This window comes from Gasterosteus aculeatus, chromosome 2, assembly GCF_964276395.1.
Source record: "Gasterosteus aculeatus chromosome 2, fGasAcu3.hap1.1, whole genome shotgun sequence".
NCBI classification, from domain to species: domain Eukaryota; kingdom Metazoa; phylum Chordata; class Actinopteri; order Perciformes; family Gasterosteidae; genus Gasterosteus; species Gasterosteus aculeatus.
The window spans coordinates 3,435,725-3,506,478 of NC_135689.1; the positions used below are offsets into that span (position 1 = coordinate 3,435,725).

Sequence of the window (70,754 nt, forward strand, 5' to 3'; positions counted from 1 at the left end):
ACTCTACTGAAGTCCCTCACAAACCGGCGATAAAAATTTGCGAACCCCAGGAACCGCTGTAAGTCCTTCCGCGTGCCCGGGATCGGCCAGTCTGCTACCGCTCGAATCTTATCAGGATCCGGTTCCACCTGCCCCCGCGCAATCACGAACCCGAGGAAACGAACCGACGCCACGTGAAATTCGCACTTCTCGGGTTTAACGTATAGCCTGTTTTCCAAAAGTCGCCGCAGCACCAGTCGCACCTGTTGCTGGTGCTCGGTGAGGGACCGGGAGAAAATCAGGATATCGTCCAGATAAATGAAAGCGAAGCTACTGGTGATATCCCGAAACAGATTATTCATTAATGACTGGAAGACGGCCGGGGCATTTGTCAACCCAAACGGCATGACCCGATACTCGAATTGCCCCATGGGCGTGTTAAAGGCCGTCTTCCATTCATCACCTTCGCGGATACGAACCAAATGATAGGCGTTTCGGAGATCCAGCTTGGTAAAAAACTGCGCCTGAGAGAGAGGTTCGAATGACGGGTCGATTAACGGCAATGGAGTCTTATTCTTTATCGTGATTTGATTCAAGCCCCGATAGTCAATGCACGGACGCAGTGAGTGGTCCTTTTTCTCAACGAAAAAGAACCCCGCGCCTAACGGGGCGGACGAAGGACGGATGAAACCCGCGTCCAGGCACTCCCGAACGTATTTTTCCATTGCTAACCGTTCCGGGCGGGAGATGTTGAAAAGACGGCTAGTGGGCAGCGGAGCCCCCGGGAGCAAGTCTATCGCACAATCGAAAGGTCGGTGCGGTGGCAGAGTACAAGCCTTGTCCTTACTAAACACCTGCGCAAGGTCATGGTAGACTGATGGAACCGTGGATAAGTCTGGAGGAAGTGATGGTACCACTGACGTCGCTGGTGTTCCCCCCGCAGCCCGCAGACACCGGGCATGACACCCCACGCTCCAGCCCGCGATGGCCATAGTTGTCCAATCCACCATGGGGTTATGAAGTTTTAACCACGGGAGACCCAGCACGATCGGACTCGCCGGAGACGGAATAATTAGCAACTGAATGGTTTCTGAATGGTTTCCCGATATACGGAGCGTAAGGGGGCCTGTGCGATGCGTGACCCGGCTGATCAGTCGACCATCTAGCGCGTTAACTGCCCTGGCGCTCTCGAGCGTCTCTAACGGTACTCGCAACCGTGCGGCTAGTCCCTCGTCCATAAAATTAGCATCAGAACCGGAGTCCACGAGGGCGGTGGTCGAGTGATTATGGGAATGAAACAGTAGAATGGCCGGAATGGAAATACGGATGGGATAGTAGAGGACGCTGCGTTACTCACCAGGAGGTCCTCTCCGCCTTGTGAGGAGCCCCGTTTGGGGACTCCGGACAGTTCCTAGCATAATGTCCCGCGCGTCCGCAATACAAACACAGTCGACGACTAAACCGCCGTTCGCGTTCGGACGGAGTCAGCCGAGCCCGCCCCAACTGCATCGGCTCGCCCGCGCCTCCCGAAAACTCCCCCCCCGACCCAACCGGGCTCGAAACCTCCCCCCCCGTGAACTGCGGACGCGACGGCCGCCTCCCCCGCTCGCGTTCACGTTCCTGAATGCGATTATCCATCGTAATTGCCAACGAAATAAGCTGCTCCAAAGTGGTGGTGGCGTCGCGAGAGAGCAGCTCGTCTTTCAGGGTCTCCGACAGGTTCCGCGCAAAAATGGTCCTTAGCGTGTGTTCGTTGGCACCGCTCTCGGCGGCAAGGATCCGGAACGAGATAGCAAAGTCCGCCACTGATTCAGACCCCTGCCGCAGCGACAGCAGCCTATTCAAAGCATCCTGCCCCCGCACCGGGTGGTCGAACACACGTCGCAGTTCCTCAGAAAAACCCGCGAAAGAGCTCAACGCCGAGGACTGACCCCCCCACAACGCGGTCGCCCACTGGGCCGCCCTTCCCCGAAACAAATTCATACAAAAGGCTATCTTGGCTCTGTCGGTGGTATAACTGCGGGGCTGCAGGTCGAACACGAGCTCGCAGTTCAGTAAGAAGCGGCCGCACCCCCCGGCTTCCCCTGCATACGGTTCTGGCAGTGGAACCCGCGGCTCCCGGTCGTTGGCGGCGTTGGTCGGACCCTGGTCCTCCTCTCTCCCTGGAGGATCCGGACCTCCCGATGCCGCAGCCCCCGACGTCCCAGGCCGGTCCATCCGTCGATTCAGCCTCTCCAAGGACTCCATCATCAGCACCAGCATCTGCTCGTGCCTCCCCACCATCGCTCCCTGGGCGCTGAGAGCCTCCTGCACGGATGCCGGGTTTGCTGGATCCATGTTGTATGGCCGAGGGATTCTGTCACGGCTCGTGAGAGGGATCCAAAAGCAAACACCGGAACCAGGTAAAGTATAAACACAAAATGCGTATTTATTGTCTCTCTTTCCAAACGACAACTCAAATACTCAGGCCTTCCGGCAATGCACCGCCGTCGTCGGCGGCGTCCCGTGTCTCCCTCGTGACGTAGGAATGGAAGCCACTGAAGTCTCCGGACCCAGGAAAACGCGTGTCTGGAAGGCTGTACTCGGCAATCCCTCGGCGCCGAACCTCTGAAAGATGTCCCTCTTTAACTGCTCCCTGAAGACTTGCAGCAGCTGCCAGCGATGAGTGCACTCCTCCCAGCTGCCCTGCATCAATCTGATTAGACCACAGAAGAGAGAACAAGAGTCCCACCCGCTACCTCCAGAATTACTGTGGCTCCCCCTTGTGACCCTGTCCCGTATCCCCACAGTACCATGCTGTGAATGGATCGGGTCCAACTTACATCCAGGACATGGTCAAACCCTACATCCCAACCCGCACTCTCCACTCTGCATCTGCAAAACTACTCGTCCCTCCCTCACTGAGAGCAAAACACTCGACTAGATCTCGACTCTTTGCTATCCTTGCGCTGAAATGGTGGAACGAGCTCTCTGAAGACACCAGGACCGCAGAGAGCCTTCACATCTTCCGCCGCAAACTAAGGACACACCTCTTCAGACTCTATCTCGACTAAAGACTAACTAAATATAGCACTTAAATTGTACTTGTAACTTCACTCATCTATAACAAATTGTAAATTGGCTTATTTGAGGAAATTGCACTTTCTTGTTCTCCTGAGTTTGTACCCTATGGTTGAATGCACTTATTGCACGTCGCTTTGGATAAAAGCGTCGCTTTGGATAAATGACATGTAATGTAATGTAATGTAAAAGAAGCCACACGTCTGCCTGTGTCAATCATTTTTTTAATTTTTCAGTGTGTCTCAGGCACAAGTCTGTCATCAGTCTGTCATCAGGCTCTCTCATCATGAAACCTGTAACACAGGCAGTTAAAATTAAAAACATATTTTGGGGGGAAAATTGGGTCTTTCCCCAAACCTTGGTGGTGCCTAGTCCCTATGGACCATATGCAGACATACACCCCTGGGTCCTGTCCCAGGTGACCCAGGAGACACATTATCAGGCCCTCCCTGACCGGTTCAACTTGTATAAAACATTTTTTCACTTCCTGGCAGCGTGCTCCAAGATCTGACACCATCTGCTCAGGGCTTCATCACGTGCACTGCACTAATGCACGGGTCCACTGCATTAGTGCTAAATGATTTGTTTTTGAAGTTCATGGAACTTCATTAAGTTTCTACTTCTTAGAATTAAAACATATTATACATCACACCTTTACAGAAACGAATGAGCCCTGGTGTGAATGTGGTCATGTGACGCCACACAACAGGAAGCAACACGTCTTTTATAAGTGAAGGGAAACAGGACATGTCAGTCTGAGGAGCCTTGTGGTTCTTCTCCTCACGCAATGGCTGAAGAATTATCTATAAAGCACAGATGTAGGATAAGATCTGTGAATGTCACGACTGAACAAACATGATTAAACTAGTTAAAATATGAATTGTTGATCACGGGTCATTCATTCAGGCTCATAAGAAGGCGGTTTATGTGTTTGTCATATTGCACTGGAGTTTATTAAGTGTCACCTCAAGTATTCAATATTCTTTGTACATACATATATATATATATTCTGTGGAAGATGAGGAACTAAAAAGTTGGTGGAAATTATCTCCATTTACTTCATTAAGTCTCATGCGAATGAGGTGGTCTGTGAAAGTGACTTAAATATTTCCTATTTGATGTGTTTTAAAGGTTCTGTTGATTTATACCTTCTCTAAATGTATTGTTGAATATGTGAATAATATGTGCTTTTATTTTTCTATTGCAAAATACAAAAAAGATGAACAACCCCAAAAAACAGAATACACCTTTTTTTTCACTTTAATTTCCACGTCTCAGGCTGCAGTTCAGTTGTGATGAAAGAGGCGTCCCAGAATGCACCACATCCTCCTGCTGCTGTGTTTTGCTGTTAGAGTTGAATGACACTTTGATGCACAAAAAGGAACCTTATGATTGATCAAATAAAATGGCTCACTTATTATATTTAAGTCTAGATAAAAGTGGGTGGATTTTTTTTGGTCTGGTCTTTATCTCAAAGGGTTTTTATATCAGTCATTCTAAAATGATAGAACACTTTTCTCTGGGTCACTGGATATATTTAAAATAAAGATCATAAACAGAAGCAGAGGTTAAAGAAAACCTCACATCTGATATTCATCTGTGGTCTCTGCATTTCCACATTTCTCTGCATGTTTCACAACTTTCAAACTGTCTCTTGACACAAAGCGGAAGCGTTTCTCACAAGCTGAGTGTCAGCGTGGACGTGAGGATGGGACACACCTTGTTTGGTGCGTTGGGGCTTTTCTGTGAGTACTTTCTCTGTTTAAATCATAGTTTTCATAGATACAACTTTTTAAATGTAGAAGTTAATAGTTTCTGTCATTTTGATGATGTTTCTCACTTTATTTTAGCGCTGAATATTCTCCTCTACTGTGGACACGCTCAAGGTTTCTATACAACTTTCTTTATTTTGATACCTTCACTCAAGACGACTCAACACCTTTTATCTCTATTTTACATTTAATATTTCTCTTTAGTTCATTTATGATGAATACAAGACAGAAGACAAGATTCATTCTTTGCATGTTGTGTTTGTTTCTAGATGCTTTGCTGCATATTGAGCCAAACTGGTCCCCTTTATTTACTAGAGAGAAAGTTACCTTCATATGTGACTCAAGGGAAGGAAACGACACTGACTGGAATTACTCATTCAGGAGTAACTAAATGAGTAGTAACTGAATGAGTAATTGACAATTTATAAATTAGTTATTGATTTATTATTGATAACACAAATGGATCAAACACATCAGCAGAGTGTGGCGCCTCCTTCAGGTGAAATGTTCTCATTACTCAGTGAACATTTTATTATTTATTACAGGGAGACTGACTTGGACATCTTCTTCTGTTTGCAACTTTATGTTAAATTATAATTATGTAGGAAAGATAAATTGTTCATTGTTCATTTAATTAAACTGATTTAGTAAAGCAAAGAAGTAACTGTTACACAGACAGAGATGTGATCCTTTAACTCCTGCGTCCTCCTTGTATGAAGGAGAATCAGTGACTCTTCACTGTCGACCTGGAGACCAGAGAAAGGAGAAGAATGCTGACTTCTACAAAGACAAAACACTTATTGAGATGGACACAAACCATCAACACACACATGAAATCACCATTTCTCTGATGTCTGATGGGAGCTCTTACAAGTGCAGATTTAAGGACAAAGAATCTGAAATAGAATATTTGAAATGTGAGACTAGTTACTATGTTTAAAGACATTGTACCCAAACACCTGTTTAACACATGAAGACAGATAAAAAGATGGAGGACATCAGCAGTGACAGTAATCCACCAAGGACTCATCATAACACGTCTTTATTCTGTCAAACCTCTTTCCAACAGATCCTCGTCCTGTCCTCACAGTGTCTCCATCATGGACGAGTCCTGGAGACTCAGTGACTCTGACCTGCAGTGTTGGACCTCCGTCTGCAGGATGGAGGTTCTTCTGGTATAAGGCTGTTCCAGACATGTCAGACTACTACACCTATGAGCTTCTAGCTGGTGGCACCACTGGGACTGAACAGGATTCCTACATTCTTCATGGACAGACACACACAGCAGGATATGTGTGCGGTGTTGGAAGAGGAGATCCTGTGTTTTACACTCTGTATAGTGATGTGAAGTTTGTCTGGTCTGGCGGTGAGTTTGTTCAGACTTTTATATTCTTGCACAAGGGAATAAATGTCCTTTTTGTGTTGACATTGTTTGTCCTGTGTGTATCTCCTAATGATGTGTCTTCAGGTGTGAATCCAGCAGCGTCTCTCACAGTGAGTCCTCACAGACTGCAGCACTTCAGCACAGAGTCACTGTCACTGATCTGTGAGGGAAACTCTGCTGAGTGGAGAGTGATGAGGGCTGATGAAGATGGTGACGTGTCATCATGTTCTAAGTGGGGAGAAATGACTGGATCCACATGCAACACCAACACTAGAGCGAGTAGTGGAGTGTACTGGTGTGAGTCTGTAACACAGTCCAGCAATGCAGCCAACATCACTATACACAGTGAGTTTATATTCATTTAAAGGTTTTTTTACACATCTTATTACAGAGTGCTGACATTTTTAAGGTGACTTCATGATGAGTTTTACTCAATATTTATTTAAACAAACGGTTCAACAATCTTAGTTTGTAAATCCCTGATATCTTGTATCATTTGATTAAAAGATTTCCAACCATCTACAAACTACTTATCCTGCACACAGGGGGGCTGGATTTTATCCCGGCCAACTTTGGGCGATAGACAGGGTTCACCCTTGACTGTTTGTCAGCCAATCACAGGGCTAACACAGAAACACAACCATTCACACACCTACAGGCAATTTAAAGTTACCGATCCACCTGATCCCCAACGCATGTCTTTGGACTGTGGGAGGAAGCTGGAGTACCCAGAGAGAACCCACACAGACACAGAGAGAACATGCAGACTCCACACAGAAAGGCCACTGGGCGGAGTCGAACCAAGGACCTTTTTGCTGTGAGGCGACAGTGATAACCACCACACCACCGTGCCGCCTTTGAACTGATTTAGTAAAGCAAAGAAGTAACTGTTCCATAGACAGAGATGTGATCCTTTAACTCCTGCGTCCTCCTTGTATGAAGGAGAATCAGTGACTCTTCACTGTCGACCTGGAGACCAGAGAAAGGAGAAGAATGCTGACTTCTACAAAGACAAAACACTTATTGAGATGGACACAAACCATCAACACACACATGAAATCACCATTTCTCTGATGTCTGACGGGAGCTCTTACAAGTGCAGATTTAAGGACAAAGAATCTGAAATAGAATATTTGAAATGTGAGATTAGTTACTATGTTTAAAGACATTGTACCCAAACACCTGTTTAACACATGAAGACAGATAAAAAGATGGAGGACATCAGCAGTGACAGTAATCCACCAAGGACTCATCATAACACGTCTTTATTCTGTCAAACCTCTTTCCAACAGATGTCCCTCAGTCTGTCCTCACAGTGTCTCCATCATGGACGAGTCCTGGAGACTCAGTGACTCTGACCTGCAGTGTTGGACCTCCGTCTGCAGGATGGAGGTTCTTCTGGTATAAGGCTGTTCCAGACATGTCATCCACCAACAACTACTACACCTTTAAGCTTCTAGCTGGTGGCACCACTGGGACTGAACAGGATTCCTACATTCTTCATGGACAGACACACACAGCAGGATATGTGTGCAGAGCTGGAAGAGGAGATCCTGTGTTTTACACTCAGTATAGTGATGTGAAGTTTGTTTGGTCTGGAGGTGAGTTTGTTCAGACTTTTTTATTCTTGCACAAGGGAATAAATGTCCTTTTTGTGTTGACATTGTTTGTCCTGTGTGTGTCTCCTAATGATGTGTCTTCAGGTGTGAATCCAGCAGCGTCTCTCACAGTGAGTCCTCACAGACTGCAGCACTTCAGCGAGTCACTGTCACTGATCTGTGAGGGAAACTCTACTGAGTGGAGACTGAAGAGGGCTGATGAAGATGGTCGCATGTCATCATGTTCTTACTGGGGAGAAATGACTGGATCCACATGCAACACCAACGCTAGAGCGAGTAGTGGAGTGTACTGGTGTGAGTCTGAAACACAGTCCAGCAATGCAGCCAACATCACTATACACAGTGAGTTTATATTAATTTAAAGGTTTTATATCTAAAGTATTTACACATCTTATTACAGAGTGCTGACATTTTTAAGGTGACTTCATGATGAGTTTAACTCAATATTTATTTAAACAAACGGTTCAACAATCTTAGTTTGTAAATCCCTGATATCTTGTATCATTTAATTAAAAGATTTCCAACCATCTACAAACTACTTATCCTGCACACAGGGGGGCTGGAGTTTATCCCAGCCAACTTTGGGCGATAGACAGGGTTCACCCTGGACTGTTTGTCAGCCAATCACAGGGCTAACACAGAAACACAACCATTCACACACCTACAGGCAATTTAAAGTTACCGATCCACCTGATCCCCAACGCATGTGTTTGGACTGTGGGAGGAAGCTGGAGTACCCAGAGAGAACCCACACAGACACAGAGAGAACATGCAAACTCCACACAGAACCACTGGGCGGAGTCGACAGTGATAACCACCACACCACCGTGCCGCCTTTGAACTGATTTAGTAAAGTAAAGAAGTAACTGTTACACAGACAGAGATGTGATCCTTTAACTCCTGCGTCCTCCTTGTATGAAGGAGAATCAGTGACTCTTTACTGTCGACATGGAGACCAGAGAAAGGAGAAGAATGCTGACTTCTACAAAGACAAAACACTTATTGAGATGGACACAAACCATCAACACACACATGAAATCACCATTTCTCTGATGTCTGATGGGAGCTCTTACAAGTGCAGATTTAAGGACAAAGAATCTGAAATAGAATATTTGAAATGTGAGATTAGTTACTATGTTTAAAGACATTGTACCCAAACACCTGTTTAACACATGAAGACAGATAAAAAGATGGAGGACATCAGCAGTGACAGTAATCCACCAAGGACTCATCATAACACGTCTTTATTCTGTCAAACCTCTTTCCAACAGATGTCCCTCGTCCTGTCCTCACAGTGTCTCCATCATGGACGAGTCCTGGAGACTCAGTGACTCTGACCTGCAGTGTTGGACCTCCGTCTGCAGGATGGAGGTTCTTCTGGTATAAGGCTGTTCCCAAAGAGTCAGACTACTACACCTTTGAGCTTCTAGCTGGTGGCACCACTGGGACTGAACAGGATTCCTACATTCTTCATGGACAGACACACACAGCAGGATATGTGTGCAGAGCTGGAAGAGGAGATCCTGTGTTTTACACTCAGTTTAGTCGTTTGAAGTTTGTCTGGTCTGGAGGTGAGTTTGTTCAGACTTTTATATTCTTGCACAAGGGAATAAATATCCTTTTTGTGTTGACGTTGTTTGTCCTGTGTGTGTCTCCTAATGATGTGTCTTCAGGTGTGAATCCAGCAGTGTCTCTCACAGTGAGTCCTCACAGACTGCAGCACTTCAGCACAGAGTCACTGTCACTGATCTGTGAGGGAAACTCTGCTGAGTGGAGAGTGAAGAGGGCTGATGAAGATGGTCGCGTGTCATCTTGTTCTAAGTGGGGAGAAATGACTGGATCCACATGCAACACCGACACTACAGCGAGTAGTGGAGTGTACTGGTGTGAGTCTGTAACACAGTCCAGCAATGCAGCCAACATCACTATACACAGTGAGTTTATATTCATTTAAAGGTTTTTATATCTAAAGTATTTACACATCTTATTACAGAGTGCTGACATTTTTAAGGTGACTTCATGATGAGTTTAACTCAATATTTATTTTAACAAACGATTCAACAATCTTAGTTTGTTGCAGTATCATTTTTCTGTATTATCCAACACGTCTTTGTGGTTTACTTTCCTCTTTATGACCATTGACATCCACCATTGACTTTAAACCAGGAGGAGCTGTAGAGTTATCTGCTCACTTTGTACCTTTTAGACCATTCTGTAGCTCACTGCCACTAAGTGGACATTTGTCTCCCGACATATTGAGCATTAATTAAAGATGTAACTGTGAGCATGTACGTCACCAAAGGGCCGTCTCTTCCATCCATGAAATGCAGCTATTCGCTCAGCTACTGTGTGAATGTGAATAACACATGTAAACTATAAATGTCTTTTCCTCATTGTTCATCAGCTTGTTTGACTTCCTGTCCTCTGGTCTCTTTACAGGTGGTGATGTCATCCTGGTGAGTCCTGTCCGTCCTGTGACTGAGGGACATTCCGTCACTCTTGGCTGCAAGTTGAGGACAGAAAACCTTCTTTATAATGTGGATTTCTATAAAAATGACAAACTCATCCCAAATCCTGTCAGAGGGGAGCTGCTTATCTCTGCAGTTACTAAGTCAGATGAAGGCTTTTATAAATGTAGAGGAAGGAAATCACCTCAAGGTTTGGAGACTTTGACCTCAGCAGAGAGCTGGTTGTCAGTGAAATGTGAGTACGAGTTTTGTAACATGTGTTACAGTCTGAGTGAGAAAAGGTGTCACTGAATTAGAAGTTATCTTAAGATAAACTATTTGTTTGTGTGAGACAATGTAGTTTTAAAGATGTTCATGTTCAGTAAAAACACATAATATTAGAGATGTAACATGACCAGCAGTGAAAGGTGAATGTTGTGTGATCAAGGGTTCACGTTTGTGTATTTGAGTGTGTGTGTTGTAGTACTTGTTTAGTACTACAACACATTAGTACCTGTGTTTTTACTAGTTTTACTTTGTTTTAAGTATGTTTTTCTGGCTCTGTGACACTCTGAGATCTGTTGATGAAGAGTGTGTTATAAATAAACTGTATTATTATTGTTACTTGTGTATCTCTTCATGGTTGGTGTGTACTTGTGTGTAGATCCTGAAGAAGCAGCATCAAGCTCTGTGTTTCTCGTGCCGTTGGTTGTTGGTCTGGTTTCTGGAGTTTTACTGATTATTCTCCTGCTGCTGTTTCTGCGTCGCTACAGAAAGTCAGAAGGTGAGATCTTTTCCTTCTGATATCAGACTGATTTCACTGAAATAAGTCAAAGTCACAGATATTATTACACACACTAATTAATGATCAATGTGAAACCTTTTTCTTGCAGCTTCAAGCCTCAGCAGGTTGGTACAAGCCTCTCTTCTCTCACTCTGAACATGGCAGCAGGACTTTACATGTTCCTCATTAAATCCTCTGTATTTACTTCATGTTTTGGACCCACAAGGTCTCAGAGGACCAATCAGAGCCCAGCTACAGACCACATGATCAACCAGGGTGAAACTCAAGACGGACATTACGCTTCTCTTCTTCATGGTCAGCTTTAATCCGTATTTATTTAATAATGTGTTCTTAACTTAATGCTAACATTTCCATTTCTGGTTATTTGTTTGAGAAGATTCTATAATTGATACAAAGTGGTTCAAATGATTGATACGACCTCGTCTTTATCCTCACTGCTCTGCAGGTGATTCTTGTCTCTATGACACAATCGGAGGCTCTGAAGAACCTGAACATGGTGCAGTAAATCCTGTGTGTTCATCACACAGCTGTTAAAATACTAGAATCAGATGATCAAGTGACTGGTTGACCTTTAAATTAAAGACAAAGTGTATCGATGATGTCACAGATTCTGTGTTTGAGCTTAAAGACATTGATGGTTAATGTGAATACTTCTATAAGGGAACAAGCTGCAGTAGTTGAGATGCTTTTGTAGGCCAGCAGAGCTTTAATAAAGGAGAATAAAGTGTCTCTTCATGCATTCATCTGATCCTTCTAACAGGGACGAATGATGAACCAGAGGAGAGCGTTTATGAAAATGTGAGGATGGAAACAGCTGCAGGTACTTCAAGTACAACAGACCATGTAGTACAATCTGAGTGTACTTGTGTATTACTACCAGCAGTCAGCAAAGGTCAATCACAACACTTACACCTGTTACTCTTAAATAACCTTTAATCTCTTTCATCAGATGGATAAAAACATCTGCATGGACAGAACCAGGGGAACGGATGACGACATGAAAAACCACTTCTTTGTCTTTCTGAGTAAATATTGTGTCAACTTCTTCTTTCCTGATATGAGACAGTATTTTGTAGTTAACCCATGAAAAGATGATTTAAAGGAAATACATCATATGTTTTTAAAAGTTTTTTATTACATTTACTTATTAAAATGTTTGTGTTAAGTGTTTACTGTACATATCATTTCATCTCCTCAGTCACTTTTTTTTAAAGCTTTTTTGAAGGCTGGTTCGGAGGCTTGTTTGAAAAACGGAAAAAAGTAGTTTGACGTCTTTGAGCTTCAGAACGTTGGTGATTTTACTCAATATGAAGTAATGGTTTCATTGAAACGATTAAAATAAATGTTTATCTTTGTCTTTTTAAGAGTTTTAACAGGTGCTGTTTGTATTTTATCTTAACCTGTTTGTGTTTAACCTTTTTATGCATCAATAAACTTCTAAACAGTGTTTCCTACAGTCATTTCTTTAATTAAATAAATTTTAGAGATCACAGGGAACGTATGTCCACATGCTCCTCCTGCATCACATTATTGAGATTCATCCAAACAAAATTCATATATTGTATATATAGGAATATAAAATATACTTTATATATATCTATGGGTGCATGACATGCTGCTCTCCATGAGTCAGGTGCAGAGCGCGGGTGACCATCCCCCTTAAGGATGGCGCGTGCTTCTGCGTCTTTACGCACCGTTGCGTCGACGCACTCGTTTCAATTCATGGTTCTAAAAGTCTTGCGTGTGTTGCAGAGCAATTCACCGCCAGAACAACAGGCGGAGTAACGTGTTTTTGTTGAAGACGACCTAGAGAGTCACGTCTTTGTGCTGAAGTCGTTGGTTTGTTTATTTATGTATCGTAGACTTTATTGCCTCGTGCATCGACACTGCTGCTTTTCATCGCGGACACATTTGTTCCGTATTTTCCTCCACAACTTTGTTCCCCTCGACCGACAAACCGAGTGGAGTCATCAGTGACATGTGACTCCATGACATATGAGGCGCAACAGCGCCCCCTCCTGGACAAATACTGTTCATACACCCACTCTCAACAGCGGACCACTGCATGTTCCCCAAGCAACACGGGTCCGGCCCGGAGCTCCTGAAGACGTCTCTGCCCCCCCCGCTGGTTATGAGGTGAGGAGTGAGCGGGTGCGAGTGTCGGTAGTGGCGTCGCCTCAGCCGGGGCTGCGCGGCCCCCTCGCCGGAGGGTCTCGAAGAAACTTTTCAGAAAATCTTCAGAGGCTCAGAGCGAACTCGGTTTTATTTACTTCAGAACAAAAAATCTAATTATAAAGAGTTACAGGGAAAACCGGATAACAGTCTCAATTCTGAACAAAAACGGATAAAAGTGTTGAGAACCTGGAAAAACGGTCAGACTCGTTCCTCAGGCAGGTCTTGATCTACAGCTTCTCTATCAATTCAATTTCAATTCAATTCATTTTATTTTGTATAGCCCATAATAACAAATCTGCCTTAGAGGGCTTTACAGTCTGTACACATACAACATCCTCTGCCCCGAAACCCTCCATCGGCACAGGAACAACTCCCCAAAAAACGAAAAAAAAAACCTTCCAAGAGGGAAAAAAGGGAAGAAACCTTAGGGAAAATGTCAGAGGAGGGATCCCACTCCCGGGATGGACAGACTACAATGGATGCCATGTGTACAGAATGAACAATGTATAATACATGCAATTCCTATGACAGAAATGATTCAAGTAACTGTAGTAAGCCAGGCGCACAGCAGGACCACTGCAGGGGCAACCACCATCAGATAGAACCACCATCCACAGAAGCCTGTGGGGAGGGAGAGCACAGAGATTTAAGGAGAGGGTAATGTTGGTTTACGAGTACAGTGATATGATTAATATCTAAAATAATAATGATGATGGCCGCAGCAGGCGTCAGCAGGGCCACGGCAGGTGTCAGGACCAGAGTCCCGAAGGAACCACAGTCTCCAGTCTCTCCAACAAACTCCCGTTCTCCGGTCAAACTGTCCCTTTTATAACCCCAGAAAGACCGGATTCATGAAAGTCCTCAAAGAAGCACAGAGAGGCAAACAAAACCTTTAAGGCCTCTGAGGCCATAAACAAGTGTCCACCTGGTACTTAGTATCTCACCTCTTTGCAGAACTGCTGTCACTTCCGTCTCATCAGGATTCCTCATTTTTGAACACAAACATATATTTAGTGTTTTAGTTTTAGGTGGCATGCTCGATCTAACGTTTCCCACAGAACGATGAGATACCAACAGCAACATGCAGATTGGACTCATCAACGGTGCGTCATCCAGGTGATTCCGGGGGTAGATACTCAGTAGCAACAAAGGCTGACTAGTTAACAATCTAAGATAATTCACAATAAAAATTCATAAAAAAAGGAATGGGGCACCAGTCTGAAATATCAAACAACCCAGTTCAATGCGGTTCATTTTTCCTTATATTTTCACTTTGTCTTGCTCCGTTTTATTTGGGTCAACAGAAACACGGAGAAATGGAGAGTTGTCTTACTTTTATTGTGATGGTCTTATATTCAGTTACGGATTTACAGGTGCTGTGGCCCCAGGTAAACACGTGACTCTGGTCCCTGGTCAAACTTCACGTTCCTCACAATGGAGCGACCTATAACCAGAGTTGGCTTCTGTGTCGCTGAGTGGGGAGAAGCGGTGTGAAGCGGGAAAAGTGGTTGGTGGTGAACCGTGTGCTTCGAGACTCGAGCTTACTCCGGACAGTCAGCAGCCTCCCTGCTGGGGGGTTGCCGGGGGACGGCTAGCAGGAGCTAACGACTGAGCTTCCATGGAGCCGTGCTCCTACCTCACTAAGCCTCGCCTCCGACATATCAAATATACTACATTACATGTACCACGCAAGGGAGGCAGAGGAATAGCTAAACATGTGACACACCGAACGAGAGAGTAGGAGAGGGAGGGAAGACTGTCACGGTGTGGTTCACTTCCTGTCTTATTTTGTAGTTTTCTGCCACTCGTGTCCCCGGGTAACTTCACTTCCTGCCTTGTCTCGTCATCCCCTGTGTTCGTCTAATAGTTTCCACCTGTGTCCAATCACCTGCACCTCCCTTGTGTATTTAAGCAGTGTGTCTCCTGTGTCACTTGTCGCGTCATTGTCTTTAGCCACGCATGTCCTTGTCTTTCGTCACACATGTTGCCTGCTGTTTTTCCTCCCGGTTCCTGTGTTTTTTGACCATTGACTATTAAAGTCCTTTGTGTTTCCTGACAACTCTGCGTTTGAGTCCTGCCTTCCACCCGCTCTCGTGACAGAATGACGCGACCAAAGAAGGACTCAGCAGAGTTTTTTCCCCTGGAAGACTTCAGGGGAACCCGTCTGGCAATGGGCGGTCCACGCAATCTCCAGGGGGCCGCCCGTAATGGGGGAACGGTCCTCCCGGGGGTTCCAGCTGGGTACTTGTACTACTCCGTCTCCCCATCTGGAGCCCTCAGTAGGCATCTGGGTCACCATCCGCCGCCCCCCACATGGTCCCCAGAGGAGGAGACCATTTCGTGGTCGTCTGGCGGCGATTCGCACTGGGAGCGGGTAATGGACCTTGCGGTCCGACTACAGGCCACCTATGCTCCCCACGCTAGGTCGCAGCGCACAATGTCCAGCGCTGGGCCGCAGCGACTTCCCGACCCCGCTCGGTCGCAGCGCACAATGTCCAGCGCTGGGCCGCAGCGACGTTCCGACCCCGCTCGGTCGCAGCGCAAGATGTCCCGCGCTGGGCCGCAGCAGATTCACGTCCCGGCCTCCCGACCCAAGCCCATGACCCCCGAGCCAGTGCCACGATCCATGCCCCCGACCCCCGAGCCAGTGCCACGATCCATGCCCCCAACCCCCGAGCCAGTGCCACGATCCATGTCCCCGACCCCCGAGCCAGTGCCACGATCCATGTCCCCGACCCCCGAGCCAGCGCCACGATCCATGCCCCCGGTACCAGCACCACGTTCCATGCCCCCGACCCGACCAGTACCGGCCCCACGTTCCATGCCCCCGACGCCCCCAGTCCCCGCTCTGAGACTCTCAGCCATGACCCCGACGCCCCCAGTCCCCGCTCCGAGACTCATGGCCCCGACGCCCCCAGTCCCCGCTCCGAGACTCGGGCTCCCTCCCTCCCATCCCATGGTCCTCTCCCACCCTCCCGTTGGTGATTTGAGGGCTGTCTGGGATCCGGCCCTTGAGGGGGGGGCTATGGGGTGGGTTATGGGGGGGGCTGAGCCGCCGCCGACTGCGGAGGTGTTCCGTGTCCCCGAGCTGGAGCCGACTACGGAGGTGTTCCGTGTCCCCGAGCCGACGACGACTGCGGAGGTGTTCCGTGTCCCCGAGCCGACGACGACTGCGGAGGTGTTCCGTGTCCCCGAGCCGACGACGACTGCGGAGGTGTTCCGTGTCCCCGAGCCGACGACGACTGCGGAGGTGTTCCGTGTCCCCGAGCCGACGACGACTGCGGAGGTGTTCCGTGTCCCCGAGCCGACGACGACTGCGGAGGTGTTCCGTGTCGCCGAGCCGACGACGACTGCGGAGGTGTTCCGTGTCGCCGAGCCGACGACGACTGCGGAGGTGTTCCGTGTCGCCGAGCCGACGACGACTGCGGAGGTGTTCCGTGTCGCCGAGCCGACGACGACTGCGGAGGTGTTCCGTGTCGCCGAGCCGACGACGACTGCGGAGGTGTTCCGTGTCGCCGAGCCGACGACGACTGCGGAGGTGTTCCGTGTCGCCGAGCCGACGACGACTGCGGAGGTGTTCCGTGTCGCCGAGCCGACGACGACTGCGGAGGTGTTCCGTGTCGCCGAGCCGACGACGACTGCGGAGGTGTTCCGTGTCGCCGAGCCGACGACGACTGCGGAGGTGTTCCGTGTCGCCGAGCCGACGACGACTGCGGAGGTGTTCCGTGTCGCCGAGCCGACGACGACTGCGGAGGTGTTCCGTGTCCCCGAGCCGGCGCCGCCGACTACCCCGGAGGTTTCCCGTGTCCCCGAGCCGGCGCCGCCGACTACCCCGGAGGTTTCCCGTGTCCCCGAGCCGGCGCCGCCGACTACCCCGGAGGTTTCCCGTGTCCCCGAGCCGGCGCCGCCGACTACCCCGGAGGTTTCCCGTGTCCCCGAGCCGGCGCCGCCGACTACCCCGGAGTTCAGTGTCCCCGAGCCGGCGCCGCCGACTGCGGAGGTTTCCCGTGTCCCCGAGCCGGCGCCTCCGACTACCCCGGAGGTTTCCCGTGTCCCCGAGCCGGCGCCTCCGACTACCCCGGAGGTTTCCCGTTTCTCAGAGCCTGCCATTCCTGAGACGTTCCGTGCCCTGTGGTCACCGCTCCGGAGCCGGCGAAAGGACCGCCCGCCGGGCCAACCCCCAGAGGCTCCCCACTCGTCTGGCCGCCCGCCGGGCCGCCCGCCAGAGTTTCCCGGGTCGTCCGACCAACGTCTCGGGTTTCCCTCCCCCCCCTCCCCTTGTTTCGCTCTAGTGTGAGCCGCCTGGAAGTCGGCCCTTGAGGGGGGGGTACTGTCACAGTGTGGTTCACTTCCTGTCTTATTTTGTAGTTTTCTGCCACTCGTGTCCCCGGGTAACTTCACTTCCTGCCTTGTCTCGTCATCCCCTGTGTTCGTCTAATAGTTTCCACCTGTGTCCAATCACCTGCACCTCCCTTGTGTATTTAAGCAGTGTGTCTCCTGTGTCACTTGTCGCGTCATTGTCTTTAGCCACGCATGTCCTTGTCTTTCGTCACACATGTTGCCTGCTGTTTTTCCTCCCGGTTCCTGTGTTTTTTGACTATTAAAGTCCTTTGTGTTTCCTGACAACTCTGCGTTTGAGTCCTGCCTTCCACCCGCTCTCGTGACAAAGACGTCACTAGGTTAGCTGCAAACCTAATGTAGCTAATGCTAGTGGAACTAGCGTCGATGCTAAACAACGTCTAAGTAATTATTTGATTAAATGAAACGTTGCTAGAAGATGGACGGGTGTGCGTGTTAAACGACACGTCAGATAGATAACAGTTTTCCGCTTGTACTGATAAATATTAGATACAATCTGTGAAAGTTTGATGGCAACAGGAAGTGAAGCAACACGCCTCACCGCATAGACGCTGCTTCTGATTCCTAACATGAAATACTTTTACACTGTCACATTTCATGAGGCGAGTGCATCACTAAAGACTATTTCTATAACCAGAGTGTGAGCTAACGTGAGCCTGATCACTGTCTTTCGAATTGATCCTAGCAAGATCAATAGCAGAAACTAAGCTTAGTATCGATACTTTTGGTATTGATCTGACCAAGTAGAGAGAAAAATGACATCCTCTTGACCATCATGCATCACTGTGAGGACTGCAGTTAGTGGACAGATGTGTTGACTCCTCTGGGTCTACAGCTGTACCGTATGATCACATCGCCAGCAGATCCTTTTCCCATCGGCCTTTCTAGCCACAATCTCATTACATAATCAATGTCTGTCAAATCAACATTTATAGCCATCATTTCTGGTGAAAATAATGCTACTAAATACAGATTCAAATATGTATTTTCCTGGCATATCAAATCAAACTGTTGGCAAACAGCAGGATACAATTAGCTTACATTGATGATCACAGCAGAGACGGACAAACTGTTTTAATGATACTGTTACAGGGTAAAGAATATCCAACTTTGACCTTCCTCCAGGATGTGAAATCGTGCACCATCGTCGGCCTAAGAGGGGATGGCGGTGTGGGTACGGAACGACGCGAGGCGGAGCGAGAGGCACCGGGCTCCCAGAGAGCCTCCCCGTACCTCACCGATCTGAAATGTCCTCAGAGGACACCTACGAGTCCTCCTTTAGTCTGGGACTCAAGGGCGTAGGTTTGTTCTCAGCATTCGTAGGGAAACCACAAGACCATTCAAAAAAAAAAAATGTAACGTTGATATTAAGTTGAACAGGTAAACTTTAATAATATATGCTAACATATGTGTAACTTGGCACGGAGTTTAATCTTAGTTTAAATATTAAATGGTTTTCTACTTTAAATAAATAATAACGACAAATGAAATGATCAGAACAGAATCAGAATCTCCCCGTCGATTCCAAAGTATGATTCATTGGCATCAGAGTTTCTCATCCCAATTTATTGCAGCTTTTTATTACCTAAATGTGACCGGGGCAACTGATGTGCCTGGCCGCAGTGAGACAACGCCACTCTGGGCCTTGCACCCAGAGAATACCACATATAAATGTTAGGTTCTCATTTGTTTTAAGAAAGGGAGCAGAGAGGTGAATTTCTAGTTTCTTTTGAACAGTGTCCAGTTTTATTCATGGATAGGCTTCATGTTAGTCAAGTCTGTTTAAAAATAAGGCTTTTATTACAAAAATATCTTCTATGCTAAAAATCGATGTCGCTACACTGAGGTGTTTTACCAGCACAAGGTGACTATCAGGGAGGCCTGAAGGAGTGGGGGAGTGAAGGGGAAAGGGGCCACAACCAGGGAGCAGAAAGGAGAAGTCACACATGCACTGCAAAACACACAAATTAGAATACAACAAATATAAAACATGCCAAATAAACTATGAATGAGGAAGCCCTCCACCTGTGAACCACGACCTATAGACCTATGATCAGCCCACCTGCACTGGCATTGAGGACCCCAGTGTAGGACACACTCCAGTTGGTTTACGGAAGAAAAGAACAAAGAAACTAAACAACTTGTCTGGAAAGAAAAAAAACCCAACAACAATGCATAATCAAAATACTGGATAAAACAAAGTAACCATAAATACAAAATATATTTGCAAAGGGGCAAAAACAGCAGTGAACTCCGCAATCACCGAAAAGCCGACATCACTTCCCCGTTCCTGCCACAAAACAAATAAGCACATGTCACACACAACATATAAAACTCCACCCAACATCACGGCACCGCTATGGAGCATATCCACACAAAAACAAAAACATCCCCGCTCCACTACAAAAACAGACACACCTGGAGACTGCACAGATGGCGTGGGAGCTCCACGACTAGTCCTTCAGCGCCCAGTCCTGCCGTAGTCGTTCCCGAGACAAGTGTGGAGCTCGGGAAACCTGGGGCGAACCCTACATTTAAACCAGGAAGTAATCTGGCCTCACCTGTTGGGAATCACTAATTAAAGTGCTGTGGCCAAACAGGTAGAGGGAGCTACTCATCACATAAATGTAAAATAATTATTCAGATAATAGCCAGTGTGAACAATAACACTCAAGGGTAACATTGTCTTAACATCCCTTAGAAAACAGCAATTCAAGGCAATATTTACCAAAATGGACAATTTGGCGTCTCACCTGAACCCTTGATGCTGATGCATCACCAACTGCTCTACATCTGTAGCTTCAGGCTGATGTTTTTCCTGCACATTACAGACACAGACCGTGCTTAGTTTACCACTGACATTGTTCGAGATTAAAGGGAACAGACATAACCTTATTACTCTCCCAGGGATTATAAAAGCCTAATTATCACCAGTTAATATTACTTTTGAGTTGCTAGCCTGCTGGTTCTGGGCTAAAATAACATGGTCCCATTATGTGGGTTTGTTAGCTTTATCCTTCTGCCGTCAACAAGGCAGCTGCTTCTAACGCAATGGACCAATCCATCTCCAGTGGTGTCCTTCTCACTACGCCACAGTAGCTGTGGGCACTTTGCCAAGGTCACGGTTATGTTGACAAAAAGTATGATAGTAATGTAAGCGTCTATGGTTTAGTCTGTGAATTTGTATTGTTTGTATTTTGAAGTATGTTGTCAGGCAAAAGTGTAGAGATGTGGATATGTTTGATTTCACTTCAATTGTAAATAAATTGTTGTTGCTTGAGAAGACGCTCATCCTTCTGGACCTCTCTGCTGCATTTGACACGGTCAACCACCAGATCCTTATTTCCTCCCTTCAGGAACTTGGTGTCACAGGCTCTGCTCTCTCCCTTCTCTCGTCCTACCTCGACGGCCGCACCTACCGGGTAACCTGGCGAGGATCTGTGTCGGAACCTTGTCCTCTTACTACTGGAGTTCCTCAGGGTTCCGTGCTGGGTCCCCTCCTGTTCTCGCTTTACACCAACTCTCTTGGCGCTGTCATTCGCTCGCATGGCTTCTCTTACCACAGCTATGCCGATGACACCCAACTAATTCTCTCCTTCCCTCACTCGGACACCCAGGTGGCGGCTCGGATCTCTGCCTGTCTAACTGACATCTCTTAGTGGATGTCCGCCCACCATCTGAAAATCAACCCCGACAAGCCTGAACTACTTCTTTTTCCCGGAAAAGATTTGCTCGACTGGTCTTCAACCTTCCGAAATTCTCCCACACTACTCCACTCCTCCGCTCTCTTCACTGGCTACCGGTGGCCGCCCGCATCCAGTTCAAAACATTGGTGCTCACGTACCATGTTGTGAATGGATCGGGTCCAGCTTACATCCAGGACATGGTCAAACCCTACATCCCAACCCGCACTGTCCGCTCTGCATCTGCAAAACTACTCGTCCCTCCCTCACTGAGAGCAAAACACTCGACTAGATCTCGACTCTTTGCTGTCCTTGTGCCGAAATGGTGGAACGAGCTCTCTGAAGACACCAGGACCGCAGAGAGCCTTCACATCTTCCGCCGCAAACTAAGGACACACCTCTTCAGACTCTTATCTCGACTAAAGACTAACAAATTGTAGCACTTAAATTGTACTTGTAACGTCACTCATCTATATCAAATTGTAAATTGGCTTATTTGAGGAAATTGCACTTTCTTGTTCTCCTGAGTTTGTACCCTATGGTTGAATGCACTTATTGCACGTCGCTCTGGATAAAAGCGTCGGCTAAATGACATGTAATGTAATGTAATGTAAAAGAAGCCACACGTCTGCCTGTGTCAATCATCTTTTAATTTTTTCAGTGTGTCTCAGGCACAAGTCTGTCATCAGTCTGTCATCAGGCTCTCTCATCATGAAACCTGTAACACAGGCAGTTACAATTAAAAACATATTTTGGCGGGACAATTGGGTCTTTCCCCAAACTTTGGTGGTGCCTCGTCCCTATGGACCATATGCAGACATACACCCCTGGGTCCTGTCCCAGGTGACCCAGGAGACACATTATCAGGGCCTCCCTGACCGGTTCCACTTGTATAAAACATTTTTTCACTTCCTGGCAGCGTGCTACAAGATCTGACACCATCTGCTCAGGGCTTCATCACGTGCACTGCACTAATGCACGGGTCCACTGCATTAGTGCTAAATGATTTGTTTTTGAAGTTCATGGAACTTTATTAAGTTTCTACTTCTTAGAATTAAAACATATTATACATCACACCTTTACAGAAACGGATGAGCCCTGGTGTGAATGTGGTCATGTGACGCCACACAACAGGAAGCAACACGTCTATTGCAAAATACAAAAAAGATGAACAACCCCAAAAAACAGAATACACCTTTTTTTCACTTTAATTTACACGTCTCAGGCTGCAGTTCAGTTGTGATGAACGAGGCGTCCCAGAATGCTCCAAATCCTCCTGCTGCTGTGTTTTGCTGTTAGAGTTGAATGAGACTTTGATGCACAAAAAGGAACCTTATGATGGATCAAATAAAATGGCTCACTTATTATATTTAAGTCTAATTAAAAGTGGGTGGATTTATTTTGGTCTTGTCTTCATCTCAAAGGGTTTTTGTATCAGTCATTATAAAATGATAGAACACTTTTCTCTGGGTCACTGGATATATTTAAAATGAAGATTATAAACAGAAACAGAGGTTAAAGAAAACCTCACATCTGATATTCATCTGTGGTCTCTGCATTTCCACATTTCTCTGCATGTTTCACAACTTTCAAACTGTCTCTTGACACGAAGCGGAAGCGTTTCTCACAAACTGAGTGTCAGCGTGGACGTGAGGATGGGAAACACCTTGTTTGGTGCGTTGGGGCTTTTCTGTGAGTACTTTCTCTGTTTAAATCATAGTTTTCATAGATACAACTTTTTAAATGCCAGAAGTTAATAGTTTCTGTCAGTTTGATGATGTTTCTCACTTTATTTTAGCGCTGAATATTCTCCTCTACTGTGGACACGCACAAGGTTTTTATACAACTTTCTTTATTTTGATACATTGACTCAAGACGACTCAACACCTTCTATCACTATTTTACATTCAATATTTCTCTTTAGTCAATTTATGATAAATACAAGACAGAAGACAAGATTCATTCTTTGCATGTTGTGTTTGTTTCTAGATGCTTTGCTGCATATTGAGCCAAACTGGTCCCCTTTATTTACTAGAGAGAAAGTTACCTTCATATGTTACTCAAGAGAAGGAAACGACACTGACTGGAATTACTCATTCAGGAGTAACTAAATGAGTAGTAACTGAATGAGTAATTGACAATTTATAAATTAGTTATTGATTAATTATTGATAACACAAATGGATCAAACACATCAGCAGAGTGTGGCGCCTCCTTCAGGTGAAATGTTCTCATTACTCAGTGAACATTTTATTATTTATTACAGGGAGACTGACTTTGACATCTTCTTCTGTCAGCAACTTTATGTTAAATTATAATTATGTAGGAAAGATAAATTGTTCATTGTTCATTTAATGAAACTGATTTAGTAAAGCAAAGAAGTAACTTACACAGACAGAGATGTGATCCTTTAACTCCTGCGTCCTCCTTGTATGAAGGAGAATCAGTGACTCTTCACTGTCGACATGGAGACCAGAGAAAGGAGAAGAATGCTGACTTCTACAAAGACAAAACACTTATTGAGATGGACACAAACCATCAACACACACATGAAATCACCATTTCTCTGATGTCTGATGGGAGCTCTTACAAGTGCAGATTTAAGGACAAAGAATCTGAAATAGAATATTTGAAATGTGAGATTAGTTACTATGTTTAAAGACATTGTACCCAAACACCTGTTTAACACATGAAGACAGATAAAAAGATGGAGGACATCAGCAGTGACAGTAATCCACCAAGGACTCATCATAACACGTCTTTATTCTGTCAAACCTCTTTCCAACAGGTGTCCCTCATCCTGTCCTCACAGTGTCTCCATCATGGACGAGTCCTGGAGACTCAGTGACTCTGACCTGCAGAGTTGAACCTCAGTCTGCAGGATGGAGGTTCTTCTGGTATAAGGCTGCTCCAAAACTGTCATCCACAGACAACTCCTACACCTCTAAGCTTCTAGCTGGTGGCACCACTGGGACTGAACAGGATTCCTACATTCTTCATGGACAGACACACACAGCAGGATATGTGTGCAGAGCTGGAAGAGGAGATCCTGTGTCTTACACACGTAGTTATGTGAAGATTGTCTGGTCTGGAGGTGAGTTTGTTCAGACTTTTATAGTCTTGCAAAAGCGAATAAATGTCCTTGTTGTGTTGACATTGTTTGTCCTGTGTGTGTCTCCTAATGATGTGTCTTCAGCTGTAAATCCAGCAGCGTCTCTCACAGTGAGTCCTCACAGACTGCAGCACTATAGCACAGAGTCACTGTCACTGATCTGTGAGGGAAACTCTACTAAGTGGAGAGTGAAGAAGGTTGATGAAGATGGCCGCGTGTCATCATGTTCTAAGTGGGGAGCAATGAATGGATCCACATGCAACACCGACACTACAGCGAGTAGTGGAGTGTACTGGTGTGAGTCTGAAACACAGTTCAGCAATGCAGCCAACATCACTATACACCGTGAGTTTATATTCATTTAAAGGTTTTTATATCTAAAGTATTTACACATCTTATTACAGAGTGCTGACATTTTTAAGGTGACTTTATGATGAGTTTTACTCAATATTTATTTCAACAAACGGTTCAACAATCTTAGTTTGTAAATCCCTGATATCTTGTATCATTTAATTAAAAGATTTCCAACCATCTACAAACTACTTATCCTGCACACAGGGGGGCTGGAGTTTATCCCAGCCAACTTTGGGCAATAGACAGGGTTCACCCTGGACTGTTTGCCAGCCAATCACAGGGCTAACACAGAGAAACACAACCATTCACACACCTACAGGCAATTTAAAGTTACCGATCCATCTGATCCCCAACGCATGTCTTTGGACTGTGGGAGGAAGCTGGAGTACCCAGAGAGAACCCACACAGACACAGAGAGAACATGCAGACTCCACACAGAAAGGCCACTGGGCGGAGTCGAACCAAGGACCTTCTTGCTGTGAGGCGACAGTGATAACCACCACACCACCGTGCCGCCTTTGAACTGATTTAGTAAAGTAAAGAAGTAACTGTTACACAGACAGAGATGTGATCCTTTAACTCCTGCGTCCTCCTTGTATGAAGGAGAATCAGTGACTCTTCACTGTCGACATGGAGACCAGAGAAAGGAGAAGAATGCTGACTTCTACAAAGACAAAACACTTATTGAGATAGACACAAACCATCAACACACACATGAAATCAACATTTCTCTGATGTCTGACGGGAACTCTTACAAGTGCAGATTTAAGGACAAAGAATCTGAAATAGAATATTTGAAATGTGAGATTAGTTACTATGTTTAAAGACATTGTACCCAAACACCTGTTTAACACATGAAGACAGATAAAAAGATGGAGGACATCAGCAGTGACAGTAATCCACCAAGGACTCATCATAACACGTCTTTATTCTGTCAAACCTCTTTCCAACAGGTGTTCCTCACCCTGTCCTCACAGTGTCTCCATCATGGACGAGTCCTGGAGACTCAGTGACTCTGACCTGCAGTGTTGAGCTGCCGTCTGCAGGATGGAGGTTCTTCTGGTATAAGGCTGTTCCAGAAATGTCATACACCTACTACTACACCTATGAGATTCTAGCTGGTGGCACCAATGGGACTGAACAGGATTCCTACATTCTTCATGGACAGACACACACAGCAGGATATAAGTGCAGAGCTGGAAGAGGAGATCCTGTGTTTTACACTCAGTATAGTGGTGTGAAGTTTGTCTGGTCTGGAGGTGAGTTTGTTCAGACTTTAATATTCTTGCACAAGGGATTAAATGTCCTTTTTGTGTTGACATTGTTTGTCCTGTGTGTGTCTCCTAATGATGTGTCTTCAGGTGTGAATCCAGCAGCGTCTCTCACAGTGAGTCCTCACAGACTGCAGCACTTCAGCACAGAGTCACTGTCACTGATCTGTGAGGGAAACTCTACTAAGTGGAGAGTGATGAAGGTTGATGAATATGGTGACGTGTCATCATGTTCTTACTGGGGAGAAATGACTGGATCCACATGCAACACCGACACTACAGCGCGTAGTGGAGTGTACTGGTGTGAGTCTGTAACACAGTCCAGCAGTGCAGCCAACATCACTATACACAGTGAGTTTATATTCATTTAAAGGTTTTTATATCTAAAGTATTTACACATCTTCATACAGAGTGCTGACATTTTTAAGGTGACTTCATGATGAGTTTTACTCAATATTTATTTTAACAAACGGTTCAACAATCTTAGTTTGTAAATCCCTGATATCTTGTATCATTTAATTAAAAGATTTCCAACCATCTACAAACTACTTATCCTGCACACAGGGGGGCTGGAGTTTATCCCAGCCAAGTTTGGGAATTAGACAGGGTTCACCCTGGACTGTTTGCCAGCCAATCACAGGGCTAACACAGAAACACAACCATTCACACACCTACAGGCAATTTAAAGTTACCGATCCATCTGATCCCCAAACGCATGTGTTTGGACTGTGGGAGGAAGCTGGAGTACCCAGAGAGAACCCACACAGACACAGAGAGAACATGCAGACTCCACACAGAAAGGCCACTGGGCGGAGTCGAACCAAGAACCTTTTTGCTGTGAGGCGACAGTGATAACCACCACACCACCGTGCCGCCTTTGAACTGATTTAGTAAAGCAAAGAATAACTGTTACACAGACAGATGTGATCCTTTAACTCCTGCGTCCTCCTTGTATGAAGGAGAATCAGTGACTCTTCACTGTCGACATGGAGACCAGAGAAAGGAGAAGAATGCTGACTTCTACAAAGACAAAACACTTATTGAGATGGACACAAACCATCAACACACACATGAAATCACCATTTCTCTGATGTCTGATGGGAGCTCTTACAAGTGCAGATTTAAGGACAAAGAATCTGAAATAGAATATTTGAAATGTGAGATTAGTTACTATGTTTAAAGACATTGTACCCAAACACCTGTTTAACACATGAAGACAGATAAAAAGATGGAGGACATCAGCAGTGACAGTAATCCACCAAGGACTCATCATAACACGTCTTTATTCTGTCAAACCTCTTTCCAACAGGTGTCCCTCGTCCTGTCCTCACAGTGTCTCCATCACGGACGAGTCCTGGAGACTCAGTGACTCTGACCTGCAGAGTTGAACCTCAGTCTGCAGGATGGAGGTTCTTCTGGTATAAGGCTGTTCCAGACATGTCACACTACTCCTACACCCCTGAACTTCTAGCTGGTGGCACCAATGGGACTGAACAGGATTTCTACATTCTTCATGGACAGACACACACAGCAGGATATGTGTGCAGAGCTGGAAGAGGAGATCCTGTGTCTTACACTCTGTATAGTGGTGTGAAGTTTGTCTGGTCTGGAGGTGAGTTTGTTCAGACTTTTATATTCTTGCACAAGGGAATGAATGTCCTTTTTGTGTTGACGTTGTTTGTCCTGTGTGTGTCTCCTAATGATGTGTCTTCAGGTGTGAGTCCAGCAGCGTCTCTCACAGTGAGTCCTCACAGACTGCAGCACTTCAGCACAGAGTCACTGTCACTGATCTGTGAGGGAAACTCTACTGAGTGGAGAGTGAAGAAGGCTGATGAATATGGTGACGTGTCACCCTGTTTTTACTGGGGAGAAATGAATGGATCCACATGCAACACCAACGCTAGAGCGAGTAGTGGAGTGTACTGGTGTGAGTCTGAAACACAGTTCAGCAATGCAGCCAACATCACTATACACAGTGAGTTTATATTAATTTAAAGGTTTTTATATCTAAAGTATTTACTCATCTCTTTACAGAGTGCTGACATTTTTAAGGTGACTTCATGATGAGTTTAACTCAATATTTATTTCAACAAACGGTTCAACAATCTTAGTTTAAAAATCCCTGATATCTTGTATCATTTAATTAAAAGATTTCCAACCATCTACAAACAACTTATCCTGCACACAGGGGGGCTGGAGTTTATCCCGGCCAAGTTTGGGAATTAGACAGGGTTCACCCTGGACTGATTGTCAGCCAATCACAGGGCTAACACAGAGAAACACAACCATTCACACACCTACAGGCAATTTAAAGTTACCGATCCATCTGATCCCCAATGCATGTGTTTGGACTGTGGGAGGAAGCTGGAGAACCCAGAGAGAACCCACACAGACACAGAGAGAACCCACAAAGTATTTACACATATTAATACAGTGCTGACATTTCTAAGGTGACTTTATGATGAGTTTAACTCTATATTCATTTGAACAAACGATTCAACAATCTTAGTTTGTTGCAGTATCATTTCTCTGTATTATCCAACACGTCTTTGTAGTTTACTTTCCTCTTTATGACCATTGACATCCACCATTGACTTTAAACCAGGAGGAGCTGTAGAGTTAGCTGCTCACTTTGTACCTTTTAGACCATTCTGTAGCTCACTGCCACTAAGTGGACATTTGTCTCCCGACATATTGAGCATTAATTAAAGATGTAACTGTGAGCATGTACGTCACCAAAGGGCCGTCTCTTCCATCCATGAAATGCAGCTATTCGCTCAGCTACTGTGTGAATGTGAATAACAAATGTAAACTGTAAATGTCTTCTCCTCATTGTTCATCAGCTTGTTTGACTTCCTGTCCTCTGGTCTCTTTACAGGTGGTGATGTCATCCTGTTGAGTTCTGTCCATCCTGTGACTGAGGGACATTCCGTCACTCTTGGCTGCAAGTTGAGGACAGAAAACTTTCTTTATAATGTGGATTTCTATAAAAATGACAAACTCATCCCAAATCCTGCCAGAGGGGAGCTGCTTATCTCTGCAGTTACTAAGTCAGATGAAGGCTTTTATAAATGTACAGGAAGGAAATCACCTCAAGGTTTGGAGACTTTGACCTCAGCAGAGAGCTGGTTGTCAGTGAAATGTGAGTACGAGTTTTGTAACATGTGTTACAGTCTGAGTGAGAACAGGTGTCACTGAATTAGAAGTTATCTTAAGATAAACTATTTTTTTGTGAGACAATATAGTTTTAAAGATGTTCATGTTCAGTAAAAACACATAATATTAGAGATGTAACATGACCAGCAGTGAAAGGTGAATGTTGTTTGATCAAGGCTTCATGTTTGTGTATTTGAGTGTGTGTGTTGTAGTACTTGTTTAGTACTACAACACATTAGTACCTGTGTTTTTACTAGTTTTACTTTGTTTTGAGTATGTTTTTCTGTTTCTGTGACACTCTGAGATCTGTTGATGAAGAGTGTGTTATAAATAAACTGTATTATTATTGTTACTTGTGTATCTCTTCATGGTTGGTGTGTACTTGTGTGTAGATCCTGAAGAAGCAGCATCAAGCTCTGTGTTTCTCGTGCCGTTGGTTGTTGGTCTGGTTTCTGGAGTTTTACTGATTATTCTCCTGCTGCTGTTTCTGCGTCGCTACAGAAAGTCAGAAGGTGAGATCTTTTCCTTCTGATATCAGACTGATTTCACTGAAATAAGTCAAAGTCACAGATATTATTACACACACTAATTAATGATCAATGTGAAACCTTTTTCTTGCAGCTTCAAGCCTCAGCAGGTTGGTACAAGCCTCTCTTCTCTCACTCTGAACATGGCAGCAGGACTTTACATGTTCCTCATTAAATCCTCTGTATTTACTTCATGTTTTGGACCCACAAGGTCTCAGAGGACCAATCAGAGCCCAGCTACAGACCACATGATCAACCAGGGTGAAACTCAAGACGGACATTACGCTTCTCTTCTTCATGGTCAGCTTTAATCCTGATTTATTTAATAATGTCTTCTTAACTTTAATGCTAACATTTCCATCTCTGGTTATCTGTTTGAGAAGATTCTATAATTGATACAAAGTGGTTCAAATGATTGATACGACCTCGTCTTCATCCTCACTGCTCTGCAGGTGATTCTTGTCTCTATGAAGCAATCGGAGGCTCTGAGGAACCTGAACATGGTGCAGTAAATCCTGTGTGTTCATCACACAGCTGTTAAAATACTAGAATCAGATGATCAAGTGACTGGTTGATCGTCCTTTAAATTAAAGACAAAGTGTATCGATGATGTCACAGATTCTGTGTTTGAGCTTAAAGACATTGATGGTTAATGTGAATACTTCTATAAGGGAACAAGCTGCAGTGGTTGAGATGCTTTTGTAGGCCAGCAGAGCTTTAATAAAGGAGAATAAAGTGTCTCTTCATGCATTCATCTGATCCTTCTAACAGGGACGAATGATGAACCAGAGGAGAGTGTTTATGAAAATGTGAGGATGGAAACAGCTGCAGGTACTTCAAGTACAACAGACCATGTAGTACAATCTGAGTGTACTTGTGTATTACTACCAGCAGTCGGCAAAGGTCAAACACAACACTTACACCTGTTACTCTTAAATAACCTTTAATCTCTTTTATCAGATGGATAAAAACATCTGCATGGACAGAACCAGGGGAACGGATGACGACATGAAAAACCACACCTTTGTCTTTCTGAGTAATTATTGTGTCAACTTCTTCTTTCCTGATATGAGACAGTATTTTGTAGTTAACCCACAAAAAGATGATTTAAAGGAAATACATCATATGTTTTTAAAAGTTTATTACATTTAAGTATTTAAATGTTTGTGTTGAGTGTTTACTGTACATTTCATTTCATCTCCTCAGTCACTTTTTTTTAAAGCTTTTTTGAAGGCTGGTTCGGAGGCTTGTTTGAAAAACGGAAAAAAGTAGTTTGACGTCTGAGCTTCAGAACGTTGGTGATATTACTCAATATGAAGTAATGGTTTCATTTAAACGATTAAAATAAATGTTTATCTTTGTCTTTTTAAGAGTTTTAACAGGTGCTGTTTGTATTTTATCTTAACCGGTTTGTGTTTAACCTTTTTATGCATCAATAAACTTCTAAACAGTGTTTCCTACAGTCATTTCTTTAATAAAATTAATATTAGAGATCACAGGGAACGTATGTCCACATGCTCCTCCTGCATCACATTAGTAAGATTCATCCAAACAAAATTCCTATATTGTATATATATATGAATATAAAATATACTTTATATGTATCTATGGGTGCATGACATGCTGCTCTCCATGAGTCAGGTGCAGAGCGCGGGTGACCATCCCCCTTAAGGATGGCGCGTGCTTCTGCGTCTTTACGCACCGTTGTGTCGACGCACTCGTTTCAACTCATGGTTCTAAAAGTCTTGCGTGTGTTGCAGAGCAATTCACCGCCAGAACAACAAGTGGAGTAACGTGTTTTTATTGAAGACGACCTAGAGAGTCACGTCTGTGTGTGGTTCATTTTATTTTGTATAGCCCATAATTGCAAATGACAAATCTGCCTTAGAGGGCTTTACAGTCTGTACACATGCAACATCCTCTGCCCCGAAACCCACCATCGGCACAGGAACAACTCCCCAAAAAACGAAAAAAAAACCTTCCAAGAGGGAAAAAAGGGAAGAAACCTTAGGGAGAACGTCAGAGGAGGGATCCCACTCCCGGGATGGACAGACTACAATGGATGCCATGTGTACAGAATGAACAATGTATAATACATGCAATTCCTATGACAGAAATGATTCAAGTAACTGTAGTAAGCCAGGCGCACAGCAGGACCACTGCAGGGGCACCCAAACATCAGATAGAACCACCATCCACAGAAGCCTGTGGGGAGGGAGAGCACAGAGACTTAAGGAGAGGGTAATGTTGGTTTACGAGTACAGTGATATGATTAATATCTAAAATAATCATGATGATGGCAGCAGCAGGCGTCAAAAGGGCCACGGCAGGTGTCAGGACCAGAGTCCCGAAGGAACCACAGTCTCCGGTCTCTCCAACAAACTGTCCCTTTTATAACCCCAGAAAGACCGGATTCATGAAAGTCCTCAAAGAAGCACAGAGAGGCAAACAAAACCTTTAAGACCTCTGAGGCCATGAACAAGTGTCCACCTGGTACTTAGTATCTCACCTCTTTGCAGAACTGCTGTCACTTCCGTCTCATCAGGATTCCTCATTTTTGAACACAAACATATATTTAGTGTTTTAGTTTTAGGTGGCATGCTCGATCTAACGTTTCCCACAGAACGATGAGATACCAACAGCAACATGCAGATAGGACTCATCAACGGTGCGTCATCCAGGTGATTCCGGAGGTAGATACTCAGTAGCAACAAAGGCTGACTAGTTAACAATCTAAGATAATTCACAATAAAAATTCATAAAAAAAGGAATGGGGCACCAGCCTGAAATATCAAACAACCCAGTTCAATGCGGTTCATTTTTTCCTTATGTTTTCACTTTGTCTTGCTCCGTTTTATTTGGGTCAACAGAAACACGGAGAAATGGAAAGTTGTCTTACTTTTATTGTGATGGTCTTATATTCAGTTACGGATTTACAAGTGCTGTGGCCCCAGATAAACATGTGACTCTGGTCCCTGATCAAACTTCACGTTCCTCACAATGGAGCGACCTATAACCAGAGTTGGCTTCTGTGTCGCTGAGTGGGGAGAAGCGGTGTGAAACGGGAAAAGTGGTTGGTGGTGAACCGTGTGCTTCGAGACTCGAGCTTACTCCGGACAGTCAGCAGCCTCCCTGCTGGGGGGGTTGCCGGGGGACGGCTAGCAGGAGCTAACGACTGAGCTTCCATGGAGCCGTGCTTCTACCTCACTAGGCCTCGCCTCCGACATATCAAATATACTACATTACATGTACCACGCAAGGGAGGCAGAGGAATAGCTAGACATGTGACACACCGACTGAGAGAGAGCAGGAGAGGGAGGGAAGACGTCACTAGGTTAGCTGCAAAGCTAATGTAGCTAACGCTAGTGGAACTAGCGTCGATGCTAAACAACGTCCAAGTAATTATTTGATTAAATGAAACGTTGCTAGAAGATGGACGGGTGTGCGTGTTAAACGACACGTCAGATAGATAACAGTTATTTTCCCGCTTGTACTGATAAATATTAGACACAATCTGTGAAAGTTTGATGGCAACAGGAAGTGAAGCAACACGCCTCACCGCATAGACGCTGCTTCTGATTCCTAATATGATAAATACTTTTACACTGTCACATTTCATGAGGCGAGTGCATCACTAAAGACTATTTCTATAACCAGAGTGTGAGCTAACGTGAGCCTGATCCCTGTCTTTCGAATTGATCCTAGCAAGATCAATAGCAGAAACTAAGCTTAGTATCGATACTTTTGGTATTTATCTGACCAAGTAGAGAGAAAAATGACATCCTCTTGACCATCATGTATCACTGTGAGGACTGCAGTTAGTGGACAGATGTGTTGACTCCTCCGGGTCTACAGCTGTACCGTATGATCACATCGCCAGCAGATCCTTTTCCCATCGGCCTTGTAGCCACAATCTCATTACATAATCAATGTCTGTCAAATCAACATTTATAGCCATCATTTCTGATGAAAATGATGTTACATTGTTCGTACTAAATACATCGATTCAAATATGTATTTTCATGGCATATCAATCAAACTGCCTGAGTGGTACAAAGAAATTCTTGGCAAACAGCAGGATACAATTAGCTTACATTGATGATCACATGAGATGGACAAACTGTTTTAATGATACTGTTACAGCGTAAAGAATATCCAAATCTACTTGGCCCTGTGTGAAAAAGTAACTGCAATTGAACTCAGCTTTCAAAGGATTTGAAAGTTCACAGTTCACTCAAGACACCAGGAAGGGGGCAAATACTTTTTCACATTTTTTGGGCCACTGACTCATCGTTTAATAACTCGGTTGTGTCTGTCTGTCAATAGTGACAATTGTTGCCTTTGCCCTCATTGCGGCCAAAAGACTCCTTTCCACTGAATACAGTCTTCATCAGGTGAGTCACGTGACCTCAGCATTTTACTTTCCAGATGCTCTCAATTCTGACCTTCTTCCAGGATGTGAAATAGAGCTTCAGTGTGACACGAGGAGACGTCTTATCGTAGCGTGTGTGACACATTGTTGCAAACCGCGTTGTCTCCAGGTGGAGACACCTGCTGCTCAGATAGAAGGAGGCCAGCAGGCGGAGGCCTCGTCCCCCCCTGAGTGGAGAGTCTCCACTGTCACGGTGTGGTTCACTTCCTGTTGTATTTTGTAGTTTTCTGCCACTCGTGTCCCCGGGTAACTTCACTTCCTGCCTTGTCCCGTCATCCCCTGTGATCGTCTTAATAGTTTCCACCTGTGTCCAATCACCTGCACCTCCCTTGTGTATTTAAGCAGTGTGTCTCCTGTGTCACTTGTCGCGTCATTGTCTTTAGCCACGCATGTCCTTGTCTTTCGTCACACATGTTGCCTGCTGTTTTTTCCTCCCGGTTCCTGTGTTTTTGACCTTTGACTACTAAAGTCCTTTTGTTCCTCCAAGTCTGCATTTTGAGTCCTGCCTTACACCCCCAACCCTGACAGACTGACGCGACCAAAGAAGGGCTCAGCAGACCCAATGCCAGATTACGGACCAGATTACCTGGACGTAAGAAGTCCCTTCTGGCAGCGGAAAACGAACTTCATCTTCGGTCCCAGGGGCTATCAGCTCGCCTGCCTCGAGCTCCGGGATCTGCTAAATCCTAAGAGGAGCCCTGGCCAGAGGAATAACAGACGTCCCGCTGGGCCGCCGCAGCGATCTCCCGTTCCCGCTGGGCCGCCGCAGCGATCTCCCGTTCCCGCTGGGCCGCCGCAGCGATCTCCCGTTCCCGCTGGGCCGCCGCAGCGATCTCCCGTTCCCGCTGGGCCGCCGCAGCGATCTCCCGTTCCCGCTGGGCCGCCGCAGCGATCTCCCGTTCCCGCTGGGCCGCCGCAGCGATCTCCCGTTCCCGCTGGGCCGCCGCAGCGATCTCCCGTTCCCGCTGGGCCGCCGCAGCGATCTCCCGTTCCCGCTGGGCCGCCGCAGCGATCTCCCGTTCCCGCTGGGCCGCCGCAGCGATCTCCCGTTCCCGCTGGGCCGCCGCAGCGATCTCCCGTTCCCGCTGGGCCGCCGCAGCGATCTCCCGTTCCGAGACTCTCGGCCAGTCCCCGCTCCGAGACTCTCGGCCAGTCCCCCCTCCGAGACTCTCGGCCAGTCCCCCCTCCGAGACTCATGGCCCCGACGCCCCCGGTCCCCGCTCCGAGACTCAGACTCCCTCCCTCCCATCCCATGGTCCTCTCCCACCCTCCCGTTGGTGATTTGGGGGCCGTCTGGGATCCGGCCCTTGAGGGGGGGGGCTGTGGGGTGGGTTATGGGGGGGGGCTGAGCCTCCGCCGACTGCGGAGGTGTTCCGTGTCCTCGAGCCGCCGCCCCCGACTACCCCGGAGGTTTCCCGTGTCCCCGAGCGGCCCCCGACTACCCCGGAGGTTTCCCGTGTCCCCGAGCGGCCCCCGACTACCCCGGAGGTTTCCCGTGTCCCCGAGCCGCCGCCGACCACCCCGGAGGTTTCCCGTGTCCCCGAGCCGCCGCCGACCACCCCGGAGGTTTCCCGTGTCCCCGAGCCGCCGCCGACCACCCCGGAGGTTTCCCGTGTCCCCAAGCCGCCGCCGACCACCCCGGAGGTTTCTCGTGTCCCCGAGCCTGCAATTCCGGAGACGTTCCGGAGCCGGCCAAATGGCCGTCCGTCGGGTCGACCACCGGAGACTCCCCGGCAGTGTGCCTATCCGCCAGGCCGACCCCCAGAAGCTCCCCGGTCGCCTGGCCACCCGCCGGGCCGCCCGCCAGAGTTTCCTGGGTGGTCCGACCAACGTCTCGGTTTTCCCTCCCCCCCACCCCTTGTTTCGCTCTAGTGTGAGCCGCCTGGAAGTCGGCCCTTGAGGGGGGGGGTACTGTCACGGTGTGGTTCACTTCCTGTTGTATTTTGTAGTTTTCTGCCACTCGTGTCCCCGGGTAACTTCACTTCCTGCCTTGTCCCGTCATCCCCTGTGATCGTCTTAATAGTTTCCACCTTTGTCCAATCACCTGCACCTCCCTTGTGTATTTAAGCAGTGTGTCTCCTGTGTCACTTGTCGCGTCATTGTCTTTAGCCACGCATGTCCTTGTCTTTCGTCACACATGTTGCCTGCTGTTTTTTCCTCCCGGTTCCTGTGTTTTTGACCTTTGACTACTAAAGTCCTTTTGTTCCTCCAAGTCTGCATTTAGAGTCCTGCCTTCCACCCCCAACCCTGACATCCACCTCCTCTTCCAGCCAAGCCGAGGCCTGCTATGAAAACGTGGAGGCCCCCCGGCCCCCCGGCCCCCCGACAGACCAGCTGCGCCATCGAACGCCCAAGAGGGAGGAGACAAGGTCACTTGATGGTGATGGCGGCGCGGGTACGGAACGATGCGAGGCAGAGCGAGAGGCACCGGGCTCCCAGAGAGCCTCCCCGTACCTCACCGAGCAGCTGAGTCTGAAATATCCTCAGAGGACACCTACGAGTCCTCCTTTAGTCTGGGACTCAAGGGCGTAGGTTTGTTCTCAGAATTCGTAGGGAAACTACGAGACCATACAAAAAAACCTAATGTTAATATTGTGTTGAACAGGCAAACTTTAATAATATATGTGTAACTTGCCACGGAGTTTAACCTTAGTTTAAATAGGAAATGGTTTTCTACTTTAAATAAATAATTACGACTAATGAAATGATCAGAACAGAATCAGAATCTCCCCGTCAATTCCAAAGTATGATTCATTGGCATCATCAGAGTTTCTCCCCATCTGGTTGTTTAAACCTTTCTCTAAACTGCAAATCCGAGGTGTCCGACAACTTCCCCAAACGGCCTTCAATTTCATTGTTAATGCTGGTGGTACAAAAAAGACTTGAGGCCAGCTGCTGCTTCCTCAACCTGCACTACGTCTGCTTTGTGTCAGGGGGTGCGTGGGAGGCAGGACTCAAACTTTGCCAAAGTCACGGTTATGTTGACAAAGTATGATAGTAATGCAAGCGTCTATGGTTTAGTCTGAATTTGTATTATTTGTATTTTGAAGTATGTTGTCAGGCAAAAGTGTAGAGATGTGGATATGTTTGATTTCACTTCAATTGTAAATAAATTGTTTTTACTTGAAGACGCTGACAGAAGAAGCCACACGTCTGCCTGTGTCATTTATTTTTTCATTTTTTCAGTGTGTCTCAAGCACAAGTCTGTCATCAGGCTCTCATCATGAAACCACTAACACAGGCAGCTAAAATTCAAAACATATTTTGGGGTGAAAGTTGGGTCTTTCCTAAAACTTTGGTGGTGACTAGTCCCTATGGACCATATGCAGGCATACACCCCTGGGTCCTGTCCCAGGTGACCCAGGAGACACATTATCAGGGCCTCCCTGACCGGTCCAACTTGTGGAAAACATTTTTTCACTTCCTGGCAGCGTGCTCCAAGATCTGACACCATCTACTCAGGGCTTCATCACGTGCATGGTTTTGGATTTCCGGCGGAACAGAGCCCCACCCTCCCCCATCACCCTGTGTGACTCCCCCGTCACTATTGTGGATTCCTTCCGTTTCCTGGGCTCCATCATCACCCAGGACCTCAAGTGGGAGCTGAACATCAGCTCCATCACCAAGAAGGCTCAGCAGAGGTTGTTCTTCCTGAGGCAGCTGAAGAAACTCAACCTGCCAAAGACGATGATGGTCCACTTCTACACGGCCATCATCGAGTCCTCTGCTCCTCCATCACCGTCTGGTACGCTGCAGCCACAGCCAAGGACAAGGGCAGGCTGCAGCGCGTCATCCGCTCTGCAGAGAGGGTGATCGGCTGCAATCTGCCGTCCCTGCAGGAATTGTTCGCTTCCAGGTCTCTGAAGCGAGCTAAAAAGATCGCGGCCGACCCCTCCCACCCCGGACAAAAACTGTTTGTGGCCCTTCCATCTGGCAGGAGGCTGAGGTCCATCAGGACTACGACCTCCCGCCACACAAACAGTTTCTTCCCGTCGGCAGTCGGGCTCATCAACAGAGCCCGGTCCCCCACTGCCTGACTATAACACTCCACCGGTCACTCCCCCTCATACTGCACATGCCACTTTAACTGCAATTCATCACTTTGTCACTTGTCACTTTGTCTCTTGTCTGTTACTTGTTTGTTAGTGCACTTTATGTTTAATATTTTTCTTTTTTACTTTTTAATATTTAAATTTTTTTAACTTTATTCCGTTGTTTTATGCTAACCCATAGCCTTAGCCTTATTCTACTAACCCATTGCATTAGCATTTCATTCCACTTTATTTTATTACTTGTGCACTGCTGTCTGTCTACTGTTGCGCACTAACCGCCAAGACAAATTCCTTGTATGTTTGACATATTTTGGCTAATAAATGTTTCCTGATTCCTGATTCCTGATTCCTAATGCACGGGTCCACTGCATTAGTGCTAAATGATTTGTTTTTGAAGTTCATGGATCCTTCATTAAGTTTCTTCTTTTTAGGATTAAAACATGTTATCATACATCACATGACACCTTTGTAGAAACGGATGAGCCCTGGTGTGAATGTGGTCATGTGACGCCACACAACAGGAAGCAACACGTCTTTTATAAGTGAAGGGAAACAGGACATGTCAGTCTGAGGAGCCTTGTGGTTCTTCTCCTCACGCAATGGCTGAAGAATTATCTATAAAGCACAGATGTAGGATAAGATCTGTGAATGTCACGACTGAACAAACATGATTAAATGAGTTAATATATGAATTGTTGATCACGGGTCATTCATACAGGCTCATAAGAAGGCGGTTTATGTGTTTGTCATATTGCACTGGAGTTTATTAAGTGTCACCTCAAGTATTCAATATTATTTGTACATATATATATATATATAATATATATATATATATATATATATATATATATATATATATATATATATATATATATATATATATATATATATATACAGCACTACAGTGCTGTAGTGCTGTAGTGGTACAATTAGAGGTGGGTAAACTCTGAATTTTGTGATCATACAGACCTCGACGCGATGTGAAGCAACGCAACACAAAGCGTCGCGACTCTGTAAGGCTGTCCTGGCTATATTGCATTATGTTATCAGTAAAAGTCATATACAATCAATGACAATGAATAAAGAACTAACAATGTGTTAGTAGTTTGTAGTTTATTACATCTAAGAAAACAGTGAAGAAAAGTATGTCAACACAACACAACAAGACAATTGCAGATTAAGAACTATCTACATATGGAGTCTCCTTTTTACAGTAGTGCCCAGAGGGCCTCCTTGTCCTCCACGTCAGGTCCTGCCTTGCACAGAGGAGCCATGAACCCCAGAACACGTTCATGGCTCCTCTGTGCCTCAGGATGTTATATAATATATAATATAATATATATTATATAATATTTAAGAGTTAACCAGTTAGGCAGCTTGTCAATTACACTGACAACATAAGTTAAAGGAACACTCATGTACTACCTATGTCATCATAAATAGCCTACAGCACGTTTTGTTTTCACATTGAGAACTGACTTGTTTTCTAATCTACGCGTCACCAGGCGTTTTTCTTGTCCTTTTACCGTGCACGTCCGCGAAATATTGTCTGACATGAAACCGGTCCGTGAGGTAAAAAGGTTGGGGACCACTGGGCTGATCCACAGCGTGTGTTTACACACCTCCTGGATCCTGATTGGTCGCTGCTGCAGCCGCAAGGCACTGATTGGATGCTCACAGACCGTAATACAGCGCAGATGAAAAGGATTCAGACTACGTTTATATGTTCAACAATAGGAAACGTAGTCTTAGCTGTTTTAAAATTTCACCAAGTTTATTTCGGATTATTCCAACGGAAGAATACAAGGCGCAGGTAACTTTGAGGTGCGTAAACGCTATTTCCAAAATTCCAGAGGTGCGTTTACCCTCTACTACAGCCCTGTATATATATATATATATATATATATATATAGAGAGAGAGAGAGAGAGAATATATATGTATATATATATATATATATATATATATATATATATATATATATATATTCTGTGGAAGATGAGGAACTAAAGAGTTGGTGGAAATTATCTCCATTTACTTCATTAAGTCTCATGCGAATGAGGTGGTCTGTGAAATAGACTTAAATATTTCCTATTTGATGTGTTTTAAAGGTTCTGTTGATTTATACCTTCTCTAAATGTATTGTTGAATATGTGAATAATATGTGCTTTTATTTTTCTATTGCAAAATACTAAAAAGATGAACAACCCCAAAAAACAGAATACACCTTTTTTTTCACTTTAATTTCCACGTCTCAGGCTGCAGTTCAGTTGTGATGAAAGAGGCGTCCCAGAATGCTCCAAATCCTCCTGCTGCTCTGTTTTGCTGTTAGAGTTGAATGAGACTTTGATGCACAAAAAGGAACCTTATGATTGATCAAATAAAATGGCTCACTTATTATATTTAAGTCTAATTAAAAGTGGGTGGATTTATTTTGGTCTGGTCTTTATCTCAAAGGGTTTTTGTATCAGTCATTCTAAAATGATAGAAGACTTTTCTCTGGGTCACTGGATATATTTAAAATGAAGATTATAAACAGAAGCAGAGGTTAAAGAAAACCTCACATCTGATATTCATCTGTGGTCTCTGCATTTCCACATTTCTCTGCATGTTTCACACCTTTCAAACTTTTCTGTGAGTACTTTCTCTGTTTAAATCATAGTTTTCATAGATACAACTTTTTAAATGCCAGAAGTTAATAGTTTCTGTCAGTTTGATGATGTTTCTCACTTTATTTTAGCGCTGAATATTCTCCTCTACTGTGGACACGCTCAAGGTTTCTATACAACTTCCTTTATTTTGATACATTCACTCAAGACGACTCAACACCTTCTATCACTATTTTACATGTAATATTTCTCTTTAGTTAATTTATGATGAATACAAGACAGAAGACAAGATTCATTCTTTGCATGTTGTGTTTGTTTCTAAATGCTTTGCTGCATATTGAGCCAAACTGGTCCCCTTTATTTACTGGACAGAAAGTTACCTTCATATGTGACTCAAGAGAAGGAAATGACACTGACTGGAATTACTCATTCAGGAGTAGTAAGTAAATGAGTAGTAACTGAATGAGTAATTGACAATTTATAAATTAGTTATTGATTTATTATTGATAACACAAATGGATCAAACACATCAGCAGAGTGTGGCGCCTCCTCCAGGTGAAATGTTCTCATTACTCAGTGAACCTTTTATTATTTATTACAGGGAGACTGACTTTGACATCTTCTTTCTGCAACTTTATGTTAAATTATAATTATGTAGGAAACATAACTCACTGATATCTTGTATCATTGTTCATTTAATGAAACTGATTTAGTAAAGTAAAGAAGTAACTGTTACACAGACAGAGATGTGATCCTTTAACTCCTGCGTCCTCCTTGTATGAAGGAGAATCAGTGACTCTTCACTGTCGACATGGAGACCAGAGAAAGGAGAAGAATGCTGACTTCTACAAAGACAAAACACTTATTGAGATGGACACAAACCATCAACACACACATGAAATCACCATTTCTCTGATGTCTGATGGGAGCTCTTACAAGCGCAGATTTAAGGACAAAGAATCTGAAATAGAATATTTGAATTGTAAGATTAGTTACTATGTTTAAAGACATTGTACCCAAACACCTGTTTAAACTGTTGTGCGGCCTTTTTCCGGCGATCGCCACCGAGCTAAAAACTGAAACAGTGGCGCCACTGCAGGTCCCTCCTCTGCTTTTGGAGTCTCTCTTTTCTTGCCATTATGCTGCAAATGTTTTAAACAAGATAAATCAATGCTGTAAATCAGAGATCTTCAACAGGGGGTCAGCGGAGGTACTGCAGGGGGGGTCACAACATTTTTGGTTGATAAGACAATTTTTTTTTTCTCCACAAATTGAAATGTCTTCAGAATCAGAATTGTATTTATTGTCTTTAAATACACATTAACATGAATCCAACATATTGTAGCGAACAGATAAATTGATGGAGAAGACGTTATCTTTCAGTCCACAACGCACACATTCATCTTCCCACAGGAGCTCTCAAGCTGGGCACCAGTTCACTCAAAGCTCCTGTCATGCAAATACAACAGCACGGGGAGCAGCCAATCAGATCGCGTTCATGCTCGAGTCTAAAGAGCACAAAGCTCAGAAATACAAGATGGCGGACCAAACTCCGTAGGGAATCCCTGCTCCATCTCGCCATCAGTTTTGGGGTCCTTGGCCTGAACAACGTTGAAAACCCCTCCTGTAAATAAATATGTCAGAGTGACATACATACTCTCCATGAAGCTCACTATACACACACATATATTTTTTTAATGTTTTCTCACAGAGTTGAAGTATAAGCAGCATTACACCAATGATATACCACAATATACCTCATCTGAAATAGAATATTTGAAATGTGAGATTAGTTACTATGTTTAAAGACATTGTACCAAACACCTGTTTAACACATAAAGACAGATAAAAAGATGGAGGACATCAGCAGTGAGAGTAATCCACCAAGGACTCATCATAACACGTCTTTATTCTGTCAAACCTCTTTCCAACAGATCCTCAGTCTGTCCTCACAGTGTCTCCATCATGGACGAGTCGTGGAGACTCAGTGACTCTGACCTGCAGTGTTGGAGGTCCGTCTGCAGGATGGAGGTTCTTCTGGTATATGGCTGTTCCAGACATGTCAGACTACTACAACTACTACACCTATGAGCTTCTAGCTGGTAGCACCAATGGGACTGAACAGGATTCCTACACTCTTCATGGACAAACACACACAGCAGGATATGTGTGCAGAGCTGGAAGAGGAGATCCTGTGTTTTACACTCAGTATAGTGATGAGAAGTTTGTCTGGTCTGGAGGTGAGTTTGTTCAGACTTTTATATTCTTGCACAAGGGAATAAATGTCCTTGTTGTGTTGACATTGTTTGTCCTGTGTGTGTCTCCTAATGATGTGTCTTCAGGTGTGAATCCAGCAGCGTCTCTCACAGTGAGTCCTCACAGACTGCAGCACTTCAGCACAGAGTCACTGTCACTGAGCTGTGAGGGAAACTCTGCTGAGTGGAGAGTGATGAGGGTTGATGAAGATGGTGACGTGTCATCATGTTATCACTGGGGAGAAATGAATGGATCCACATGCAACATCACCATTAGAGCGAGTAGTGGAGTGTACTGGTGTGAGTCTGTAACACAGTCCAGCAATGCAGCCAACATCACTATACACAGTGAGTTTATATTCATTTAAAGGTTTTATATCTAAAGTATTTACACATCTCTTTACAGAGTGCTGACATTTTTAAGGTGACTTCATGATGAGTTTTACTCAATATTTATTTCCACAAACGGTTCAACAATCTTAGTTTGTAAATCCCTGATATCTTGTATCATTTAATTAAAAGATTTCCAACCATCTACAAACTACTTATCCTGCAAACAGGGGGGCTGGAGTTTATCCCGGCCAAGTTTGGGAATTAGACAGGGTTCACCCTGGACTGTTTGTCAGCCAATCACAGGACTAACACAGAAACACAACCATTCACACACCTACAGGCAATTTAAAGTTACCGATCCATCTGATCCCCAACGCATGTCTTTGGACTGTGGGAGGAAGCTGGAGTACCCAGAGAGAACCCACACAGACACAGAGAGAACATGCAGACTCCACACAGAAAGGCCACTGGGCGGAGTCGAACCAAGGACCTTTTTGCTGTGAGGTGACAGTGATAACCACCACACCACCGTGCCGCCTTTGAACTGATTTAGTAAAGCAAAGAAGTAACTGTTCCACAGACAGAGATGTGATCCTTTAACTCCTGCGTCCTCCTTGTATGAAGGAGAATCAGTGACTCTTCACTGTCGACATGGAGACCAGAGAAAGGAGAAGAATGCTGACTTCTACAAAGACAAAACACTTATTGAGATGGACACAAACCATCAACACACACATGAAATCACCATTTCTCTGATGTCTGATGGGAGCTCTTACAAGTGCAGATTTAAGGACAAAGAATCTGAAATAGAATATTTGAAATGTGAGATTAGTTACTATGTTTAAAGACATTGTACCCAAACACCTGTTTAACACATGAAGACAGATAAAAAGATGGAGGACATCAGCAGTGACAGTAATCCACCAAGGACTCATCATAACACGTCTTTATGCTGTCAAACCTCTTTCCAACAGATGTCCCTGGTCCTGTCCTCACAGTTTCTCCATCATGGACGAGTCCTGGAGACTCAGTGACTCTGACCTGCAGTGTTGGACCTCCGTCTGCAGGATGGAGGTTCTTCTGGTATAAGGCTGTTCCAGACATGTCACGCTACTCCTACACCTATGAGCTTCTAGCTGGTGGCACCAATGGGACTGAACAGGATTCCTACATTCTTCATGGACAGACACACACAGCAGTATATGCGTGCAGAGCTAGAAGAGGAGATCCTGTGTTTTACACTTGGTATAGTCATTTGAAGTTTGTCTGGTCTGGAGGTGAGTTTGTTCAGACTTTTATATTCTTGCACAAGGGAATAAATGTCATTTTTGTGTTGACATTGTTTGTCCTGTGTGTGTCTCCTAATGATGTGTCTTCAGGTGTGAATCCAGCAGCGTCTCTCACAGTGAGTCCTGACAGACTGCAGCACTTCAGCATAAAGTCACTGTCACTGATCTGTGAGGGAAACTCTACTGAGTGGAGAGTGATGAAGGCTGATGAATATGGTGACGTGTCGCCCTGTTTTTACTGGGGAGACATGACTGGATCCACATGCAACACCAACATTAGAGCAAGTAGTGGAGTGTACTGGTGTGAGTCTGTAACAGAGTCCAGCAATGCAGCCAACATCACTATACACAGTGAGTTTCTATTTATTTAAAGGTTTTTATAGCTAAAGTATTTACACATCTTATTACAGAGTGCTGACATTTTTAAGGTGACTTAATGATGAGTTTTACTCAATATTTATTTCCACAAACGGTTCAACAATCTTAGTTTGTAAATCCCTGATATCTTGTATCATTTAATTAAAAGATTTCCAACCATCTACAAACTACTTATCCTGCACACAGGGGGGCTGGAGTTTATCCCGGCCAACTTTGGGCAATAGACAGGGTTCACCCTGGACTGGTTGTCAGCCAATCACAGGACTAACACAGAAACACAACCATTCACACACCTACAGGCAATTTAAAGTTACCGATCCACCTGATCCCCAACGCATGTCTTTGGACTGTGGGAGGAAGCTGGAGTACCCAGAGAGAACCCACACAGACACAGAGAGAACATGCAGACTCCACACAGAACCACTGGGCGTAGTCGAACCAAGGACCTTCTTGCTGTGAGGCGACAGTGATAACCACCACACCACCGTGCCGCCTTTGAACTGATTAAGTAAAGCAAAGAAGTAACTGTTACACAGACAGAGATGTGATCCTTTAACTCCTGCGTCCTCCTTGTATGAAGGAGAATCAGTGACTCTTCACTGTCGACATGGAGACCAGAGAAAGGAGAAGAATGCTGACTTCTACAAAGACAAAACACTTATTGAGATGGACACAAACCATCAACACACACATGAAATCACCATTTCTCTGATGTCTGATGGGAGCTCTTACAAGTGCAGATTTAAGGACAAAGAATCTGAAATAGAATATTTGAAATGTGAGATTAGTTACTATGTTTAAAGACATTGTACCCAAACACCTGTTTAACACATGAAGACAGATAAAAAGATGGAGGACATCAGCAGTGACAGTAATCCACCAAGGACTCATCATAACACGTCTTTATGCTGTCAAACCTCTTTCCAACAGATGTCCCTCAGCCTGTCCTCACGGTGTCTCCATCATGGACGAGTCCTGGAGACTCAGTGACTCTGACCTGCAGTGTTGGACCTCCGTCTGCAGGATGGAAGTTCTTCTGGTATAAGGCTGCTCCAGAAATGTCACTCTACTACACCTATGAGCTTCTAGCTGGTGGCACCAATGGGACTGAACAGGATTCCTACATTCTTCATGGACAGACACACACAGCAGGATATGCGTGCAGAGCTGGAAGAGGAGATCCTGTGTTTTACACTCAGAATAGTGATCTGAAGTTTGTCTGGTCTGGAGGTGAGTTTGTTCAGACTTTAAATTCTTGCACAAGGGAATAAATGTCCTTGTTGTGTTGACATTGTTTGTCCTGTGTGTGTCTCCTAATGATGTGTCCTCAGGTGTGAATCCAGCAGCGTCTCTCACAGTGAGTCCTCACAGACTGCAGCACTTCAGCACAGAGTCACTGTCACTGATCTGTGAGGGAAACTCTGCTGAGTGGAGAGTGATGAAGGCTGATGAAGATGGCCGCGTGTCATCATGTTTTTACTGGGGAAAAATGACTGGATCCACATGCAACACCGACACTACAGCGAGTAGTGGAGTGTACTGGTGTGAGTCTGAAACAGAGTTCAGCAATGCAGCCAACATCACTATACACAGTGAGTTTCTATTCATTAAAAGGTTTTTATATCTAAAGTATTTACATCTTATTACAGAGTGCTGACATTTTTAAGGTGACTTCATGATGAGTTTAACTCAATATTTATTTCAACAAACGGTTCAACAATCTTAGTTTGTAAATCCCTAATATCTTGTATCATTTAATTAAAAGATTTCCAACCATCTACAAACTACTTATCCGGCACACAGTGGGTCTGGAGTTCATCCCGACCAAGTTTGGGAATTAGACAGGGTTCACCCTGGACTGTTTGTCAGCCAATCACAGGGCTAACACAGAGAAACACAACCATTCACACACCTAGAGGCAATTTAAAGTTACCAATCAACCTGATCCCCAACGCATGTCTTTGGACTGTGGGAGGAAGCTGGAGAACCCAGAGAGAACCCACACAGACACAGAGAGAACCCACAAAGTATTTACACATATTAATACAGTGCTGACATTTCTAAGGTGACTTTATGATGAGTTTAACTCAATATTCATTTTAACAAACGATTCAACAATCTTAGTTTGTTGCAGTATCATTTCTCTGTATTATCCAACAAGTCTTTGTAGTTTACTTTCCTCTTTATGACCATTGACATCCACCGTTGACTTTAAACCAGGAGGAGCTGTAGAGTTATCTGCTCACTTTGTACCTTTTAGACTTTTCTGTAGCTCACTGCCACTAAGTGGACATTTGTCTCCCGACATATTGAGCATTAATTAAAGATGTAACTGTGAGCATGTACGTCACCAAAGGGCCGTCTCTTCCATCCATGAAATGCAGCTATTCGCTCAGCTACTGCGTGAATGTGAATAACAAATGTAAACTATAAATGTCTTCTCCTCATTGTTCATCAGCTTGTTTGACTTCCTGTCCTCTGGTCTCTTTACAGGTGGTGATGTCATCCTGGTGAGTTCTGTCCGTCCTGTGACTGAGGGACATTCCGTCACTCTTGGCTGCAAGTTGAGGACAGAAAACCTTCTTTATAATGTGGATTTCTATAAAAATGACAAACTCATCCCAAATCCTGTCAGAGGGGAGCTGCTTATCTCTGCAGTTACTAAGTCAGATGAAGGCTTTTATAAATGTACAGGAAGGAAATCACCTCAAGGTTTGGAGACTTTGACCTCAGCAGAGAGCTGGTTGTCAGTGAAATGTGAGTACGAGTTTTGTAACATGTGTTACAGTCTGAGTGAGAAAAGGTGTCACTGAATTAGAAGTTATCTTAAGATAAACTATTTGTTTGTGTGAGACAATATAGTTTTAAAGATGTTCATGTTCAGTAAAAACACATAATATTAGAGATGTAACATGACCAGCAGTGAAAGGTGAATGTTGTGTGATCAAGGGTTCATGTTTGTGTATTTGAGTGTGTGTGTTGTAGTACTTGTTTAGTACTACAACACATTAGTACCTGTGTTTTTACTAGTTTTACTTTGTTTTAAGTATGTTTTTCTGTCTCTGTGACACTCTGAGATCTGTTGATGAAGAGTGTGTTATAAATAAACTGTATTATTATTGTTACTTGTGTATCTCTTCATGGTTGGTGTGTACTTGTGTGTAGATCCTGAAGAAGCAGCATCAAGCTCTGTGTTTCTCGTGCCGTTGGTTGTTGGTCTGGTTTCTGGAGTTTTACTGATTATTCTCCTGCTGCTGTTTCTGCGTCGCTACAGAAAGTCAGAAGGTGAGATCTTTTCCTTCTGATATCAGACTGATTTCACTGAAATAAGTCAAAGTCACAGATATTATTACACACACTAATTAATGATCAATGTGAAACCTTTTTCTTGCAGCTTCAAGCCTCAGCAGGTTGGTACAAGCCTCTCTTCTCTCACTCTGAACATGGCAGCAGGACTTTACATGTTCCTCATTAAATCCTCTGTATTTACTTCATGTTTTGGACCCACAAGGTCTCAGAGGACCAATCAGAGCGCAGCTACAGACCACATGATCAACCAGGGTGAAACTCAAGACGGACATTACGCTTCTCTTCTTCATGGTCAGGTTTAATCCTGATTTATTTAATAATGTCTTCTTAACTTTAATGCCAACATTTCCATTTCTGGTTATCTGCTTGAGAAGATTCTATAATTGATACAAAGTGGTTCAAATGATTGATACGACCTCGTCTTTATCCTCACTGCTCTGCAGGTGATTCTTGTCTCTATGAAGCAATCGGAGGCTCTGAAGAACCTGAACATGGTGCAGTAAATCCTGTGTGTTCATCACACAGCTGTTAAAATACTAGAATCAGATGATCAAGTGACTGGTTGACCTTTAAATTAAAGACAAAGTGTATCGATGATGTCACAGATTCTGTGTTTGAGCTTAAAGACATTGATGGTTAATGTGAATACTGTACTTCTATAAGGGAACAAGCTGCAGTAGTTGAGATGCTTTTGTAGGCCAGCAGAGCTTTAATAAAGGAGAATAAAGTGTCTCTTCATGCATTCATCTGATCCTTCTAACAGGGACGAATGATGAACCAGAGGAGAGCGTTTATGAAAATGTGAGGATGGAAACAGCTGCAGGTACTTCAAGTACAACAGACCATGTAGTACAATCTGAGTGTACTTGTGTATTACTACCAGCAGTCAGCAAAGGTCAAACACAACACTTACACCTGTTACTCTTAAATAACCTTTAATCTCTTTTATCAGATGGATAAAAACATCTGCATGGAAAGAACCAGGGGAACGGATGACGACATGAAAAACCACATCTTTGTCTTTCTGAGTTATTATTGTGTCAACTTCTTCTTTCCTGATATGAGACAGTATTTTTTAGTTAACCCACAAAAAGATGATTTAAAGGAAATACATCATATGTCTTTAAAAGTTTTTTATTACATTTACTTATTCAAATGTTTGTGTTGAGTGTTTACTGTACATATCATTTCATCTCCTCAGTCACTTTTTTTAAAGCTTTTTAGAAGGCTGGTTCGGAGGCTTGTTTGAAAACACAAAACACAAAACACAAAAACACAAAACGATCATTTAAAAGGAAATACATTATATGTGTGTAAAAGTGTTACTTGGTGAAAATAGTAGATTACATATATACTTAATGTTGGTTTTCAGTGTTTACTGTACATACAATTTAATCTCCTCAGTCACTTTGTTTTTAAAGCTTTTTTGAATGGAGGCTTGTTTAAAAAGCAGAAAAAAGCAGTTTAACGTCTTTGAGCTTCAGTACGTTGGTGATATTATTCAATATTAAGTCATCTTTTCTTTTAATTCTGATTAAAAAAGCTTTTATTACACATTTAATAGTTATTGAACAACATATTCCTCCAACTTTTAAGTTTATCTTTGTCTTTTTGAGAGTTTTAACAGGTGCTGTTTGTATTTTATCTTCACCTGTTTGTGTTTAATACATTTTGTAATTTTTTATCTTTTTATGCATCAATAAACTTGCAGCTCTAAGCAGTGTTTCCTACATTCATTTCTTTAATTAAATTAATATTAGAGATTACAGGGAACGTATGTCCACATGCTCCTCCTGCATCACATTATTAAGATTCATCTAAAGAAATTAAAATGTCTCTGTGAAATAGTTAAAGTAGTCACTACAGTTAAATGTCTTAAAGCTGAATTCTTTAACTTTCCACATTTTGTCTTTGATAAAAAGTTGCATGTGAAGTATTTGACCTGCTGATGCTTTTATCTAATTAAACAGGAATAGATCACAGCAATGTAAATACGATATTACTTCCTTCTTAAAGGAAATGGTGATCCAGGTGTGTGAGTAAGATGTAACCGCTATAGACACACCCTTGTTTGAATTTTAAAGGCATTTTAAATCTTTGTATGTGCGTGTTTTTGATTCCATCTGCATCAGTGATTCTCTCCCCTGTTCAGTGCTCCCTGTGATGTGCATTCATGCAGCCTGATTCCTCATCCTCTCTCTCTGCATCTCATACTCACAACAACTCAGAACTACGTGCTCACTGACTCCTCCTCTGCACGTCCGTCACTCAACGCCGTCTGCTGTTTCCCTGTCATGTTCACTGAGTTATTTAGGGCACATTTATTCATATTTATCCATCTATCAATATTCAACAGAAAACGTGTCTTGGCTTTTTAAATAGGAATGTGACATATGTGCAGGTTCACCCCCCCACTGTAGTGAAGAGCAATGAAGGTAAATAAAGTCCACATCAGGTATTGACTCCTTGTGATGTGAGTTCTGTCTCCATCCAACACAACTTTTTAAAAGTTAGAAAACGGTAGTTTAAAAAAAAAAAATTCTTAAATAATTTCTGTCTATTCCTACTTCAACTATTATTATATGTTATATATATATATTATAATCTATTCTGCTTAATGTTACACTGTATCTTCTTTTGTGTTTTTGTGTTTTACAATTCTGATAACTACGTATATCAGTACATTATTCTACTACTAGCAAAAATAAAATATATTCATTGGTAGGAAAATCCAGATCTGAAGAGGAATCTGTTTATTCTGAAGTCAAACCAGGAACATCTGGTAATGAAGCCGTTCATAAAGAAATTTATTTTACATAATCAAACGTCATAAAGCACCTTTAAGCTCATTTCTTTTTCCTTTCTTCTCTTCCAGATCAGTAAAGACATCCGTGTGGACAAAACCACCGACATGAAAAACAATCTCTTCAGGATATAAGATGTGTCCTTAAACAGCTACAGAGCAGACAGCTTGGTGTTCTGTGGAAGCCTCTTCCCTTGTTGTAGTCTGCTTTGGATGGATGAGGTTCTGGTTAAAAAGGATCATGTGATCTTTGCAGGTTTCTTCATCGTATCCAGAGAGAGTCCAAAAAAAGGGCGTTGATCTTTCTTTCCCCGATACGTTAGCGTAGCATAGAGCCATGATACTTCCCCCGGGGACACGAGAGCCCTTCATCTCATGGAGCCGTTTCATTATCTGACAAAAAGGTTTAGGTGTGTGAGGTTGTTTTTGTTGCTGCTCTGTGGACAGATAATTAGTCTGCTGAGTGCTTGTTACGTCCCCTGACTCCGCCCCCTCTGGAGAAGAGGGCAGGGGCAATTCTTTCAGGTTGCCTGCGCAACCCTTTCTGTTGAAGACAGTCTCCGGTATGATAAGGTGAAGAGCGCAATACTCAGGACTTATGAACTGGTACCAGAAGCGTACAGGCAACGTAGCTTGAAGAAATCCCCCCCAACATTTGTAGAGTTTGCTAGAGAAAAGGGGATACTCTTTGATAGATGGTGCCTAGCCAGCATAGCTACTGATTTTAGCTCACTCCGGGAACTTATCTTGCTAGAGGAATTTAGAAACCGTTCCAGAGAGGACCATGGTCTACCTCAATGAACTGGTCAGCTCTCAACCAAAAACAACAGCTTCAACCACTAAGGGTAGCAAAGGATGTGGGGTTAGTCAAAACTGTTACTCATTCAGACCACCCGGTAACGCCTGGTATACCCGAAGAACCGGAACTGGATTTGTGTCTTTGACAGGAGCTAAGGAAGACCAGCGCCCGGTGAGGATACTGAGACACAGGTGGTTCAGTCTTTCATTCTTGCTGACCTCCTGCCTTTCGGTACTGAGGCCTCAGGGGATGCTAGCGCACAGGTACGCGGCATTGAGATGGGTTACGTACCCGCTCCACTATCCCGTATTCATGTCAGGTCAGTTAATTTCAGGGGTCTTCGAGGTTGCTGTGCGTTACTCATTCCCTATACCGGGGGTTGAGTTTATCATGGCAAATGATATAGCAGGGAAAAAGGTACTCCCTAGTGCCGAAGTGGTGAATACCCCTGTTACTGATCCAGAGATGGATGAGGTATGGAAAAGTCAGTCTGTGTTTTGCGCCAGTGTACTCACCAGGTCCCAGGCGCAGAAACAGAAAGAAGCCACCCTGGCTGACTCCAGGCTCACGCTTGCCTTGGCCGAAGACAAGCTGCCCCTCGCTGATCTTGATCCTGCACCTCCCGAACAGGACCTAACCTCTCCCTCGATTCTGCCACCATTACCTTCAACGCGTGAGTCACTGATCAAAGCCCAGAAGGCGGATGCTAGCCTCGCCAAATGTTTTGAGTCAGTGACTGAGCTAGCAGATGAGAAGATGGCAGTCATTTTACACAGACGATGGGATGTTAATGCGGAGGTGGGTCTCCCGACCTATGCTAAGGCACGAGGGAATAGATTAAGATTGGGGGACTGTACGCCAAGTTGTTGTTCCAATGCTGTACCGATAGCAAGTTTTGCAAGTGGCACATGAACATCCATGGTCTGGTCACCTGGGGGTTACAAAAACCTACGACCGCATCCTCCAGCATTTCTTCTGGCCAGGTCTAAAGGCTGATGTAGCAAAGTTCTGTAGAACATCAAGTGCGTCAACTTAGTGGTAAACCTAATCAGACTGTACCACCTGTTCCGCTTAAACCCATACCTGTGGTCGGTGAACCTTTGCACGCAACTTATTCATCTCTGCCGTTCCACCTTTGCCAAGCCTACCTTTGTTTAAGCAACATTTTTGTGTTACACCTGTGCACCCCTAGGCATGATAGTTAGGCCTTAACAGTGCTTCTGAAATTCATTTTAAATGTTAGATATAGTCTGAAGTAGCATAAAGTCTTCTGCTTGCTGAATTGCGTTCAAAGGGCACCCTGTAGACCTGCTTCATCCTGAGATGACACGGTCCAGTGTTGATAAGCTTACCCTATGAATATTTTGAAATATGTCATTGTTTTATATTTTTTTCTTATTTGCTGTAATGTTATGGCGTTGTTTTCTAGGACCATGTTTATGATTTCAGTTTCCTGGTCAGGAGACAGAACACCTTCCCGACCACCTTGAGTGGGTAATCTTTCAGTTCTGCCAAACATAGTAAAATACTGTAATTACAAAGTAGGTATACATTTCCTAAATACTTGAAACATACTTTACAGTATTTTTACAGTCCTACAGAACGGTCCACAGGCACTACTGTACTCATTGAGTACTGTATTGATATGCAATACTGCAATTTTCTAGTGAGTAGATTTCTTACCTATTCTCATTTCAGAAAGTCCGGATGATGGATGCTACAGTGTACCTGCTCAGATTTGGCTGTACTCTTTGCCCAGCCTCCCTCATTGTTAGACCATGGTTGACCACATGATCAATCAAAGTGGATCGGATCTCATCAGAGATTACGGTCCTTGGCCTTCCTCATCCTCTTACTCTCACTCCTCTGGCTCTGTCTCTGTTTCCAATGTTGGCATCCATTGCTCCATTAAAGAGCTCACCTGTTTCCCTTTTATGCTAAAGCTCTGATTGCTAATTGTAAAACTATAAGAAGCTCTTAAACTCTTTATGTGTAACTCATAGAGGTTTGAGTTCAGGCCACAGACAAAACGCTCTGATTTCCAGGCAGTGGAAGAAAGTCAGAGAAGCCACATGAGTCGTGGAAGAAGTAGAAAGTGAGCTGATGGTCGGGGGAGGATGCATGAGGGATGCAGCGTCTGCAGTCACCACTGGGGGGCAGTGATGCACTAAAAGGCTCAACAATGCACCTCCTATGTTTGCCCACCTGTAGCTCTTCTGCCATTATCACCCCCCCGAATTCTGATCTAAGTATGAGAGAGTTAAACGAGGATAAATAACAACTAGCACCTCTGAACAGATACCGAAGAAGAGGCCAATATCAATGTGAGATATTTATAGATGTGAAATCATTTGCTGTAGGTCGGCTCAAACTGGACAATAATTAAACACTTACTTTAAACTGATGTGTGGGCACATAAGATGGACACTGACACACACAAACACTCATACAAGAGGACAAAATAACAGCATAGTTCTCTCCAGGAAAGTCATTGATGGTTTTAAAGGAGGACGAGCTGCCACTGATACAACTGATCTGTGTGTGAGATGGAATCAGGTGGCTGAGGATGACGAGGGGAATCTGTCACAGCAAAGACTCATCGCTCAGCGTGTAAATGATGCTTTTCTGTCTTCTGGTCGGTGGTTAACAAATGACACTGACGCCGCACATTTTCAGCTTCAATCTAACTGATATAATAATTTATATAATCATTGGCACATAGTCGCCTCGGTAAAGTTATTACCTAACAGACGTGGTAACCCCTGATGTGACGTTAGCACAGGTCAGTACAGATAATTGTGTGTGCACTAAAACTGTGCAGCTCTTTATATTAATGTAACTTCTTTATTGTAACACGTACGTTGCAGCTATTTGTTTACGTGTGTCTTTTCTGCCTTGCTGATGTTTTTTTATGGTGCAGATTCAATGAGCATCATCAGGTTATTCAGAGTCTGAGGCTTCATAATCCTTGTTTTCGCACACGCCATGGTGTCCATAATTGTATTTAGGACGACCATTTCAGCTTGATTGTCAGCTGTATCTCGTTCGTGCTGTCTGTCTTCTTGTGAGGTTACACGGAGGAAGGTGGTTGCTGGTATAATTAATAATCAGTTATGTGCACAGGCTGAACAGTGCAGTCTGTAAAACAAGAAATACATGGTTTCTCTGGACATTAGGGCTCTGCTGTAGGATGCGTATAGCGCACACATGTTAATGCATGTTGTTTGAAGCCTAAATCTAATTTATCATTATCATCCTCATATATTCTTTTTTATCTTTTCTCGTCCCGTCTTTTACTTTAAAAAAATGTAAAGCAGTGATGTTGTGAATTACCTCAATTTTACTTCATCCAAGTATCTTTTCAACGAGTACTTTTTCAGGTCGACTTGAGTAAAATGTGATCCTGTTAAATAAAATGTAATTCACCGTACGTTAGCTTTATGGAGGATCTTCACACTACTTCCACCATGTGTACATATCTGTGGGTCATCTGATCGGTTGAATCGTCCCTGTAGGCACACGTGTTTCCTTCTCCGATGCACACACACACACACACACACACACACACACACACACACATGCACGCATGCATGCACGAATCAACAGGACTTGCAATCGATCAGAGCTGCTGACGCTCCCCTTTCAGTGCCTCATGTTGGTCTCAGAGCAATTAGCCTGTCTGCATCGCCGTAAGTACACAGCAGTTTGTGGCTAATCTTCCTCCCTTTTCACCTTCTATCGTTCCCGTCTATTGATTTTGTACTTTTTTTTCTATTTTTTTTAATCTTCCATTGGAAGATTTTTCCTTTTCTTTTTCCTCAGAGTTTGACTTTCTGACACACATAACCGGAGGTGTGACAGGTTTTACAGCTTTACACTAATACCCTCTATTTGCCAGTAAAGGCGTTAACGGATGTGTGCGACTGAGGCTTTGGAGTCAGTGTATGAGAGTGTGTATTTGATGTGTATATGCCGGTGTTGAGGGTCGCTATTACAACGCTGTCGTAAAAATAAAAGACATTCATATATTATATATATATATATATATATATATATATATATATATATATATATATATATAAACGGAATGTATAAATTCACAATGTTCATTTTACATGCTCAAAAGTTCCAGTTTGTTGCAATCTGCGACCTCACCACTAGATGCTGCCAAATCCGACGTTTGATTTTGAGGGGTTGCTGTGTTTCTCAGATTTTAATAATTATACATTAATTATGTATTGGTTTTGGAAATTCAAAGAAAACATTACTTTTCCCTCTTGGACATTGCAACATTTTTCTTGTAACTGGTTCATTTTGAGAACAATTTGCAATTCATACTACTGTACCTGAACAGTGGATGAACAATCAACTCTTCAAACAAATGAGGCCCAGCTCGGATCTTTTCATTTAGGATTTTTTTTTTTTTAAACGTCACAGTTGCCGTGCAACAGCTGAGTGAAGGCGACCGCCGAGTCGCAGCTGGCCCGCTGCATGCGATGACCCGGGAACGAAGGCGATCCGTCGCGCTGCCTCGTCACCGAGCCACCATTCCATTTGTTTAGAGACACAATATGGCCGCCTTGGCTGTGTGCTTGAATAGTCCCACGGGGGAGGAGAGGGAAGGGGGAGGGAGGCGGCGGGCGGCATGCTTGCCAGCCGACTTTCTCTTGTCGCTGTTTCGCTGTTATTTTTCAGGGAGCGTTTGAAGAAGGAAATGTTCTTTCATGGAAGATTCAAAGCTGTGATCAAACATGCAACGTTCTATGAAATAATTCAACATTTTGACACTTTCGTTGTCTCCTGCTTGATTCGCGGCTCTCAGCCTCACAATATAGTCATGTTGCCCCCCCCCCCCCCCCCCTTAGTAATACACATTATTGAGCTTCTGACAAATAAACCTGTTTGAGTTATTCCTGTTTTGATAATAGCTATTATCTTTGTTGATAACAGGGACATCATGAGCCTGATCTGTCCTCCTTCTCCTCACTGCAACAATGGCAGCTTGCAGCTCAGAAGAGCATAACTCTGATAATAATATTAATAATGATAATAACGTGTTAATGTGATCATTTAGCTTCTTCAAACCTCCGAAACTGCTGCTTCTGCTGCACAGAAACCGAGACGAAAGAAACATTAAGCTACTCACGATTAGTCAGCGTGGATTCAGGTGGATGTCGGTTGTAATTTTTTGTTCAGTATGAAACAAATTTTAAAATAAAAAGTAATGTATAATGAAAATGGAATGCAATGGCATGAGTTCTTAATAAAGGAAACGTTTCCCCTTGTACAACAGTTTAAATCGATTACAACTCTCAGTCTTTGAAGTCAGGGGAGAGGTTGTGATGTTTTCTCTATTAAAAAAACATTTGAGGAAAATATGATTTCTTCAAAAGAAAAACAAAAGTCGGAGAGTGTTCAGCAGCAAGACGAGAAAATACCAATCTCACAAAACCAATTACATTTTGTTGAAGCTCAATCCAAATTGGCTTTGTGATCAACACAAGTACATGTATATGGGTGTCACCTAATTAGCCACGAGGGCACGATTGTTCAGTGTTTGTTTCTGATGAAACAAAGTGCAAGTGCTATAGTTTCCCATCTGGTAGGACATCGGGGGAACGAGGTGTGGGTGGGTGGGGGGGCTTATGAGAAATATTAAATCCCAATCTGGAAGAATCGGAGTAAACTTTCTATTTACCAGGAGTAAATAAGTAGTGGAATAATTTGCCGGAGGGACAAAAAGTGAAAAGGTGCGTCAGGTGAGACCCAATTAGCTGCAGCAGAGACTAAAAACCGCCGCAGACCCTCTCGAGTTGAACCGCAAGCGACGGCGGTGCAGAACCGGCCTGTACGAGTCGGTGGAGGAAACGCGCGGCTTGTGCATTCGTTCTCTAGTTTCCAAATGCTGCGTTGCTAAAGTGGCATTAACAGAGATCACTGCGCCGTCAGAGATCTCAGTGAGCTAAGCGGCGAGCCGGGGTAATGGGGCACAGCTGATCAATACAACAGAAAGCCGGCTTCATCGTCGGTTACGCGGCTCGGTTCCCCGTCTACACTTCCCTCCGTGCAGCTCGTCGCAATCTGCCTTAATTTATTTGTTTGTACTCATCTCTTGTTCATCTTTTAATAGTATGATTAAAATGTCACACTCGCTCTCTCGTCGTCTTGGCTCCGAGGTTTGAAGCTCTTCCCCTGTAATGGGCTCACTATTGAACATTCACTGGTAATTGAACGGTAATGAACTGCTCTGTGACCTGTGGTGTGTGAGTAATTGATTCCGAAAGTGGTGTTTGTAGGCACAGTGTGTGTCTGCACGGGGCGAGCAGGCACTGTGTAGAAGGCGGCTGTTGCGGAGGCTGCCGCTGCAGCTCCGGCCTTTAGATGGTGATGCTGCACTTCCTGTCGTTCAGCAGACACACGGCACCGGCTCTCCTGGCTCTCCTGGCTCTCCGGCTCTGGGTGATCAAACCTCCCAAAAAACCGCAGAAACAGCTGTGGTCAAAAGCTGCGGGTATCGACCGGCTGCGGGTGAAGGTTTGATTTGTTGTGTTTTGTGATTATTACGTTGTTTTGGTATCTCCATTCAGTCGTTAGACGTCTTCTCCTGGCGGAGTCTCACTCGATCTCATTCAATGCGTCTACCTGTTTCGTCATGTGGCTCGACAGGCCTTCGGACACGTCGGAACTCGTGGTTCATTTTAATCGAGCTTCCAAGAGTGAGAATTGAACCCTGCGTCCGTCTGCTCTGATGTAAGCTGGTAGCGTTAGCGTGCCGAATACTTTTTACTGGCTAACTGCTTCATGTGGTTCCAGGTTACAAAACAAACCCCACTGGGGGTGGGAACCAAGACGCTGCTATGCCCTTTATTTGATTTGAGGAAGTTTCCACTGCAGCAACTTCAGCCAAACTCGGGTCGGATAACATTACGCCTGCCAAACACCACGGTTATTGCTTTATTTTCTGTGTCTCCCGACCATCAGCAGCCGAGGATGCCTCCGTTTACACCCTGCAGCGATCCTTCTGCAGATTGTGCAGCAAGTTTTGCGACAGCTTTTTTTTCTTTTTTTTTGTGGTGTTTTTTTGTTTGTGACCTGCGTCCAAGCTCGGCCAGAACGGCGAGCACGACGAGCATAGCAACGGTAACCAAGGGGGTGGGAGGGCGGGTCTCAGCGACCGGTCGGCGGCCGCCTCCGTGCCCTCTCCGCACAAACTCAATTTTCCTGTCTAGATGTGCGGCGCGGCGCTAACCTCCCGTTCACCTCCCGCGCTCGTCTCCTTTCATTGGCCCTTTGGCCGGGATGGGTTCCGCCTCCAGCACAGATGGCGGACAACAGGAAACTATCGGGACCACGCAGGCTTACGGCCAACTGCTGCTCTCTGTGTGGGCAGGTAATCCGGTTGGAGAGCGACGTGGGCACGGCGGCGGGGGCACGCGGACACCGAAGTCTCTCCATGGTCGGATCATTGGACGACTGTGTTTGTTTTTTCAATCGCCTCTTGCGGAAAATTGTTTTATATGATGACAAAGGAAGAACAGAAGCGAGGCCTAATTGGCAAGAGAGCGTGTTACTCCGCTATCTTTATTGAGAGGGGGGCTGACACGGATTTGGTTGCTTGTGCTTTTAGAAATCGTCAAATTCCACACACATTCTGCCGGGTTTGAAGGCATCGTGCCCGCCGGTTTCCTTTTCATTTCGTTCCCACCGGGACATATTGTAGTGCATCGGGATCCTGTTTGGATTGCTCCGTGATTGCGTGTCAATGAAACCCTGAGTACCCACTCTTCACTGTCAGAGCCAGAGTCCAGGAAGTCGAAATAGCACGTGGCGGATCGATATTGGAAATGAAGGGCGGGTTCCCTCCAAGCGGGTTTTCTCTAGAAGTGTTTTGTGATCTAAAACAGTGAGAATCTGAAGTGAACGTTGTTTGTGGAGAAGATCTTTCCGACCGAGAGATTCACGTCTAAACTGCAGCGAGCAGCCAACCTCCCCGGCACTTAATGAATGCTTGAGTGAGTGGAGCAATTACAGGGATGGCTCCATTAAGCCATTTACATTTACTCAAAGTTAGATTGCCTTTAATTTGCTCTATTTGGAAAGCTCGAGAAGAATAAAAGCAAGTTCACTGCTGCAAGCGGATTCACAGAAACATGGTAGTAACATGTTCACTCTGTGAACGGACCGCCCAGTGTTTGACTGACTCGAATTGTTGCCACGGCAACAGTTGAACCCCCATTAAAAGCTTTAATCCCCGAGATATGAAGCTTTATGTAAAATGTTACGAACCAGCAAAGTGCTCTTATGGATGTAGCTGTTTTCTTTGGGGACGCTTTCTTTCTTGCGAGGAAAACCCTTGATGGTGAGTATTTTGGATGATCCTCGGTAATCAGGATGTTGCTTTTATGATAGTTGAGTTCTTCAAATTGTCGCGTCTGTTAAGCTTTGAGCAGCAAAAAGGAAAGTCTGTCCACCTCCGCCACATTGAGGTCATTGCAGAAGTTCTAACACATCTGAAACCCTCAGTGCATTAAACTAAAACCATCTGCCTGGGTTGCACGAATAGAAAAAAAAGAGGATTTTTTTGCAGGAAATTTGTTGCTGTGTCTTGACCTCTGATCAAAACACGGTGGATCTCAGGAATCAGGAATCAGGAAACATTTATTGCCAAAATATGTCAAACATACAGGGAATTTGTCTTGGCGGTTGGTGCGTGACAGTAGACAGTGTAACAATAGACAACAAGACAGCAGTGCACAAGTAATAAAATAAAGTAAAGTGAAATGCTAATGCAATGGGTTAGTAGAATAAGGCTATGGGTTAGTATAAAACAAGAGAATAAAGTTAGAGTTAAACATTTCAAATTTTAAAAAAGTTAAAAAATATTAAGCAAGTGCACTAGAGAACAAGTAACAATCTGCCATTAGTCTCACATTTGAATCTACTTTTATGGTTAAAATTGACACGCGTAAGCGTGATGAAAGTTTTACGTTGGCGCACCGTGGCACCGATACATGTCTGTGAGTTAAGAAGCTGCCGCACTGCAAATCCAAAAACAAAATTTAAGGAAATTCTAAATGTATTTTTGTAAAAAAAAACAGCGGTTTAAAAAAGGTTTTACTTTGAATTGTTCAACTTCTGTGTAATATTTGTAAGTAGCTCATCAAACTGTTTTTACTTTTCAAAGTGCTTTTTCGGCACGATGGTGAAAAAAGTCTCGCTGTCAATTTTATTCTCAAAGACCCGAATATGCAGGTTGGACTTTGAAAATCATCTGTAGTTTAACTTTCCTTTTTGTTCTGAAGGTAGAGTTCAAATATTTCACATTTCATCATCCTGTGTATTGAAGGCAGTGCTAGAAATGATTGTGTTGGCATATGACATCATTGATATTTGCAGCAGAAAACAAGTAAACAAGACGAGTTCTATTGACAAGCAACCGAATGTGCTGCAGAAGCCACTACAGGTACGTTTGTGGCATAAACAATACAGACAGTGAAGAATTTGGGACAAAGCAGTAAATTGGATTCAACCCTCTTGAAAAACATGCTGCTGCACCTGCTGTTTGAATGCTGGCTGTCGTCTTCAACTTTCTATCTCCTCAAACCCTTGTCATGGCAACGGAAGTTAGCGGCGCGCATGGGAACGTGCAGCATAATGAGATGAGTAGATGTGACCAGATGACCGTGTGTAGGAAGTGTGATGTGCCACCTAAATGCTTCCCAGGCAGAAGGTATTATGACGGTAAAGAACCGCTGACGGTGTAACGGGGAGACTTACAGCACGCAGCCAGCTCTCGGGATGTGCCTGTTTCCCACTCCGGCTTTGCTGTTTGTGCGACTGTGCATTACCCCGCTTACGTGATCCCGTCGAGAGCGGCCGCAAAGTGCTGTCGCGTTAAAAAGTCTCAAGATGGACTTTTATGTGATTTTTTTTTTCTTTTTACAGGGAGGATCAAAAATATTTGCGATGGCAGGCTGTTCACCAACCCCCGGGTAGGTGGGTGCAATTGTCCCTTAAGTTCCATCATCTATAGTTATACTTCAGTCACAGGTTTAAAACGGCTCCAAAAAGGCCGTCTAATTGGATGAAATCTCAAAATGCAATCGGAGCCGTTTGATTTATGCAGCAAACAGAAAAGGCTGTGTACCTCACAGACAGAGACGGGCAAATTTATTCAGTGCTTTCTGGAACATGATGTTCAGTGCTGATACGGGCTTGCGGACTATATTTTTTCTCAGCTGAGGTGATTAAAAGCCCTTTTCATGAGAATTACTGCTTATGCCTCTCAGCATCAGCCGAGAAAATTATCCACCTCATTTTTTTTTTTTTTTTCCATCCCTCTTTCCTTTACTTATGCACTTAGGTTTGTTTCTCTCCTGCTTTTCAGTAATCTCTCAGGCACTCCCTTGTTTGAATTCAGTCTATTCTTTTCCTTCCCGGCCATTAGGGAGCGACGCATCAGCCTGCACGGGCCTTAAACCGGTGCAAGTGGAAGGAGGGGATAGAAGCAGACGGAGGAGGGTGCATTAAAGACTTTAGTAAGTGCTCGGGATAAATAATCATATTTCTATGCACCCACGAGGCTGGAAAAGCGCCATCTGGGACAGGCCACGGATTTGCATTACAATATAAATGGGAAGTTGCTGAAGCTGAAAGGGTGATGCAAAGTCATTCAGCCGCCCCCCTCCTCCCCCTTCCCCCCTCGCTCCCTGACAGGTCGCATCTCTCCCTCCCCACCACGCCAGGCAGAGGCGCAAGGCACTTTGCTGCCGGGACGCCGACGTGCTTTTGTCGCTCGGCCTAAGCCCCCATCCTCAACCCCCCCCCCTCCCACCTCCTCCCACCTCGACCTCGTCTTTTTTTTTTTTTTTAACTAGCTTTTTTCACTCAAATGCCACATCTCCACACGCATGAAGCAGCCGGGTAGCACACGCGCCAGTGGCTTCCCTTTCAGATGTGATCTTCGGTGAACCCTCAGAGCTCCCCTCGTATACGAGGAGGTGCACAGGAGACGAGGAGCCAAGCGGAGAGGAGGCGGGCGGTGTGAGAGGTGGTGCTGGTGGCATATTGCTACTGCTTTATCCTCTTTTATATTCTATTTTATTCAGCCAGAAAGGTCCCATTGAGATACAAGCAGCATAAGCAGCACTTTAAATGTGCCCACTCTGCTCAAACACATTATGGACCTTGTTTGTTTATTAGAAAGGATAATTTGACTCTTCATCTAACGGCGGAATTGCTTCCAAAATACACATGCAAATGCATTTTCACAAATTAGATTTCAAAAGCTGAAGGGCACAGGTGATATATGCTTGTTTTATTGCAGACTGTTTTATTTTCTACCTTTTCTTTTACAGCCCACTGTTTAATTTCCATTTTTAAAAAGTCTTTACACAGCCGAACCCCACAGGTCGAGGCTCCGGCTCCTGCCGGTGTACAAACAAATTTTGAATACTTTGTAAAAGTTGGCACCGCCTCACATGGCAACGCTGGCAGCAGAGAGCTGTGGATGCGACTCGTGTGCAAATGACCGATTCTGCTGCAGTTTGACTTTGAGGACCCACTGAGCCTGCTGGAATAGCCTCTAAGTGGTGTCCTGTGTCTGCCGGTGCACAAAAGAGCCCAAACGAGCCATGTTGATTTTCAGCTTGTCTGATCCATATCGAAATCGCGCGGTGATTCTGACCCGAGTCCTTCTCGTGAAACTCTAAACCTCACGCTTGCCGCAGCACATTTCCACAACACACAAGAGCCTGTCTTATGTATTCACATTGCATAATATCAATATGTGTGGTAAAAGTACAGGACGCAAAGAAGAACGCAATGTCGACGACGAAGCGAGTCACGCGAAACGCGTCCCGACTGGTTTGTGAAAAATCGACCAAGCAAAAAACGGAAGGGAATGAAAGTCTCTGCAGCTCGCTGTTGATTTTTTGAGAAATGCAGTGTGCTAACTTGTAAATTTCACTTGCAGGTGACACACGGAGGTGATATGAGTGCATGCAAGTCAATAAATAGATATTCATGAAGCTCGGCAGAAGCTTGTGAAAGACTGAGAGAGATTTTGGGTTCCTTTCATTGACTAATTTATCTCAAGAACAGAAGACCTTGTTGCTTTTCTTGAGTGGAATTGATCTTTCTCTCTCATTTAGGAAAGGAGAGCGGAAGCCAACATGGAGAATAACCTTTTATTCTTTGAATTTTTTTTTAGAAGTATTTTAAAAGGTTGACTCCCGTTCACTGTATAGAAGTCCACCAAATCCACGAATCAGGTCTCAAGCCGGTGGTCTGATTCCCACAGCGTGGTCCTGAACAGGTACAGAGGTGACGACGGGGACTTTTTCCTGCTTTGTCCGCCTGCAGCCGGGGGACCTTTCAGTCCACCGTCCCATTGTTTTCTGCCCCCTGAATCCCACAAAGTTCTTCCATCGGGAAAAAAAAGCAAAAAGACTGACTAACAGCAGCCTTTGTTGAATGTGGCTTTTGAAATATCACACATTAATGGGTGACGTTTTTAGAAGTGCAGCTGCTGTTAAGTTTGAATAAAATGTGATAAACCCTTGCATGGAGAGATAATACTCATTAAAACGCACCCGCTCTGCACTGGAGGGGTCGTAATACTTGCATTCAATACTCCACCAAACGGAAAAAGAAAATTGCAAGAAGAAAAACTGTGCAGAAGATTTGAAATACAAAAGCACAATTACAGTTTCATCTTTCAGAACATAAGATTAGATCCGCCTCGCTTTGTCCCTTGTCTCTGTTCTGTCTATTTTTCCATATTGTCTTCACTGATTGCACAATTGCTGACAAGTCGTGCGGCTTTGTTTTTTTGTGGGGTTTTTTTTTACCCTCCGTCTATCGCAGGTACACACAGCACGGGATTCAAACACCACGTTCACTTTGGAATTATTTGTGCCTGATCAAAAGGATGAAACGAGCAGAAATCACAGACAGCACAGCAGTGAAACAAGCTGTTGTTTGAGGTGTGATTGTGCGACTGAGTGTGTGTGTGTGTGTGTGAGAGAGAGAGAGAGAGAGAGAGAGTTGTTGAGCAAACAATTCATCTGCAAAAACTGTGCTGAAAAGACAACATATTTCGAGAATACTGAATGAATTAAAATTATGCAAAGACTGCTCCCTGATGAATAAACACTGCGTTGTGTCCGTATCGACCTATTGGACAATGTCCATCGGACGGATCAGAGAAGACGCTCCCATTCTTCTCTCTTTCCTCACAAAGTTTTCATGTCGATCTGGACGACTGCTCTTTACTGAGCTTGGGATTCTTGTCAGCTCAGCCGATGCTATTCTCAGAGCTGTATTAATTGTTAGCTCGCTCTTTGATTTGCCTCATTTAAAAGGTCTTTGGTTAATTTAACGGATCGCGGACTTAGCTTTCCAAAGTACTGCTGGGTTTTAAAAAAAAGAAGAAAAATCGCAGACTTTAATCACACATCATTAATCTAAAAATACTTCTCAGCAGGACTTTTCTTTAACATGGTTCTGCTCGATGGTGACTTCTGCACACGGTCCAAGGTCAGCACCGAGGTCCAACCGAGTGGAAAAGAAGGCCGCCAATTTCTCCTGTTCCAACCTGAGTGTTCAATTATTAGGTATACGATTCTCCCATCGCTTTATTTGAACAGACCAAGGGAGCCGGTTTCGTTTTGCTGTGCAGGGGCAACAATATAGTTCAGCAAAAAACACGTATGTTTGAAAATATCAATAAAAAAGAAGATTTCTGAGTGTTTGCTGTCCTCCTTTTTAGTGAATATGGAATATCGTAAGAGTTTCTGATCCCTCTTTCCTTCCTTTGAATATTTGTTCTCAAGAAGCACAAATTATGACCTATTCGGATATCTCTTCCTGATTGGCCACTATTGAAAATCAATACTTGTACTTATGCAATAACCTTTTTTAAATACCCATATGCTAAAGAAATCATAAACATATCACCCTTCATCTTGTTTGTGCATGTGGGTCAATTCCAGAAAACTCTTAATTACCGTTTTTTAAATCAAAAATGTCTTCCCGATAAGCTGCAGCCCACACGTTTGACCTCTCGGGGTTGAAACTATTTGCAAGCAGCAACGGCCTCCTGCACAACTTCAACTGAGCCACGAGCATCACCGCGGTACATCTTCTAGTTCCCGCTCATTTGTCTCAGGCGGTAAATAAACATCGCGCCGGCAACAACCTTCTCACCCTCGGTGTTCATTAAAACACAGTGTAGTGGTATTAAAACGGCACAAAAAACAACAACAAACGGTTTTCACAAAGCGGCCGTTCCAAGCAGGGGTCCATTACTTCCTCGCCGTTTGTGTGCTGCTGGGGCCAGCGAGGAACTCCTTCCCAGCGAACACACACACACGGACCAGTTGCCTTGCACAGTGCAACCGCAAACGCGCTTTGGAGTTTAGGAGGAAGGTGGGCCGAGGAATGAGTAATACCTAAAGGTGTGCCGCCTGGAAGTAAAAGTGGAATTTCTGAGACGTCCGGTGCAAGAATGCACTCAGTGGTTTAACTGTGATTTTGTGTGTGTGTGTGTGTGTGTGTGTGTGCACTCGCGGCGGGTTCACACCCATAATCAATGTCGTGTTTTATTTAGACGAGGCGGGCTCTCTGCCAGTGAGCCCCCCCCCCCGTCCCTCCTCGTCCCCGGGAAACGACACAGCACACGTGAACAACACCAGCCGCGGCTTTTGTTATCAGCCACAATCATCACAGGAGCTGCTACAATTCCCCTTCTCCTCCTCCGTCCTCCCCCGCCCCCCCCCACCCCCGTCTCTCACTCTTCTGCCATCCGAACGCGGCATCGCGCTCTATTACCTTCAGCTGTGACATTTACTCACTCTTTCGTGATGAATTCATAAAATAACGACGATGATGGCACGCTGAGAGCGCTTCGCGGAAACTCATTACAGAGTATCCATCTCTGCCCGTCTCCCTCTCCGCCTCTCCGTCTTCCCAGAATGAGAAAACAACACAGGCGCCACGCTGATGTGAAAAGTTTGGCTGTGAGCTCTCTGTGGAGCGCTCTGATAAGGCTATCGACGCTCGGCTGCCTGTGCACTCGCTGAGGCTGCAGCCGTTGTTTTCTTCTTCCCCTGAAATCCCCCTTTCGGATCAGTCAGACCGTCTCTTTGCCACATTGAGCCGAGTGCCGTTTTGTCGAAGGAGAAAATGGCCGGCGATGACTCAGACTTTCTAAATAATCCAGATGTTTAATTTTCTTTTAAAGTGAGAAGCGGCCTCCTCTCAGAAAAGAGGAGCGCTATCGCTTTTTCTGATATTCCAGCGCATCATTCTTGCTTTGATCGGGACTGACGCGATTGTTTGACGCGTCTTTTCTCTGAGAGAATTTTCATTTCGAAAAAATGTCATGCATTTACCGAACGTGTCACGCTGAACATTTTCAGAAGACTTCATTCCTCCGACAGGAAATTAGAAAATCCTCACAAGTCTGGACGGTATCTAATTCCCTGAAAAAAAAAGAAAAAAAAACACATTCAAGACGGCAATGTGAGAAATATTCCCCTCTCGCTTAGTTTGCACTTTGCACCTCTGCAATTCTTCAGCTTCTTACATCATCATCTCAAGCCTTGTGTAACCTCAGCGACCATCCGCCCCCCCCACCCCGATTCCTCACAATCCCCGCGACCCCTCCAGCTTTGCCTGCACCAACCGTATTACCATGCTCTCCGGTTTGATGAGAAAACTCATGCGTCCGATGTGACCCGAAGGCTGAGTTTCCATTACCAGCCGAGCCGTAACTCAGAGCTGCGCGCGTTGCTGCAGCACTCTCCCTTTTGTTGGAGGCAGAAAAGACCCTGTAGCGCCAGGTGAGCTCACCAACAGCAAGATGTACATCATCAGAGGAGGAGGAGGAGGGAGGGATACTGTTAAAAATAGCATATTGCACAAACATGTTGCGTGCTGCCCAGGCGGAGGCGCGGATCGGGCGTATGGTCTCTTTGTTTGATTTTAGGCGAAACGGCTGAACCGGCAATGTCATTAAGGCCTTTTAAAAAGGGGACCGGGCACGTGTCATTTTAAGGATAAGCCGCTCCTGTGAGAGCTCAGGTGGAGCGGCGGCTAAATTCGAGTGGGACGCCTGATGCTAAAACCTGATGCGCCGGCTGAGTTCGCTAAAACTCCATTGGGGTTCACCTCCTGGAGACCACGAATGACATTGCAACCCAACCAGACACTGCAAACCTTAAAGCGCGTGTGACTAAAAGGTTTTAATCACGCCTCAGCTTCGAGTAGCAGATAGAGGACGTTTGATGCATGATTTTCGCCTTATAAGCCTCAGAAGGCGGCGATGCTGATAATGCTGACTTGTAATAGTTGTGCAACTGCAGGAAAAATGAATAATGTTCTCCGTTTCAGAAAAGCCCAGATGTCCTTCATACAGTTACACGTTCCCAGCTGGAAGATGTGCAGTACAACCACAGCCTGATGTGCTGGATCCCCAGGTCGTGTAACCAAATACGTGAAGCACAGCAGCGAAAACGTCCTCCAGGTGGTTGAAGGAGGCTTTCGAGAGTTACACGTGACTGTCAAAAAGGCTCCTGGGTGATCATTGGAGAACACAAAGTGACGGTTTCATCATTTCCTATCATGACACAGCTCACCTGCGTTGACACCACTCAGAAATCTTTCTCAAAGTGTTTCACAGCCCGGTAGGAGGTGTGTTTTAATACCCGATGGACAGTTTCCAGGTCGGATGAGAGCTGCAGGGGGAGATGACTTAAACAATCGGTGGAATCAATGGAGACATTAGAGAGGTTAAGAGGGGAAGAGCTGCAGATGCAATAGACTGAAGTCTTTTGTCTTTTATAGAAAATGCAGGACGAGGTTTGATTGGTAGTTTTGTTTGGTTCGGGCAACAAAAGCCCCTTGGTCAAGGTTACGTTGTTAAATGTTTAACTTGTTTCTTCAACTTTAAAGGGCTTTGAGCACGTTAACATAATCCTTCAACCGCTTGAACAAGACTGTCCTCCAAAAAAGAAGTTTCTTAACAAAAAATAATTGGGCAGAAGTTCTAAATTATAAAAATAATTAAGATGGAGCTGGTCTACAATTAAATTCTAATGGATTTTCAAAGTTAAATGCATCAGAATGAAAAGTTGTGAATCCTGGCTTTCTGTCTGTCAAGCGACTAACGGATCAAAGCCGAGACCAAAACGGATGTTGCAGCAAAGAGGGCTGAATAACGGAAAACAGCGAAACTTTAACTTGGAAATGTTCGTATTCACGTTGCCCCATTCGCGTGATCGCAAGATCTCCGCAACGCCTGGAAGGAAGAACTGATTCGCTTTTTTAACGCAACTTTACACAAAGTCTCACGCGATAAAACGATAAAGTTCTAACAGGGAAAGATGTGAATGTAACGTGATTGGTGGATGGAGGCCTTCAGCCCCGGTGGTGAATCTATTTGCCATTTGTGCTGATGTTGCTCTTCAAATAGGGTTTTAAGGCTGTGTTGTGCTGTTGGGACGGATGGAATATATTGTAAACGTTCGAGTATGGCATGACTTTTATATGCAAGCTTAAATATAGACGTGTATGGGGATTTGCATAAACACGCCCATGCACACACACACACACACACACACACACACGACAGCCAAAAAGACAAAGCCCATAAATAGTAGCCCTTGCATGAACGAGATAGCGGGTAAAAGTATTTGTGAAAGTGGTTTCTGGGTGTACCCGTGTGGGTGTGATGGGAAGCCGTGGCAGGGGCTAAATCTGAATATAGTACACCTACACAGACAACACGGGGACAGCCAGTACGGAATCAAGTGGGATTAGAGACACTTTAAGAAAAGTGGAGAAATGATCACTAATCCCTCCCTGCCACACATCATTCTGATGAAAAGAAAAAAGAAACACGTCGTTCAGAGGAATCCAGGCACAGGCCGGTTCGGTGTCCGTGTTTCTTCCTCGTCTCTCTCATGCGTTCAGAGCAGCGGACATGAGGTGCAGAAGAGGACCGACGACGTCTGGAGCGGACCTCGCCGAATGAGAACACGCGTTGGCGCAGCCTCGACCGCGGCCGGATGGAATGAGAGCCACGCTGGTGAAAAGAGGGCAATTTTCTGCCTGTGGCGTGTGGAACAGAAAGTTCCGCCGCGCTTCCAGTTTTGTCATTTTTCCGAAGGGGGTGTTCGAGCGTAAGTGTCAGATGGAGATGACACCCGGGCCGCGCACACTGGCAAATACACGTGGGCTGTAATGGAGGGAGATTGAGCGGACAGGAAGGTGGGGGAGGGGGGGGGGGGGCATCGGCGGGCGGCGTGCGTTTCTTGGTCCGTCGGTTTTTCTGGTGCTTATTTCTTGGTGAGCAAACCTCCCGTTCCCGCGTTCATTTACCGGCATTTCTTTCATGTATTTTTTTGTGTTCTTTTGAAGATGAAAAAAGACTTCACACGATATGAAACAGACATGAACGTCCCGCAGTAAGTGTGTTTAAAGAGTCTCAGCATGGGGAAAAAAGAATGAAAGCAAGAAAGTAATCAGTCCTACGGTGATAATTCTGTTTGTGTGCGTGTCTGCACGCGTCTCTGTTGTTATTTAAGCTCCAGTCCAACAGTGAAGGAAATTGTTTTTTATCTATGAACTTTTTTTTAGCTTTTGCCAATTGATAGATGTTTCAGCTGTGATCATCCATTGAGGGATCTATAATCTTTGCATTCGGGTAACTCTTCAGATCTTAATAAACCTGAATGAATACAAACGTAATACAAGACAATCCATTAGTGTCTGTTTACGATCTTAGTCATT

General features: G+C 44.6%; 4 protein-coding genes and 1 long non-coding RNA gene across 10 annotated transcripts; all 5 read left to right on the plus strand.

Moving 5' to 3' along the window:
- The first annotated feature begins 4,602 nt into the window (after window positions 1-4,602).
- On the plus strand, window positions 4,603-6,061 carry LOC120829801 (uncharacterized). The gene is made up of 3 exons (XR_013451279.1): window positions 4,603-4,784; window positions 4,890-4,925; window positions 5,881-6,061. It is a non-coding gene; the product is annotated as an uncharacterized LOC120829801 (long non-coding RNA).
- A 213-nt stretch (window positions 6,062-6,274) lies between these two features.
- Window positions 6,275-9,595, plus strand: LOC144386198 (uncharacterized). The gene is made up of 4 exons (XM_078086144.1): window positions 6,275-6,540; window positions 7,488-8,156; window positions 9,086-9,385; window positions 9,591-9,595. Exons 1-4 carry the CDS (start codon window positions 6,387-6,389, stop codon window positions 9,593-9,595), a joined length of 1,128 nt encoding a protein of 375 aa, XP_077942270.1. The 5' UTR covers window positions 6,275-6,386.
- LOC144383805 (high affinity immunoglobulin gamma Fc receptor I-like) lies at window positions 9,494-12,513 on the plus strand. 4 transcript variants are annotated; one of them, XM_078083469.1, is made up of 8 exons: window positions 9,494-9,748; window positions 10,254-10,517; window positions 10,926-11,045; window positions 11,155-11,170; window positions 11,272-11,360; window positions 11,512-11,562; window positions 11,827-11,886; window positions 12,016-12,513. In XM_078083469.1, exons 1-8 carry the CDS (start codon window positions 9,646-9,648, stop codon window positions 12,021-12,023), a joined length of 711 nt encoding a protein of 236 aa, XP_077939595.1. In that variant the 5' UTR covers window positions 9,494-9,645; the 3' UTR covers window positions 12,024-12,513. The 4 variants fall into 4 exon arrangements, with proteins under 4 accessions (XP_077939595.1, XP_077939591.1, XP_077939610.1 ...); XM_078083465.1 differs by having other exon boundaries at window positions 11,827-11,895; window positions 12,016-12,153; XM_078083484.1 differs by lacking the exon at window positions 11,512-11,562.
- A 10,279-nt stretch (window positions 12,514-22,792) lies between these two features.
- Window positions 22,793-31,155, plus strand: LOC144386214 (uncharacterized). The gene is made up of 14 exons (XM_078086145.1): window positions 22,793-22,975; window positions 23,082-23,117; window positions 24,071-24,376; window positions 24,479-24,739; window positions 25,702-26,007; window positions 26,110-26,370; window positions 27,329-27,631; window positions 28,898-29,161; window positions 29,568-29,687; window positions 29,797-29,812; window positions 29,914-30,002; window positions 30,155-30,205; window positions 30,474-30,533; window positions 30,663-31,155. Exons 1-14 carry the CDS (start codon window positions 22,939-22,941, stop codon window positions 30,668-30,670), a joined length of 2,118 nt encoding a protein of 705 aa, XP_077942271.1. The 5' UTR covers window positions 22,793-22,938; the 3' UTR covers window positions 30,671-31,155.
- An 11,577-nt stretch (window positions 31,156-42,732) lies between these two features.
- LOC144383806 (uncharacterized) lies at window positions 42,733-50,074 on the plus strand. Of its 3 annotated transcripts, XM_078083494.1 has the most exons (9): window positions 42,733-43,033; window positions 43,136-43,396; window positions 47,542-47,805; window positions 48,214-48,333; window positions 48,443-48,458; window positions 48,560-48,648; window positions 48,801-48,851; window positions 49,121-49,180; window positions 49,310-50,074. In XM_078083494.1, exons 1-9 carry the CDS (start codon window positions 42,838-42,840, stop codon window positions 49,315-49,317), a joined length of 1,065 nt encoding a protein of 354 aa, XP_077939620.1. In that variant the 5' UTR covers window positions 42,733-42,837; the 3' UTR covers window positions 49,318-50,074. The 3 variants fall into 3 exon arrangements, with proteins under 3 accessions (XP_077939620.1, XP_077939618.1, XP_077939626.1); XM_078083492.1 differs by lacking the exon at window positions 49,310-50,074 and having other exon boundaries at window positions 49,121-49,303; XM_078083500.1 differs by lacking the exons at window positions 42,733-43,033; window positions 43,136-43,396; window positions 49,310-50,074 and adding exons at window positions 45,984-46,278; window positions 46,380-46,640 and having other exon boundaries at window positions 49,121-49,303.
- Window positions 50,075-70,754: the final 20,680 nt, after the last annotated feature.

Excerpts from the sequence above, each read along its gene's own strand:
- LOC144383806 (XM_078083492.1), top strand. The coding sequence starts at position 42,838 with ATGGCTGTTCCAGACATGTCAGACTACTACAACTACTACACCTATGAG. Across the intron at positions 48,649-48,800 it reads TTACGCTTCTCTTCTTCATG|GTGATTCTTGTCTCTATGAA; the intron begins GTCAGGTTTAAT and ends ACTGCTCTGCAG. Across the intron at positions 48,852-49,120 it reads CTCTGAAGAACCTGAACATG|GGACGAATGATGAACCAGAG; the intron begins GTGCAGTAAATC and ends TCCTTCTAACAG.
- LOC144386198 (XM_078086144.1), top strand. The coding sequence starts at position 6,387 with ATGAGGGCTGATGAAGATGGTGACGTGTCATCATGTTCTAAGTGGGGA. Across the intron at positions 6,541-7,487 it reads AGCCAACATCACTATACACA|ATGTCCCTCAGTCTGTCCTC; the intron begins GTGAGTTTATAT and ends TCTTTCCAACAG. Across the intron at positions 8,157-9,085 it reads AGCCAACATCACTATACACA|ATGTCCCTCGTCCTGTCCTC; the intron begins GTGAGTTTATAT and ends TCTTTCCAACAG.
- LOC144386214 (XM_078086145.1), top strand. The coding sequence starts at position 22,939 with ATGGGAAACACCTTGTTTGGTGCGTTGGGGCTTTTCT. Across the intron at positions 24,377-24,478 it reads GAAGATTGTCTGGTCTGGAG|CTGTAAATCCAGCAGCGTCT; the intron begins GTGAGTTTGTTC and ends ATGTGTCTTCAG. Across the intron at positions 26,008-26,109 it reads GAAGTTTGTCTGGTCTGGAG|GTGTGAATCCAGCAGCGTCT; the intron begins GTGAGTTTGTTC and ends ATGTGTCTTCAG.
- LOC144383805 (XM_078083465.1), top strand. The coding sequence starts at position 9,646 with ATGACTGGATCCACATGCAACACCGACACTACAGCGAGTAGTGGAGTG. Across the intron at positions 9,749-10,253 it reads AGCCAACATCACTATACACA|GTGGTGATGTCATCCTGGTG; the intron begins GTGAGTTTATAT and ends GTCTCTTTACAG. Across the intron at positions 11,563-11,826 it reads CTCTGAAGAACCTGAACATG|GGACGAATGATGAACCAGAG; the intron begins GTGCAGTAAATC and ends TCCTTCTAACAG.